Consider the following 71,531-nt stretch of genomic DNA (forward strand, 5'->3'; position numbering starts at 1 on the left):
CCAGTCCCTCATCCCTGCACGGTGACGGATGGGTGATGCCAAGGACTCTGTGCAGAACCACAAAACATTGCTCTGCCAGGGTACTGGCCTGCATTTGCAATACCTTAGGGCAGTTTCTTGCTCTGATGCAAGGTTTAAGACAAGGCTCTCCTCTCTTCTTCCTGCCTGTGACAAGAGATTTTCGTGCTGTCCCTTGCTGGATTGATGTGCCTCTCCTTTTTGCCCCCAGCCCAGGTGCTCCAGAGCAGCTTCACCCAGGAGGTTCCAGTGTCCTCCTCCCGCTCCACCGAGGTCCCTGCAGGACACTGAGCTGTCCTGGAGCTGCTGTCCCCTCTCCATGCACACATCTGGCTGCCACCCTGACCCACACCCGAGTCCCTTCTGTCCCAGGCTGTCCCCCAGGCCTCGGCAGGGATGGTGTGACCAGAGGCACTGAGCTGCTCTGAGTGGCACAGCAGTGGTGGCACTGCTCAGCCCCCATCCCGTGCCAATGCCCTGCTCAGACCCCACCCCACAGCAGAGTTTGGTGGGTGCAGGAAGCAGAGCTGGGGCTGCTGTGGCACTGGAAGCCAGGCTGCAGAGAATTCACCGTGCTCTGAGCTCTGGGCTTTGTTCTCCTTTTATTTTTTAAACCATCATTCCCATTCCAGCTCCATTTGCCTGCTCCCATCCTCCAGCATGTTGTAGCTTTAGGGCTCTTTTCATTAAAATAAAAAAAAAGTTATTGCAAAATAGATGGAGCTCTTTTTAATTTTTTTTTTTAATGTATGTAAATCTTGAAGTTAAATCAGAGCTTTGGCTGGGAAATACCACTGGGGACTAGCTCAGCCTGATGCTCAGCAGGGCAGTGATCTCTGGACTATTCATTCTTACAAAGACTTTGCCAAGCTCATGGTAAAATCTCTTCCTGCAAAAAATGTGCAATTCATTTGAAATGATAGTTTTTTAGATGCTACTTAAAAAAAAAAAAAAAAAAAGGATCCTATTTTTAAAAAAACAATCTAGAACATTTGGACAAAATTAGGATTAGTTAAAAAATTGAACCAATTCCACAAGTGATAGCTTTTATTTCTAAAATATTTAAGTTTTAAAAAAAGTCTGCATACGTGAATATTCGTTCATAGTTTAATTATATCTGGATACAGGTTTAATATTTCCGGGCTGCATCTTGCATAGCTTTGTTTGAAATTATGACGGGTGAGTACACTTGGTACTCTGGGATAAAATTAACAAATACCCCCCTCCAAATATTTAAAAACAAATCGGAATATGGTTCTTCGTTTGATTTACCCGGTTCCAGTGAAGCTTGGTGCGAGACTAAGCAGCACATTCGTTTACAACGTTTTAAAACATTCGTTAAAATATTTATTTAACAGTTTAAAACAAAGCCTTAGAGCCTACAAACGTGCCCAGGTCAGGGAAATACATGTGGATAATTGGGCTGAACGATTTAGAAGCAGAGAATCGCTTGCATTTCAAACCGTGCATATTTCCAATACCCCCTTAGTGGATCTATTTTAGGCAGATGCTTAAGATTAAAGGGCTGCACGTCAGCCCGTATCTTACCCACGCTTCCTTGTCATCGTTTCTTTGCGATTAAATTTTGTGTTTTCCTTTCAGCCTAGAAGTGTTTGGTACCAGTCTCTTGGCAAAAGAGCCTGAGGAATGGAAGGGTAAAGAAATATGACCCAGCTGCTATGCACAATGAGGTTTGTAAGTCCTTGTATGGTATAAATAAGCATATTACACAGTTATTAGAAATTTGGCACTGTCGCTGTTTAGAAACAAGACTCTGATGCTGTGTAATTCCTCCCGAGCCCGTGCATAACTCAGTATCAGCCTTCCATTCTTCCAGCCTTGTTACTGGCCAAATTCGGCAACTTTTTCTCAGTACTCATCCATTCAAACCCTTCTCAGCTGTGTAAACCGGTGAGTTTCCTCTCAAGTCAGTAAATCTACGCCAACCCACGCGGTCGAGGCTCGCTCCTGCCTTTCCCCCCGCCTCGCTCGGGGCTCTGAGCCGCCGCCGTCGGGGCCGCGCGGTTCCGTCGGGTGCGGGCTCGGGGTTCGCTTCTCCCCTCGTCTCCGTCGTGGTTGGCAGCTTTTCCTGGGGGGAAGAGAAGCAGGTTTCCTTCGGGGGAAGAAGAGCCACGGAAAGGGGCAGCGGCTGGAAGAGCGCTGGAGCATCCCGCGGGACGGATCCCACTCGGGTTTCCCCGGCCCGCGGACTTAGTGTAACTTCGGAGATAAGCGACAGTAAACTTTTATTAATCGCCGGTGTTTAGGGCCAAGGCATGAGCGAGCTCGGTGACAGTGATGAGTGGTTTGGAGCGCTGGTCCTTGCGAGCGGGGCTTATCCTCCCACTGCTCCCTTGGCTCGGCGTTGATGAGCCGTGAATAGGAGCCACCCTGCCGTCGGGGATCCGGCCATTTATCTGCCGGGTGATGACAGTCGGGCTGGTTTCGCCTCGCCGTCAATTGCAGCAGCCTTCGGGGAGCGCACGGAGCTGCCGCAGCCGGGGGCTCCGTCCGAAGAGGACGTTTCACCCCTCGGTGACACGTTTCACCGTGTCGGCCCCGTCCCCGTGCTCGGGGGATGAGGAAATCTGTGCAATCCCGGAGGAACCGGCCCCGGAGCCCGCTACGGGCAGGTGCTGCCCGGGCTCAGGGCACGGTGAGCCGAGCGCGGCCGGGCTCAACCGGGGCCGCACGGCGGGAATGGGCCCGACCCCACCGCTCCTGCATCCCCGTACGCACCGACGGGAAATGTGAGGCTGGAAGCAGGCCTGAGAGTCTCTGGATTTACTTTCATTAAATCCTCGCCACCTAGGATTGCCCCTCCGCCCTTTTTTTTGTTGTTGTTCAAGGGGGAAAACTGCATTTAAGGTCGGGAAGCTCAGGCAGCGGCCGGCTGAACCCTTGCCGCGATTGCGGGAGGAAGGGCTGAAGGGAAACCCCCTCCAGACAAAGCCGAGCCCCCGGTCCCGGCTGCAGAGTCACACCAGAATTCACCTTGCCGTGGAGCCCGACCCTCGGCAGCCTCCCCGGTCCCAAAGCCAGCGGGGAGAGCCCGGCCCGGGGGTGGGAACCGGCGGCGGGACCGAGCGGTCCAAGCGAGGGGCGGTGGCCGCGGGGCTGGGGCACGGGCCGGCCCCTTGCGGAACCGGCGGGGAACCCAGAGGGGCAGGTCAGCGGCGGGAGCGGCGCTCCCGGGAGCCCTGCCTGAGCCGGGCCTCTCGCTGCCCCTCGTCGGGACGGCTCCTCACCCTTCGCCCCTTGTCAGTCCCGGCCCGGTCCGTGCGGGATAGGACGGTCGCGGGTCGCCTCACGCCCCGGCCCTGTCGGGCCCGCCGCGGCCCGGTCTCACCTGCCCCATCCCGCTGGCTCCCGCGAGTTCCGCTCGCCTCGCATCTCCCGGCCCGTTCGGGTCCTTTTTCCCCCTTTCATTTATTTATTTTATTTCCCTCCTTTCCTTTTTTTATTTTCTTTTTTTTTTTCCTTTTTTTTTTTTTTTTTTTTTTTTTTTTTTTGTAGGAGTGGGGAAAAGGTTCATTACGAGGTTGACCCCACTTTACTTTTTATTCTGCTCCTGTTCCCAATTTCGGCACCACGTGACGGTGGGAGTGAGTTTGGGTTTAAATTCACTTTCAAGAAAACCCCGATAAGACCCTTGCCCCGCGCAGCCCCACCGGCCCATGGCGGGGTCCCTGTGAGCCCGGCGCTGCGGGAGCGAGCGGCGCCTCGGCGCCCGCCCGGGACCCCCGGCTCGGGTAAGGGCGCGGAGGGGATGAGCAGGGGCTCGGGGGGCACGGAGAAACGCAGAGCCTGGTGCTGTCGCGACATAGCGCGGGGCACAGAGGTGGAGCTGTCGCGACAGGCCTATGTACGCGCGGCGGCCTGGGCGCGGTTGGGATGTGAGGGGCGGCTCAGCGCAGGGAGGGGAGCGTGTGTGTGGCTTGGTAATCGCGACAGCCGAGCTGAAGTGGCCCTTTGAGTCGCGACAGCACTCGGGAACTCTCCCGCAAGGGCTCTCCTCCTGATTTGGGGGTTTAGCTTGGCGGTGGGAGCTCCGAGCAGGCGGTGCCCGTGCCGCAGGGTGAGGGAGCTCCAGCGCGTGGTGTCACGGGCCTCTTCCCTTGCCGCCCTCACCTCGGAGCGGCCCTGACGGCCTGGCCTGGCCATCACTTTGTTGTGGCCGCCCAGCTCCTGCCTGCCTTGTGGAAAGGCTCAGGGCTCTCTGTCGCGACAGAGAAGGGTGAGCCCTGTCCTCGTCCCCGGGCGCGCAGGGAGACTCGCAACTGAAGGCAGGCCGCAGCCTGGCGGACATGGATGCTTTGGTTGCAGTGCAGGGTCAGGGAACCCCACGGGGGTTGTGGGCCCCTCCTGAGGCGGGACCCCTGCCCAGGCGTGATCCCAGCTCTTCCCCATCACCTCTCCCGGGCTACCCCGGCGCCCGACGCGGAGTCCCGCCGAGCCGGGTGCCCTTCCAAGCGCGGCCTATGCCCTCCGCTGCAGCCCCGGCCTTGCTCGGCTCCATGGCGGGCAGCGGGGAGCCCCAGGACCGTCGGGGTTGTGAGGGGCCGGTGGTGCCGAGCATGTCCCCTCTCCCCGGGCTCCTCCCGGAGCAACGAGCGGCTCCGCTCGCCGCCAGGCCCGGCGCAGCGCCGAGGCAGGCCGGGGAAGGCCGCGGCCGGGTGTGGTGTGCGGGAGCCGGGCGGCCGCTGCCCCCGCCGGTGGGCGGAGCGGGCCAGAGTCGGTGTAAGGGGATGTGATTGACAGCGGCAACGTCAGCAACAGGAGGGGAAGGAAAAGGGAGGGGGGGGGAGACAAAGAGGGAGGGAGTCGAAAGGCCCCAAAGTGGATCTTTATGGAACATTTTCCGCCGAGATCAAGGGAAAGTGAATCCGCGCAGCGGGGGATGCTCCGCACGCCGCTGCCATCGGGGGCCGCGGAGCCGCTCCCGGCCTGAACACCCCGCGGATGCCCTTCATGCCGCAGCCGCCCCCAGGCCAAGCCCGGAGTCCCCCGCTGCGCCTCCTGCCCCTCGGACGGCCGTGTGAGTTCCCGGGGTGCGCGGGGAAGGACGGGAGGGAGCGGGGGGTCCCAGGGTGCGGGGCTCCCTGCAGTCCGCCGAGCCCCGGCCTGGGGCGGGACACCGCCGCCAGCCTTCCCGCTGCTCCCTGCTGCTCCCCGGCAGCCAACCTGCTCCGTACCGGGAGCACCGGTCCCGGTCCGGGGCTGGAGCCTTGCCCTCGGGCTTCGCCGCGGACACCTCCCTCCCACCTGTGCCCTCCTGGTCACCCGGCTCCGCTCTGCGGTGGGACGCCGGGACACATCCGCGCCTCGGCTGGGGCCGCCCCGTCCTGACACCCCGAGGCGGGCGGAGGGACCGGTGGAGTTCTCGGGGCATTGAGTCCCGTACCGTGCTCCTCGCTCGGTGCTCTCTGTCCCGAGGATTGCGGCTGGTCACTGGGGTATGTGTGTCCGCTGGCACACAAGCCGGGCTGGCTGTCCTGCTCCTCGGCGGGAGCTCTCCCTGGAATTCTGGTGCGAATGGAGCTGGGAGTCCCAGCCCCGCTCTCACCGGAGCTCTGCTGGAGCTGCAGTTCGGGGTGCCAGTCCCGCTCTCACCGGAGCTCTGCTGGAGCTGCAGTTCGGGGTGCGAGCCCCTCTCTCCCCCTGCACGGCCGCTGTCCCGAAGAGCGGCTGGGCCTTGGCGGCTCGGGGCAGAGACCGGGGCTGCGGGCCGGGCTCAGGAGCGCTCTCTCGGGGGCCGCAGGTCCGCGGCCAGCGCCGGTTTCGGTCCCCGGCACCGGCACCCCGCAGCCCCCTCGGAGCTGCTCCCCCTCCGCGCCTCCGCTGCCCGTCCGTCTGTCTGTCTGTCTGTCCGTCAAGCGGGGCGGGCGGCCGCGTCCCTCCGCGCTGTAAAAGTCGGCGTTGATGCGCGGCAGCCCCGGCGGAGCTGTCAGGCCTTATCTTTATTGGCTTTTCCCAGTCTCCGTCCAAGTTTAAGAGGGGCCCTTTTATCTCGGAGCCCAGCACTCCTCCTGTTTACACCGTCCGGCTCCGCCGCAGCGCTTCGTCGAGGAGCCCCCTCAGCCCCGACGGGACGGGGCAGAGAGACCGACCGGGCCGGGCTGCCCTTCCCGACGGGTACCGGAGAGGAGAAAGAATCGGGGCTGGGGGCCTGCGGCCACATCAGACGTGAGCTGCCCTGGCCTCAAGCGAGAGCGCAGCCACGCGTGGGCGGCTCCCCCGCGGGGGCTGGCGGGCCTGGCCCGGCTCTGCCGGGCACAGCCGCTTCCCCCGGGGCCCACGGTGTCACATCCCAGTGTCGCCGAGTGCCGCCGCCCGAGAAGCGACCACGGGCCGGGCCGGGAGGGCCTGAGCTCGCAGGTGGCTGTGCCCGGGGCTGGGCGAGGGGCAGGGGTTGGACGTGGCCCCCGGTGCCGCGAGCTAACATTGCGCCTCTCTCCCCCAAGGAAATGCTCCAGGAGAAAAGCCTGTCTGAAACCGAGGAAGGGTTTCCAACAGCCCCCGCGCCCGGCCATGCGGACACCTCCGCCGGCTCCCCCGTCCTCGGCGTAGCCGGGGGGAGCAGCACGCCGCTCAGCAGCCCGCAGCTCCCCGACCCCGAGCAGGTACGCTCCGTCCGGCCCCGCGTCCTGCCCTGCTGCGCCTCACCCCCGCCACCAGCCCGGCCCGCCACCGCGCATCTCCCCCGGCTACGACACGGGGAGGGATTGAGGGGAAAGCTCGTATTTCTTCACTTTTCTTCGGTTTTATTTTTTATTGTTATCATTTTATTTTCCCTGTCCACAGCCGTGCCCCGCCGTCGGTGTGTAAGTCGGTAAAGGGCGAATCCGAGCACTGAAAGCCGCGGCCGGCAGGGCCCGACCCGTGGCGGAGTCGCCGCCGCTCCTCCCGGGGCTTGCGGCCCGGCGGGGAATTCACTGGGGGTTTTCCATCCCTAAATAAAACGCGGCTTCTGTGCCTTCACTCCGCGCGGGATGCGATGTCCCCGGCATCCCGCGGAACGCACAAAGCGCAACCCTGGACGTGGATGCTCCTGGCCCCGGTTTTTGGGAGGCTTAGGGCGAGTCTACCCCAACAGACTTTTTGTTGCCCTAGGAAAAAGAAAAAAAAAAAAAAGAAAAAGAAAAAAAATTTCCATTTAGCCGCAGTGTCCTGCCTGGTTGTGAAAGTCTGCAATTAAAACCGGCCTCCGTTTGTTTCTTTTATTTTTGGCAAAGAACAGCGGAATTTTTGAGACTCCGTCCTCCTCCCGCACAGGCTGGTGGCTTCGCCCGGAGCCTCGGCTGCAGCGCGGGCCCTGAGCCCCAAAACCCCAGCCCTTCCCAGCCCTCCTCGCAGGTTTTCTCCATCGTTTCTTGCTGTTCTCATGATCTTAATTCTTTTACAGACAATAGAAAATATCAAAGTCTATCTCCATGAGAAGGAGCTATGGAAGAAATTTCATGAAGCTGGTACGGAAATGATAATAACCAAAGCAGGCAGGTTAGTGAAAATTCCCTGGAAACATGTATTGCTTCTGATCTCTGTGAAATGTCCTGTTTGCCAAGACTATGTTTTGCAGAGCTGGTACAGTCAGTAGCATTTAAAAAATATTATTGTGATTGCAGATTTAAGTAAGATCATTTTTTCAGTGTAAACTGTACATGTGTTTAAGTATGGCAGTTGGAATGTAAATGCAAAAAAATATTGTGGAGTCGTTTGGAACATTTAGTCCCGATTCTCTCTGGTAATTTTTTTTAAAATTATTTTTTAATTAGGAAATTAGCATAATTATGGTGTTTTGGATTTTTTCCCCACAAAGCAAACCCCCTTCTCTTTTCTGTGCCGTGCACTAAGACCTGTGCTGGGACCAAAGTTTTAGCAGTGCAAAGGTTCTTTTAATCTCAAAACTGAAAGAGAAATGGGTGCCGCTTCTGGGTAAAAAAAAAAAAAAATCTGTTTTCCCTTGCAAACAAATAATTATTTTTATGAAAACAAAGCCCCCTCAGTGTGCACACCCAGGAAGGGAGACCAGAGCCTCAGAGGTTTCGGTTGCCCAGAGAACTCAGCCCTGCCTCTGCTCAGGTCTCCCGTGCTGCTCTAGTGGGAGATGGCAGAATAAATGTCAGAAAATTAAGAGTCAGAATTAAACCTCAGACCATCACCGGCTCGGGAATTAGCTAATTCCCAAGAAAATTAGCCGGGTGTCACTGTGGGTACCAAAGTATCTGCCCTTGGCTTCTGCGGCAGCGGGCTCACCTCGCTGCTGCTGCTGGGAAGGAAAAATCGAGGCATGAACATTTAACTCCAGCGCGGCTGAGTGCTTCTGCCCTCCGATTGCTTGTTTTACACCATGCTAGCAAGCTGTGCCGCCAGACACTCAAATAACGGGGAGAAAACAGTGGGAAAAAAACCACAAATAATTTCTGTGCAGTATTTATTTCTCTGTGGTCTCTGATCCTTCGTGCAGAGCAGCCGTGGGTGCTCGTGGAGGGTGTGTGTGACTTTTCTCTCGTTTGCTGCTCACGCGGTGAGACCCAGAACCCAACCCTCGGCACTGGATTTTTGGGGTTGATGAGCTCTTTCCCTCTGCTTTCCTCCATCCCAGCAATGCTGCTCTGCGCAGCAGCTGCTCGCTGTAGGCAACTTGGACTCTTAATAAGCAAGAAATTCCCATTATTCCCCTTGGAGAGGGGATGTATGTCCCAGGAATCTTCAATTTATTTGCTATGTGGCTGTTTATGGAGTGATGGTGCAGGTAACTCTGTCCTTTTCACACCTTATTTTGGCATATAAAATCTCAGGGCTTGTTCTGCAGCGTCTGCTGATGGGAAGCGCCGGGTTCATTTGGACGAGTCTGCTCCCTAAGTCAGCTCAGATGAGGGGATCAAGACCTCAGATATTTCACCCTTAATTTATAGTATCTGAGTGTGCCTGTGGAGACGTGTAATATCTGTACCAAATTCTAGACCCTAAGCATCCCAAACGTGCATGTTATCTCTCTGTAAGCCTTAACGTGGCTTGTTTAAACAGCTCCATATGGACAGGGCTCAGTCCCACATTCCTTGTCCGGTGGAGCTGGCAGTGCACCTTTCAGGAGGTGGGATGAGGCGTAGACCACAAGATGTACAAAAACTTGGGTTTTTTACTTTATCTGAGCCAAATTTTCCATTGGCGAAATTCAGTGCAGCGCCATCGAGCTAAAAGAATTAATTTTATTTTTAAGAACAGTTTTGAATTTAAAAAGATAATGAAAGAAGTGGCTGAAATGCTGCTGAATAAAACAAAACAAAAGAACCTTTTTTTTTTTTTTTTTCATTTGGTTCAGCTGCAAATGGTGTCAAAATACAGGACGAGGGCTTTTATCGGTGTTTTTAGCAGCGAGGCACAGCCCCGCAGCCCCGGGACCGGCTCGGTTCCCCGGCCCGGGCTGAGCTCTACCTCAGCACCGACAGCAAAAATACACAAAATAATTAACATAAGAACGGCCGAAAAATCGAACAACTTAAATGCTGGTGCCTGGAGTCTCGGTTCACAGCGGTGCCACGCGTGGCCGTGCTGAGAGCAGGGCAGCCCACGAGCTGCAGTCTGCTGCTAATCCCCATGCAAAGGACGAAATGAAAATTATTACTTCATGCAGATTTTATTTTATCCAGGCTATTTAAATAGAGAGTCGCAATAATAAACCTCCTCTTGAGCCAATTAAAAAAACGATGGTTAATGGAGATTTGTGTGCGCTTGCATTTAGCATTGGGGGGGTGTGGAAAGACGGAAAGCGGCTAATTGCAGGCACTAATCAGGACTCTAATCCCCCTCCCAGCAGGCACAGAGATGCCCCTGAATGCCGTTAGTTGAAATCACTTAAATGTAGGTCTGTCTGACCTCAAGGGGCACAAACGAAAAGAAATGGAAGCCTGATTTTTAAATTTCAAACAACAACAAAAAAAACCCGAGTGACTTTAATGACAAGTTCACTCAATGGAGAGGAAATATAAAGCTCAGCGGAAGCGTTAATTCCATGGCAATGGTGTAAAATAGCTTTTTTTGGTATAAACAAGGCAAATATTGATAACTTGGTTGGGGGGGAAAGGGAGAGTCATTTGTTTCGTTCTTTGTAGAGCTCCACAGAACGAGCCAACTATAAATTATCGAGAATTTAGGGCTGAGAATTACTTTAGGGGATTATTACTCCCTCTTAGGACTGATCTGTAGGAGATATTAGGAGAACACAGCAAGCTCAGCATTGAAATAGAAATCATGTTGTTGCCAAGAAAGTTTGATTTATAAAGTGGAAACATCTTTAAAATGCACTCGCTATCTTTTTAATGTCCGACTGCTTCATTGTGGGAGGGGAAAAAAAAGATTATTTTATATTAAAAGGATCATCAAAAGATAAAAAGTTTATGTTAGCAAAGTTCCCTGAACTTTTTAGAAAAGCGCTCGGATCCCTCAGAGCGCCCGTGGCAGCGCCCGCGGGATGGGCGCCGGCTCCATCACTCAGAGCCTTCCTCCCCTTCCTCCTCTTTGAGGTTTGCTCTAATTACTGATTTCTCCTCCGGAGGATTTTCTGGTGATGGTTTTAAAGGGCTGAAAGATTTCCCCGTCCCCGGCGCTGCCCGGAGAGCTGGGTACCCACGGCTGCCCGAACCGGAGGGGAACGAGAGGAAAAGCGGCCACGGGTGATCCCTTTAGGCGCTGCCCATCTCCAGGGGCGTTTTGCAGGGCAGGATTTTCGGGAGGCAGAGGGAATCCCGTTGTTTGAGCAGCCGCTCTCCGCGGAGCCCCGGCGGGGCGGCCGCTCCCGGTCCCCGTCCCCGGTTCCCGGTCCCCGGTTCCCTCTGCAGCATCCCGGTTCCCGGTTCCCTCTGCAGCATCCCGGTTCCCTCTGCAGCATCCCTGTTCCCATCCCTGCTCACAGCGCGGTTGCAGCGCTTTGCAGGGATGGGGGGAATGAATCCAGCACCCACAGCGAGCTGTGAGTGCCTGGTTTTGGAAATAATTCTTCACAAACCTTCCCGTGTGTGTGTATTTATATATATATGTGTGTGTGTTAAAACAAACAAAAACTCCTCCAAAACCAAACCAACCAACCAATCAACTTTAGTAAACCAAAATAAAACTAGTTTTTAGGACATCAAGGTCTGAAGAAGTATAAATGCTTTGGCTAAGCTGGTTCAGCTTTCCTGTGTGAATAATCCTTTAAAAGTTAAATTTTCCATGGCTCTGTAGGGCATATGGATGCCCAGTTCTCATTACAATTAAAGGGAAATATTTGTCCAGAATCTTTTGAGGCAGTTACAAGAATTTCTGCTGATGGTTTTTGATCCAAAAGCAAACCTTAATATCCGAGATCAACGAAGGAATGTGAGCCATCAATTTAAAACATAGAAATAAAATAGATATTTGAGGAATGTTTGATCTGCTTGCTCCTAAATTTGGGGTCCTGGAATTATCCTGTTCAGGCAAACTTTTAGAGAAAAAAGCAGGAGTGAGCTCCAATGGCTCTTGGCTGTGCTGCTAAAGTTGTCGACAGCTTTGGCAAGGGGGACGGAGCTTGTGCACGCCGAGGAGGGCAGGGATGGGAGTCTGGTTCCTGATACACTTCTCTCTTCAAGCAGCCATCCCTGCTTTTTAAAGACATGGGATGCTCACAGTTAAGGCTGTTCCCAAAGCTTTCCCTGCTTGTCCTTGTGCTGGAGCTGTGGCACGGTGAGGGGAGGCTTTGGTCAAGCCCAGATCAGCTGGGGAAGGTCCCAACCATTGTTGGAGCTCTGCTGCTGCCCCAAAGGCTCCTGGACACCAGGGCTGTGGCTCCAGCACTGCCAAGGCTGCCTCAGGGAGCTGGGCTGGAGAGGGAGCAAACCTGCCCTGAAATGCTGTTGGTGACCATGCTCTTGCCCAGGTTCTCTCTGAGGCACCTTTGTGCTGTGCTGCTGGTGCTGCTGGCACCACCTCTCCCATCCTCCTGCACGATGGGACCTTCTCTGCTCAACTTGTGCTGCAGCAGAATGAAAGCCCAGAGATGCAAACCCATGGCCAGGAGCCTGCCCGTGCCTCGAGTCACCATGGGGCAAAGAAAGGAAATGTTTCTAGACCATGAAAGCAGCCATCCAGCTCACCAAGTTCTCAAGTATGTGAGAAACAATGTTTTATTTAAAAACTAGATGTGCTAGCCAGAAGGAAAAAATACAACCTCGCCATTCCAAAATATAAAAATCCCTTAACTGTCTGACCTTCTCATCACTAGGTCATGGTCCTGCCACCAGATAAATCTCTGCTATCTGCCCATAGACTGAGAGTTCAATGTTGCTTGTGTTAGTGACAGTGAATTTGGGGCTGAAAAATGAACTACTGATGAGAACTCCTGTTGAACCTGTATTGTTTGTTATTCTGAGGCAAGGATCTGGCATGGGCTAATCCAGCACTTCAAAGTTAACTGCTCTTACTTTGTATACAGAGCGTCATAACGGAGTGGCGTGGGTGATAAGAGAAATAAGGGACTGAGGGTTAGGATACACTGGGAAAATGGGACCCTGTTGAAAAACTCTTTGATCTCTTTAAAGTATTTTCTGAAAGCAAGAATCTATCAAAAAGGAAATGCCATTTAAAAGGCTAAAAGAAACAGCTGACATCCCCAAATTTGTTTTAATCTGCCCTGGAGAATATTCTTTTTAAAGATGCGTTAAGTCAGTGGAAGAAATACTTGTCGAAAGAAGGGAAATCAGAAAAAAATGAAGAAAGGTCATCAGAATGGAGACATAGTTCTTGAAGCCTCTGCACACCATTCTTTTCCCTTCTAACAATGAAGACAAGGAGAAGCATCCTCAAGCAGCCATGGCCAAATCTTAAGCAGAATTTGGGGCCACATTTGTTGTTATCAGGGATGCAGGTGTGTCACCTGCCTTGGTGTTCTGAAAGCATCGCTGGAGGCATCTCAGCATGCCCAGCAGGTTCTGAGGAGGAGGTTGCTCAGCCATGACATGGCTTGTTAGCCAAGATGTTGAGTGAGAAATTGTTTTCTGATCCTTTCACAACCTGATCTGCCACAGGCAGCACAGCACGAGAGCTTCCAAAACTCCAGTCACTGCTTTACTTGATCATCCCAAAAGCAAGGATTGTAACATCTCTCTTTGTCTTTGGAAATCTTTGTCTTATTGTCTTAAAAAATAGAATTTCAGCTGCTGAGCTGAAGTGCTTGGGGATGTTTTTACCCCCTTGGAAGGACAGAAGAAAGCACTCAGCAGTATCTGAAGGACCATTCAGATCTCAGGGACGTGCAGTGAGCACCAATCTGGGTAAATCCATGGACTTCAGAGAGCACTGGCAGCCTTTGGTGAGGGCATGGCTTGGGTTGCTCAGGTGTCCTGGTTCCATGCAGTTTTCTCTGTGGAAATACTGTTTGAACTCCCTGCTTGCCCTGTGCTAGTCAGAGACATCCCTTCCCAGCTAATGCATCCATAGGGCCATCAGGAATGGTGTTGGCATCTAAGGGGAGGTCAGGTTCCATCCTGGTGAGCAGGAGGGTGGTGAGGGTTTGTTGCTGATGTGCAATGTGGCACAGCACAGTCACTGTTCAGATGAGTGTTTGAGCTCTTCAATCAGCTCTGGTTCTCTCCACTTTTCTGGTTTGCCATCCCCAGCCCAAAAAATAAGATTTTGCTGGGCATGGGAGCTTTGCAGCCACCCATCTCTCCAGGATCAACCAGACCTGCTCATCTGGGCATTAAAACACACGTGAGATGCCCACAGAGAGGCCAAGCCTGCAGAGCCTGAAAGGCTGGGAACTGCTGCCCCAAAGAAAAGCAAAGCTTTTCTCTTATCGCTCCCTTCCAAATCCAACCAGCCAATTACACATCAATTAAACTTTGTTTGAACAATAATAGAAGCTTTGGCTCCATGTCAGCAACTGCTCCACGGTTAAGGGGATTGGATAGTAATAGTATAAATAAATAAACAAGAGATGCTTATTCTAACAGTTCATTTTAAAACAATTTGTGAATATCATGTAGAGATAAAATGTGCCTAGCATAAACTTAGCTAAGCAGTGACTGCTTCATTATCAGAACAAATAATTCACTAGCACATCATCTTTGAAGCTTGGGAGGCCTGTGGAATTGTGCTGCTTGTTTATTTTCCTGGCTTTTACTGTTTTTGCTACATTTATCTGCAGGGAGGGTTTAGCTGGGGCTGTGGCAGTGTGGTGCCAAGCTCTGGTGATGCCAACCCTGCTCCCACTGCCCAGGTCCCCAGCCCCTCTGCCCTCCCCAGGGCATCACCCAGTGATGGATGGGGATGGGATTTTAATGCCATGGGGTGTCCTGGTTGCTTTTTTTGAGGGTGCCTTTCTTCTGTGAACATAAAATCTGCTTTAAGTTTTGCCTTGTGAGGGGCAGTGAGAGCTGCTGCCATAGCACAGCAGCACTTTGTCCCTGCCAGTGCAGGGGTGGGACAGGAACGTGCCTGGCAGAGCCACTACACCCAGCAGAGAGCTTCGAGGGGCACATGAGACCCTCAGGATAGGGCTGAGGAGCCTGGATGGCCCCTTCTGCTCTGGCTGGAGCTGGAGGGAGGGAGAAATGGGATTGAATGTGCCTAAAACTGGAGTCCCATCAGTTTTTGGAGGCTGTTGGGGCTGGTGCTTGGCTGCTTGTGCTGAGTCCTTTGTGCATCACAGGGGTGCTCCCAGGGCTCGTGGCTGGTCCCTGGGTGGGCATGGCAGCTGTGGGGCTGCTGGTGGCTGGTGGGCCCTGCTCCCTGAGTGGCTCTGCTGCCTCCACCTAAGGTGTGCTACTGGGTTGGACACACACCTGGTGTGGCTTTCAAAAAAAGGAGTATAAATTGGAAGGAAATTGGTCCAGTGCTGGACGTCCCCGTTCCAGGGGTGGTGTTGTCATTGGCACATTCAGGGCATTTGCTGCAGCCCATGGACACTGTGTCCAAACAGGTTTTGGGTCTGAACAAATGTGATGAGGCCAGAAATTGCTGCAATTAATCTCCTGAGTACTGGTGGCTCAAACTTCACCAGACTTGAGTGTTGCTGTGCTGCACTTGTGGCCATCACTGAGCCCTCACCGAGCCGCCCTGTTTGCCCAGGCAGGGCTGCAGCTGCCCTTGGCACAGGAGGTGCCCTGAGGATCAGATGTCACCTGCTTGCACACACTCCTCCCAGGAGTGCAAATTCCCAGTTTCTGTCCCCAGTTTCTGCTCAGCGATGCTCTCCCCCGGTTTGGAGCCGTGTGGGAAGGAGGGTGGATAAAACAGGGATCTGCCCGGGTCTTGCTTCAGACCTCCCACCAAAGCCAGGCTGAGCTTTCCCAGAGCTTGGCAAGACTTTGGCAAGTTTTATTGCAGCACTGGGTGATTCTTGTGCCTCTGCCGGTCCCCGAGCAATGGATGATGAAGCAACCTATTGTGCAGGAGCTGGCCGGAGCCGAGCATCCTCCGCGGAGCCGCCCATCCGCCCGAGCTCCTGCCTGCACCGCCTGCCAGAGGGGCTGCTTGTGCAAAGCTGCTGCTCAGCTGCAGCTCCTCGTGGCTGTGAGTAGTTCCATTGACCTGTAGTAAATTTGGGGAAGCAGGCAGGTTTTTGGCCCCTTCCCAGGCCTGACAGGGAGCTCTATAGAGCCACTGTAGGCACGGCCTCGCTCCCGGGCAGGGCTGGTGCGGCTCCACCGTGGGTTTCTGCTCCCTTCTTTCAAGTGGGACATTTAATAAAGGCTAGGACATGATATTAGGTGCTGTCTCTTGCTTTTTTTTTTTCCTTTTTAATTCAATCTCTATGACTGCATTTCCTTGGCCCCAGCTCTCGGGTTTGTCATGCCTTCCCATCAGAGATGCACAACCCATGTTTGTATCATACTGCGGAGATATTTACTAAATGAGCCTCTGCCAAGGGGTTGAGAAATATGTTTTCATTAAGAAAATTAAACTGACAAGTCCCTGGACAGCACATTAGTCGCATATTTTTTCTTTAAGGCCAAAATGCAGCAGCTAATAATAATGATGAAATGTCCATGCACAGCCAAATTACTAAAATCTACCCATGTTTTCCTGGAAAAGAATGTGGAGAGTTGGCAAACTTGGTTGTAGCTGGGTCTGTGGACTGCTGAGTACAATGCTACCACTGCGAGATAGTGAGTGGTTTGCAAGTTAAGCAACACCTTCAATCAGATGTGAGTCCCCATTTGTTATCCTTAAAGAATTTCAGCTGTATATATTATAGTAGTACTTTGGCTCTTTGTATTTATTTTAGAGGGCTATACTAAAGAACATTATAAACTCAGGCATGTCCATGCTATATGAACTCCATATGCTGAAGCTTAATTTTAAATGCCATTAAAAAAGCACTTAACATTTACAATATATCAGTTCAGCTACTTTAGCAGCTTGGATGTTCTACAGTAAATGAAATGATTGAGGGAAAAAGAAATTCAGAAGCTCAATGTTATAAAAATCCCCAGTGCAGGTATGACACTGTCAAATTGTGTTCATTTCATTTATGGTTTTTAATAATTTTATCCTCTTTTTTTTCTTTTTTTTTTTTTTTTTTTTTTTTTTTTTTTTTTTTTTAAAATTCCTTTTTAAGGCCCAATTTAAAAAAAAAATCTTGGCATTCAGATTGGATTCCTTATACAATTTTTTTCAATGTGTGAATTGGGCTGTGTATTCACAAATTGAAATGTCCTACTGTATTTACCCAGGTGCTTACCTGTAGGAGGACAAGGTTAAGAGGAGTGCAGAGTTTATGAATGAAAATCAAAGAGGGACATTGCTAAACCACCCCTTTTTAGTCCAGGCTAATTACATGGTAAACATCTGGAATTTATGCAGGGCGGTTAAAAGAGTCAATTGAAACGATTTTGAACAGGGCCCATTTTGTTGCCTTCTCCCCAAGCAGCAACAAAATGGTGCTGCAGACTTGGACCAGCTCAGGAAAAGAGGGATAAAGTGGGGGACAAAGTGGCCTTGATGTCTGATGGAGAAATGACATCAGGATTTGGGCCCATCTTAATTCACGTAATTAGAACGAGTCCAGGATGTGGCAATTCTCATCCTCCATCCCCCTGTGCCGACGGGAAGGAGAACTTTGTGTCCTGGCTGGAGGGCTGTGGTGAGCCAGTTTGCTCTATTGACTCGGGTGTTTTTACTGGATGGGGAGGAGGTGGGGAGGATGGAGCCAAGAAAATAGTTATTCTGAGGATGTGAAGTGCCTAATCCTGCAAATCCTGGCTGCTGACACGGCCTCCAGGGATTGGGAAGCCCATGGCAGTGTCACTATCCATTAGGGCCCTCTCCTTTGGATTGCAAGGCTGGGCTGGGATGGAATCTGCTGTTTTCACAGCCACATAGCTTTATAAAAAGGTATTATTTAATATCACAAAGAGTCTTTAGGCCTGTAAGGCATGTAAATGTTCTCTGTGATGCACTGGTTTATGGGATGCTCTAGTTTGGTGTTGGTTGTTGGAGCCAGTGGGACAGGCACATTTTGGTGGGAAACTGCCATGCTCCAGGCTCCAGCAAGGTTTAATGGGTGTGCTGTGAATTTGGGAAATCCAGGAAGGCCAGAGGAGCCTGTCTGCACCACCACAGGGTTTAACCCTTCTTCTCCCCCAGGCTTTACTATTCCTGAGTTCTCAGTTTGTTGGAGGGAACACAGGGGTAGGTAGAGATGGGACCTGGTGGATATTGGGATCGTATGGATGACAAAGCCTGCGCTTGGTTTCCTCTGAAATGTAGTCAGGTCTCCTGACTTTTCACACCCTTGAACAGCAGCAAGAAATCTGCAATTTTGGTGCTGCCATAAGCCAGGTAGAGCCTCCTGTAGAAGTAAGGGCTCCTTGTCCAAGCCTCCCACAAACAGGGATGAGTTGACCCCTCTGTACCTCTCTCTGCACCCTCCTTTTCCTGGATCTGGCCCATAGCCCCCCTCCCTATACCCTTATCAAAATTTCTGTCCACTTTTGCACTGGCACACACTCTGGAACGAGAATTTAATTCAGGTATGAACAAGAACCAGCAATGTCCTCACATGAATCCCTCTGATGGTGGATCTGCTTTTTGGGCTGCTGCTGCAAGTTTCCATCAGTTCCAGTGCTTTTCATCCCTCCCTAACGTGGTAACCCTCTGCTTTCCCAAAGGAGGATGTTTCCCAGTTACAAGGTCAAAGTGACTGGAATGAACCCCAAGACCAAGTACATTTTGTTGATCGACATCGTCCCGGCTGACGACCACCGCTACAAATTCTGTGACAACAAATGGTAAGACAACACTTCTGTTTGCATGCTTTTCCATAGGAAATTTGCAATTGGATCAACCATTTGTTGTACAAACTTAGAAACCGACAGAAACACCTTCCCACAGGAGGGACGCCAACATCCCAGAGCTCTCTTTGCTGGAGCAATGATGGACACAAGAGCCAGGGCTGGACGTTTAAACCAGACAAATATAAAATGAAATATTATTAACAGGCTGGGTGGTTAACTGCTGGAAAAAAGTGCTGCTGGGGATGGTGACTTGTCCATCCCAAAGAGTTCTAGGCTGGGGAGTTTTCTTGGAGAAGGTGCTTTAGGCCAAGCATGGGTTATCTGGCCATGTGCAGTGTAGGAGGGTAAAGCCACAGCCTGCTTTGTACCAGAGGCTGGACAGGATGATCTAATGGTCCATTTTGGCCCTCAAAATTAGGTCTCTATGTGACTCAAGAAAAGTTCTAAATTCCTTTCTTCCACAGTAATATTTTGCTTTTAGGAGAGCAGCTATAAAGCGAAATATGGGGTGGTTTACTCAGAGCCCTGATTCTCTTCTATTATTCTTCCCTTCCCTGTGCCTTTCCAAGCAAAGTTACTTACCCGAGAGGCAGCTGGGGTTTTTGCTCTCTGACAAAGGAAACGTGTTGTTTTCTCTTTTGATTTCCCCCCACAAAATGCCCGGCAGCCTCCCTCAGTGCCACTATTCGCTGTGGTTTCCCCAAACCCTTCCCCTGGCTGCTGCCTGGAGAAAAGCAATGGAAAATTTCAGAGGGAACGAGCTCAGTGACATCCCAGAAAGCAGAAATTATTTACTTGCACATTAGGGCTGCTCCAGTTAAAAAAAAAAAATCCCTTTTCCGTGTGCTTTTGTCCCGGAATGCCGCTGGGTAAGAGGAGTGGACTGAGGGGCTCTGCACCACGGTGGCCACTTTGTGTGTTTCAGACATTAAACACGAGATGATGGATAGTCCTGAACTCTGTTTAATTTAGCTTTTGCCAGCCCTAGAGCTGTTTCCCCTTTTCCTTTTATTGCTGCTGGAAAGTTTCTGTTGTTTTTGGTAATATTGCTTTTATTGGGGTTTTATAAGAGGAGAACAATGTGGAGTAATGAGGGCGTTGCCATTAAATGATGTCTCATGGCTGGGCCTTGTGTCCATGAGAGCTGGTGGTGGTGTGGGGCAAGGGGAGCTGCAGAAGAGTGCTGGGCCAGAGTGGGAAGCAGCCCCTTCCCACTGGGACAGGCTGTGGGAGCCCTGCCTGGCTGTGAAGGGTGCAGCCACACCAGTTCTGCTCCTGCCCACAGGTACTTTCTGCTGTGCAGGGCCATCTCCCTTTGCAGAAGGCTCTTTGAAGGCTTCCAAAAACCCAGACAAATTTTCCTCCTTGAAAAGTGTCTCCACAATACCCGTGTGAGGACACTGCCCCAAGGAAATCCCATGTGGGAGCAGGGATGGGGTTACTCTGCCAGCCTGTGATGCTGAAACAAGAATCCCAAAACCCCCCGTGAGCAGCAGGAGCCTCCCTGACTCCCCTTATCCCAGTGCATCCCCCCAGGGCTGGCAGGAGGGTTGCTGGGATGAGTCCAAGGACAAAAAGCTCTTCCATGTGCCAGGGTGATGCCATGTGTCCCCTCTGTCCTCAGGATGGTGGCTGGGAAGGCCGAGCCGGCCATGCCGGGCAGGCTGTACGTGCACCCCGACTCCCCGGCCACAGGAGCCCACTGGATGAGGCAGCTGGTGTCCTTCCAGAAGCTCAAACTCACCAACAACCACCTGGATCCCTTTGGACACGTAAGAGAGACATTCTGCAAGGGCTTTGGGTGGAGGTGGGCCCACAATGCTGGGTTTGTGTCTGGGATGTCACAGTTAATAATCGTTAATTTAATAATAAGGGACAACATTATTTTGTGCTTGGGGAGAGTGTTTAAAGCAAAGGGAAGGGGTCTGTGTGCTTCCCCTGCTCTTGGAAACACAGCCATGACTGGCTCAGTTGTGTCCTGCTAGATGCCACTGAGGTTTTCTTTTCAGCCCAGGAACTTTCTGGGCAGTGCTGTGGGATTTTTAGCCTGGCACGTGGTGCATGCAGCTCACAGAAGCTGGTTGCATAAACTCCTGATTTTCCAAGCTGGCTTTGGCAGCCCTAAAAAAGATGAAGTATTTTATTTGGAAATTTTTGATTCATGTGTATTGGGAATGCAGAGGTGGGGAGCACACAGTTATCTGCCCCAGTGCATTTAACAACTCAGACCAAGGGCCCTGGCAGCCTGTCAGGAGAGTGAGTGCTCAGATACTGCATATAAAAACACAGACCTGTCTGGTCTGCACAATTTGAGCTGAAAGTCATGTAAAAATAAACCATCCTTGGTGAGAGGAAGGGAAGAGAGAGTTTAAAATCCTTCTAGGTTTAGTGCCATCAGCTCCTCCTTGTACCAAAGGTAAGAGAATCTAATTTGTTTCATCAAATGTGGGGTTTAACCTGATGGTGTTTTAAGCAGCAGCAGTTTGGAGGGCAAGGGAGGCTGTGAGAAGGGTGCAGAGTGGGAAGGGATGTATCTGTCTTGCTTAAAATGATTGTGCATCGAGCCTCTGAAGAGCAGCTTTTCACTTGGAGTCAGTGTCCTGATGCCTCCCAAAGCTGTCCAGAAAGTGTGATAAGAGTGATTCTGGCACAGCTAAATCAGCTGGACCTTTAGGAGGTTGACTTCAGAGGCAGGAGAACTCCACCAGCTTAAAACACTGCTAAAAATCCAGAATTTTTGCCAGTGTTTGTAATTTTTTGCGGATTTTGAGCCTCCAAAAGCCGGGCCCTGACAGGGACTCGGTGATAACCCAGCCCCGTGCTGGGCCCTGACCCCCTCCCCACCCTACTGACCCCACTGAGACATGTGTGAGCTTCAAAGGCTCCCCGGCACCCTTTAATGCTGCTGTTATTAATCACAGCCCATCTCTGCTCCCCTGAAGGGGGGAAGCACCACAGAAATGAAATGAAACAACTGTGTCAGGGCTCTCTCTGTAACAGTGACACGAAGCCACCCCTGCCACCGTTTGGCTGCCACAGCCATCCCGAGCTGCTGGCTTTGCACGTGGCATTTTTTCACTCTGTGTTTTTCTCTTGGTTAACTCTGCAGCTTAATATACGACTGTTTATGCTGTAAAATGTAAACCATAAAACATGCAGGATGTGCGATGTGGCTGTAAAACAAACAGGATGTGCCGTGTTGGTTTTGCAACTTTAAACGTTTGCTTTTCCTGACTTTGTCATTTTTTAACTGAGATTTTAGCACTGCATTTTAACAGGGAAGATTTTAACCCCCTCCTCCTTTCCAATGAACAGCCTGCTTGTCTTTTCCCTAGTGAGACAGTGGTTTGGGTTTTGGGGTGATATCCACCAAGCTGTGGCTCCAGATGAGCCCTGCTCAGTGCCCTTGGGCCATGTGCCACAGTCCAGCACCTTCCTTCTCACATTAATGGGAAAATGCCTGAAATAATCTATTTTAAAATGCCTGGTTTGCTGCTCTCCTCAGGCACTGACAACATGCCTGGCTAAATGGGACTGAACCCATCCTCAGCTAGCTCCTCATTAGGCTTCTAAATTAATAATCTGATTTAGAGAAGTGGTGCTGCACTTTTTGTGGTGTGCATGGAGGAGAGCTGGGCTCTGCAGCAGGAGAGGGGAAAGGCTCCCACCAGCTCAGGCTGAGAACAGTTCTGCTGTGGCAGGGCCTGTCCCACGAAGGCATTACGTTAGGAATAATAACAGCTTCTCATTTCTAGGAATTTGTTCCCAGTGACTGCAAACACTTTCTTAAAGCTCCCTAAAAAAACAAGTCAGAAAAGCCACAGGGTTTGTTTGCCTTCCCGTGCGCCAGCGGAGCCTGCCTGCGTTTCCTTTTGTCTTTGATTTCCTCCAAACCTCAAAACCACGTGGAGTGAGGATTTCTGCAGCCTTGGCTGGGGCATTTTTGGGTGTGTGGGCAGCTGCCCAGGCAGAGCTGAGCCGGGTCACCCACCCTGGCAGCCTCAGCCACTGCAGTGTCTCCATCCCTGCATGGGGTGCAGCTCCTCTGAGCCAGGGATCTCACCTGAAGGACAGGCAGCAGGAATTTCACATGATTCCATCAACAAATGAACCCATTTATCCAGCCATGCCCTGATTGTGCACTGAAATAGCTGCTTAATATCAGGGATGAGCAGCCCCATGGAGATTATAAGAAGTGGAGGCACATTTGAGGCTTAATGTAAGTAAGATAAACATCTTAATTAATAAACTGTGGAGTTGAAGCCTTTGCTGCAATCCGTGGAATTAGACTGGAGATTATTTACCATGCTGGGGATGTGGGAAATCCTCACTCTCTGATGCCCAGCCCTTTCTCTGCAGCCTCACAAACCTCACTCCTGCTTGCCCTGGCCTGTTATCTGTTGTGGTAAATTATTAGTTACAGTCAGAGGCATGGGAGGCATTTGTCAATGCAGACATGTAAAAGTGAGCAGGTTTTATATCAGAACAAATTCAGAGCTCTGTAATCTGCCTCAAACCCCTGTGGCTGAGCAGGTTTTGTGGCAGGTAAGCCAGTGCCCAGCTCACACAGCACAGCCTGAAAACTGTGGGCTGTATATTTTGCTCCAGGGGGATTTTTCATCCATGAAAGGCTTCTTTCACACCAGGCTTAACAACTGAGGAACGTTCATGTTGGAAATGGATTAAGAAATCAGCAGCCACTGTAATGTTTAGCTACAGTGAGGTCTATCTGATCCCAAAGAAAGCACTGTAAGCCACCTATGCTTAGAGTGAAGTCTGAATTTATGTATTTTCAAAGAATTACATGTAGAGATAATCAACCTGATAGAGCCTCTGATTTACGTGGGGCTGCTGAGTGATTCTGAGCACCAGGGATTTTGGCAGGGCTGGTGCTTTGCTCTCTGATGCCATGGGATAACAGGGCATTTGCAGAGGTGAAAATAATCTTGTAAGTGCCAGCAAAGATGGCACATCCCTTACCCATTCCCAGAGTATGCTGCCTGGGAAATACCTGGCAGTGTTTTCCAGGTGGAAAATGGGAATGACTCCATCACTCCAGGTTATTTTGTGCTAATCTTAGCTGCAGAGGATGCACAAAAATCCCCTCTCTGCTGGAAAGGGGAACATAGCACCTGTATTTCTTCAGAAAGCTCATTCAGGGCAGTATGTGTGTCTGCACAGTGATAAATCCTCAGGAAGAGAATTCCACTCTCTCCAGAGGTTTAAAGTGCATAAAGAGTGGGGAGGAAGGTGCCCATGGGATTGTCCTGGTCTGGGTCAGCTCCTGGCCCTGGCAGGTGAGGGGTGCTCAGGGGGGTGTGAGGCTGCTGAGGGACCAGGAGGGGAAGGCTCAGAGCTGCAGGGAGCTGCAGGGAGGGCGTGGGGAGCCCTTTGGGGAGTGGGGCTGGATGTGGGGAGCCCTTTGGGGACTGGGGCTGGATGTGGGGAGCCCTTTTGGGGACTGGGGCTGGATGTGGGGAGCCCTTTGGCACTGGGGCTGGATGTGGGGAGCCTTTTGGGGACTGGCCAGAGGACTGACCACAGTGGTGGCTGCAGACACGTGCTGGCAGCTCAGGAGCCCAGGACCCTTCTCCTGAGGACTGAGGAGTGGGGTCTGCAGTACCCAGGGGAGTTAAGGATGAGCTGGATGGCAGCTGGGAGAAAACATTCCAGCCTTACCCCAGGCCTCTCTTCCCTGGTTTTGAGCACTCAGAGTCACATCAGGGCAGTGCTGGAAAACGGGAGGAGTGAGAAAATCCCAGGGAGGGTTTGTGCTGTTGTTGTGCTCTGTTGTTGTCAGTGACTCAAGAGGAGTGAGAGCATCCCAGGAGGGGTTTGTGCTGTTGTTGTGCTCTGTTGTCAGTGACTCCACTGAAATGAAACCTCTCTGCCAGAGCACTCAGCTCCTGCAGCCAGGCCAGTTTGGAAAGGCCAGAGCATCACATCAGTATTCTTGAGAGGTTCTGACTGGGACCAGATCGATTGGAAATGAAAAAATGGGAATATAAAGTATATATAAATAGATTCTAGAATATATAAAGGTATTCCTGCAGAGAAACAAACAAATAAGCAAAGGAGGCAAGTAATAAATGGAGATTAGAAGTGGAGGTTGTGACAAATAAAAGCAGATATTTAATTCAATCCCCCCCAGCTCAGCATTGCTGAGCTTGGTTGTATTACAAACTCTGTACCTACCTCACTCCTGGGCTGCTGGTGGTGCCTTTTAATTGCCATAATTACTTTATCTGCTTTTAAAATAAAGCTTTTATTTTAGTTTCTGGGATGTAACCAAGCGAGGTTTAAACTACAGGATATTATAGATGGCCTGTCACTCATGACAGCATTTGAAGTGATATTCCTGTTTTTCTTGACCCAAATCTGCTGTTTACTGGCTTCACTCATTAATGCTGATGAGTTTATTTCTCTTCAGATTTAATATTTGCACACTTGGTTTTATTTGATTATCACTGAAAGCCTTACTTTTTCCCCTAGTCCTGGGGTTTCCTTTTCATTTTTCTATTAATTAAATCAGCTTTTTTCTGCCTGTGCCCGTCAGACGCACTCAGGCACTTTTAATTAGCTCCACGTCCTACTAATCTTGCAAAACCCTAATTTTGATTCATAATTTTTTTTTATTTGTTTGCTTTATGACTTGTGGCCAAGCAGTTTCCTCTCGGGTGCTGGTGGGAGGTTTTATGTGCTGCCTTGGAAGCAGCTTCCCCACCCCGGGCACCGGGATCACCAGAGGGAGGTGGGGAGGGAGGGAGGGAAGGATGGGGCCACTGCAGCTCCTGGGGGCCAGGACAGACACAGCCTCACCCCTCTTGTCCTGCTCACAGCCATCTTCAGCTAAAAATTTCCTGTATTTTTATGTATAACATTTGGGTTTTTTATATATATATATACACATTCTATTTCTTATATATATAATGAATATATTTATAATTATAATTATATTTAATATATTTTTATATATTCTTTATTATTATATTTTATATAATATATTTACATTTATAAGAATATATATATACATATATATATATATATAAATATAAAAAAAATATATATATGTAATCTCCCCCACTACCAAACCACCTTTTTTACCAGTCCATTTAAACCCTTTTGTCCACCCCTAAATTTGCAGGCAATTTTTTCAGAGCATCACTAAGCTTTCTGCTGAAAGAATATCCATGAAAAGATTATTTTCCTTTTCTTTTTTTTTTTTTTTTTTTTTGGTACCCATTAATTTTAGGAAATCAGAGCAATAATGGCACCCAAATAAATTACAAAGTGAAGTTTTACATTGTTTGCTGAAAAAAAAAAAGGAGCAGAGCTGTGTGCCCCTGGGAATGGTGTGTGTTCCACAGGGAGGGATGGATCCAGGGTTTCCATTTCAGTCCTGGGGAAGAAGTGGCCATTGGGTTGGTGGTTGAAAAGAAGATTTACTTCTCTCTGTTAAATCTTTTTGTTGTCACATCGCTGGTTTGTGTGAGTCAAATGCAGCAGATTTTTGGTAAAGTTGAACTGGAATCAGATCCTGAGATGGTCAGGATTGCAGTGGGAGCCAGCCTGGAGAAGGGCAGGGCAGGAGGTGACGGGGCAGGTGACAGCAGGGGGTCACAGCCCAAAACCTCCCGTGGCAGAGTGAGGTGGAATCACCCCAGAGCTGTGTCCCGATGAATTCCAGCTGATGGGAGATGAGAAAGAACCGAGGGAGAGCAAACCCAGAATCCCCAGCTTTGGCCATCCTGTAAGGAACTTTTCTCTGAGCTCATGTTGAACCTTTTCCCAGGATTTTCCAGCTTTTCTTTTATTCCCCTCTGTGCTGATTGCCAGGGCAAACGTGTGGATTTGGGAGGCTCCCCTGCAGCCCTGCAGGAGCCCCTGGCTGCACTCAGGGCTGGGAAGAGCCTGGTCTGTGCCTGCCTTGGGCAGAGAGAGGGGAATCCTCCCCTGGAAGGGAAAATCCATAGGCTGGGATTCAGGGAATACCAGAGCTGGTGCTTTATCTGCTGCAGAACCTGTGGGAATTGAATGTTTTATTTGGTTGGACTGGGTGATCTCAGGGGTCTTTCCCACTGTAAATGTTGGTGTGATTTTCATGCTGGCTTTGGGGTGAGGTGTCCCAGGGTGGGTGCAGGGAAAAAAGGGATCTGTGATCCCAAATCCCCTGGACACATCCCGGGCAGCACAGCTGCGTCAGCTCCAGTGCTGATGGAGCATCTCCAAACCATTCTCTCCTAAAAAACCCTTCAGTCTGGGCTGTTTATACCATCAAATGCTCGAAATATTAATTGAGATGATTCTGCAGAGCCTCCTTGATTAAAGCACGTTTTTTTTCCATGCAGAAAACTGGATTGTCAGGTTTTTGTGCTGGGCCATCACACTCCAGCTCCGAGTCCCAGTGTGGGACCAGGGCCAGGCTCAGCTCAAAGGCTTTTTCACTTTGAAAGAATAGAGGGAAGGAAGAAAGAAGCAGAAAATATATTAAAATGCAAGATTTTATATTAGTTATGTGATCCCCCGGGAGCAACCATAAAATTATGTGGCTTTTTCGTGGCCATTTACTATTCAATATAAAAAGGGGAGTTGCCATAGCAACCACTGCATCATCTGACATCTGATACCTTGGCCAAACAGGGAGCTCTTAAATCAACTCCCCAAATTTCATATGAAAGTAAATACATTTTACTGGTGATTTCAAGGCGAGTTTGCCTTGTGACAAGGAATGTGGCACCATTTCCCCAGCTCAGCTCGTGGCCTCTGGGTCCCATCCTGCAAACTCAGGCCCTGGAGCCGACATTACTCAGCAGTGTGAGAGATTAGAACTTAGAGGAGTTTGTTTTCCTAAGTAAAATTAAATGAAAGGAGCAAATGACACCATTTCTTTTAACGTTTCTTGCTGACTGGGGAATGCCAAAAAAATGAAGTTGAGTTCAGTAACAGCTGAAGTTTCAGCTGCAAGTGTGTGAGCAGCACAAAGGAGGGAGACAGGGGGGTGAAAATAAAAATAAAAATTGGAAGGATGTTTGTGTAAGCTCACAATGGACTTTGGGGTTGTCTCACAGGCACGTGTGACATTGAGGGGTGGCAGTGACATCACCCCGGGGGTGCTCTGGCTTCTCTGCCAGCACCAAGGCAGTTCCAGGGGCAGGGGCAGCAGCCAAGAGATGCAAAACATTTCCCAAAATATCCAGGAGCTCTTTGGGTCTCACCTGGTGCAGCCCAGGAGGGTCCCTGCCAGCCTATCCCAAACTACCTACTTCTTGTGCAAAAACAATTTCAAAATAAGTGTGACATTGTCTGACTCTGAATTCATCTCCCCAGGAACAAGGGAAGTGCAGGAAAATACAAAGTTATTGTTTTAACATCACCTTTGAGGCCAAGGGCTCCTACATCCCTGCTCAGTGCTCTGTCCCATCTATTAAAATACTTCTCATTTTTGACACAATTCTTGAAGCTAATCTTTCCACTGATGTTCGTCACTGGAGTGGAATTTACATTTGTTTTGTGTATTTTTAGCTTTCCAAAGCAGCCTTGAAAACTGTTTAGCCTGAATTGCTGGCATTTCACTTTGCACAGACTCAGTGTTTTGTGGCTAAAGGTTGTTTTTGGGGTGGTTTCTAAGGATTTTGAATGCACAGAGATTACACCAAGCACAGGTGAGGAGGATTTGTGTGCAGACACAGCCTCTGTGCAGGAGCTCTTGTTCTTAAGTAAAATGCTGGTTTTATACAGAGAGTGTTGCTGACTCCCAAAAAATGTGGGAAATCCCCTCTGCATCTGGTAGGGAGCCACACACTCAAATTCCAACAGGAATTACACTGAGACAGGTGAGCAAATATTCACTTTTTGTGCAAGGGACAGAAACGCCCAAACTTGTAAATGCAGTGGCAAAATTTGGCCATTTAGGGTTGTTTTAATTATAAAACTCCAGGCACATCTGCAGCCACAACTGAAACACTGAGCATCTGTCAGAAATCCTTTCCTGAGTTCTTCTGTCAGGCTCCAAGAAGTTCATTTGTTCATTTTGGAAATTCTTTGAGCTCATTACTTTAAAGATGTTATTCAAAATGCATTTATCTTTTTAAAGGGTCGTTATAGCCCAGTGGATCCTGCTTTGGAGGCAGAACACAGGCTATTCATGCAGGGTGTATCAAAACTTGGGCTCCTAATTTTTCCTTTGGAAAGCTCAGTTTAAAGTTGTTTTCTCCATCCTGAAGCTGAGTTGCTCTGGCTCTGGGGAAAAGCCACCCGTGCTGGGCAGTGTGGGACAGACAGTGAGGAGAGCTCAGCAATCCCCAGCTTTTGCTCCAGACAGCCATTATTTATCAGCATGCCTCAGCTCTTAATTACTGAAAATTGAAATGTCCCTTCTTTTATGAAAGTCCTGTCCCTTGGGTATTACTTTGTTTTATGAGTGGCTGATAAATGAAAGAGGAGAAAAGGCTGCAGCCCAAAACCTGAGCCGACCCTCTCAGATCTACACCAACAGCCACAAAGTGGTTCAGAGGCTTGATGCAAAGCTGATAAAATGCCAAAAATTCCTCATTCTCTCTCTTGGGGAGCAGGGAGGGTTGTCTGGAAAGCGTCAACAGTAAAAAATTGCATTTAAGTGGTGCATAGTGCAGCAGCTACTGTGGGCAGGGGGACCTGCAGCAGATGAGGGGGTTTGGAGAGCACGAGCTCCATGCACTGCCTCCCATCCTGGCTGGAGCACCTGGAGCTGCTGCTCTGAGCTCTCCTGGCCATGGCAGTCATGGAGAAGGAAGGGTTTCTGAACACACAGAGCAATCACTGAGCAAAACCCTTCTGCTTCTTGGTAATTCTCATTTAAAACTGGCTAAAACCATAATTAGTGTGAGCTGATGCTGGGGTGCTGCAGTGTGCACATCCATCCATCCATCCATCCATCCATCATCCATCCATGATGTATGATGTAGTTTTTTGTAGTTTTTTACAGAAATAATTTTGTAGTTTTTTACAGAAATCATCATCCATGATGATTTCTGTAGTTTTTTTTCTTTTTCCATCCATCCATCATCCATCCATCCATCCATGGATCCATGGATCCATCCATCCATCCATCCATCCATCCATCCATCCATCCATCCATCCACCATCCACCCACCCACCCATTTATTTACCACCAGTGGAAGACCCCACCCCTCCCAGTGTCCCCTCCTTGGCCCCGTCCCTGTCCCTGCCCTGGGCTTTGGGCACCCCAGGGGTGACAGCCTGGCTGGAGTCCCTCTCCCCCAGGAGCAGCCAGGCTCAATGAGCCGGGAAGGAGGAGATTGGAAAAGGATTATGCTGAGAAAACAAGGCAGCAGTGTTTCTTCTTTGCCCAGTAAAAGGAATAAAGGCTTTTCTTGCAACCATCCCACTTATTAAAAGAAATTCCATTTCTTGAAGCCATTTTCTTCTGCAGTGTCTGGGCACATCCCTGCTTTGTGGAATCTCAGTGCTGCAATGAGATGAGCCTGGGCAGCCTCTCTCAACCCAAAAAGCTCCACCAAAAAAACCCTTTATGGAGCCAGGCTGTGATCCCTGCTGGACCTCAGCCCTTCCCCAGCCCCCCTGGCATCCTCTATAAAAAAATCCCAAAATCCCTTGGCTGGGGCTGGTCCTGCCTTTCACTGGCCAAGACTCGAGGAGGGGAGAGGTGCCTGGACCAGCCACCCACACTCAGCCACTCCACAAACAGCAGGAAAAACCAATCTGCTGCTTTGTAGTTTTTTGGGGGTTTTTTTTGGGTTTTTTTGGTTGTTTTTTTTTTTTTTTTGGTTGGGTTTTGTTTTTACCAGCAGATAAAAGAAAACTAGCTTTCTAGCTTTTTTTTTTTTTTCCCCTGTGGTTTCTGTGTTGGTTTTTTTTCCTCTGCTAAACTGTGTATTTTTCAGCTCAGTAAAGCATTTATTAGAATCTTTACAGGCCAGGCTGCTGGTGAATTATATATTGTACAGCTTCGGCGTGAGCTGGGGGAAAAAAAAAATTATGACATTTTTCCACCCAGACTGATTCTATCCAATAGCAATGGAAAATGAGGGTTTACCAGGAAAGCTTTAAGTTCAGCTCTGCTTGCCAGAGCTGCAGATACCTTCTGTGCCTTGGTCCATGTGCATTTCCAGAATGTAAATTTTCCTTTCTCTCAACTCACAAGCGAAGCTAAAGCTGAGCTCTGCCCGGCTTTGGGTCCTGCTTCAAAGTGTCCAACAGCCGTGGCTTGACTCTTTTCTTTTTGGAATGGATTTCTCACTTTGGCATCAATTGTTTTGCAGATCATCCTTAATTCAATGCACAAGTACCAGCCCCGGCTGCACATTGTGAAGGCGGACGAGAACAACGCCTTCGGCTCCAAGAACACGGCTTTCTGCACCCACGTCTTCCCAGAGACCTCCTTCATCTCTGTCACCTCCTACCAGAACCACAAGGTAGGCAGCTTTTGGGGCTACAAATGCTTTATTTCTGGCCAGGAACTTCATGAGAGAATCTTCCTGTTCTGCTGGTTTAAAAGACAAGTTTCCATCCTGGCTTTAAGCAGGAGGGATGAGGCAGGATGCAGCTCTGGAGGAGCAGGGATGCTGCTGGTAACAATATTTTGGCAAAGCCTGGGCTCCCCTGACTCGCTGTGCTGTCATTCAAACAGCAAAGCACATGGAGTAATGACCAGTAAAGCTTGCTCATAAATCTGCAGTGAGCAGTAATTACAGAATGTGTGTTTAGTGAGACAGATGAGGAATGTAACCATAAAAACGGAACTCGGAGCTGCCTCTGCGGTTTCACGTGGGGACAGGAGGGGGCTGGGGCTCTGGGGAGGGGACTTTGGGGGTACAAAGGGTCAGTTCTGTGCTCTGGCTGGGTGTCAGGGGCACCTGTGTGCTGTGGGTGGTGTTACCTGCGCAGTGGGCACAGTTCTCTCTGAGGGCTGGATCCCAGCAGGACTGACAGCAGTGGGACAGGAAATTGTCACCTCCCTGTGTCACCTCAGCAGGGAAGGGACAGGGGAGGATGACAGCAGGGGATGGAAAGGCTTCAGATTTTTTCCTGCTACTGCTCTGCCTTTGCACAAGCTCCTGCTCCCGGGCATTTTCCTAATGGCAAAGTCCAATTGCTGTATGAGCAATAATTAATAATTTAATCGGAATTTTTAAAGGGCATCAAAATTCATAACTAAAGGTGCAGAGTGAGGTAGCACTGCCAGAGCCCTCCTGTCACCCTGAGTGTGAAATCTGCCATGTGTAACTGTACCAGTTCCTTTCCTACACATTCACAGGAAAATCCTGCAGGAACAGGAACAAGTGTGAAATTCTTCCTCCCCAATAACCTGACCAGAGCTTTTCCTCCCAGGCAGGATGCCTGTGTGCCCTTTGATGCTGGAAGCATAGAGTGCTTGCAAAAATGCTGCAATTAGTGAGCCAATAAAGAGACTCAGAGCAGAAGCATGGATGTGGTATGGTCAGGCAGGGTGGGGGAAAAGTGCCCATTAGGACACTGAAGGTAGAAAAGTTGTAGCTCTTGATGTAAAATGACCAACTGCCCAAACATGGTTAACCAAAAAGACTCAAAAGAGCTTATATTTAATACATATTTAAAATGTCTGCTGTCAATGGTGCCTTTCATCCCTAAAGTTCCCAGAGTGCTCCATAAACTCCACACTTGCACTGTCACTGCTGTCCAGCTGTGCTGGGGGGGTTGTGGCTGGGGGGCAGCACAGGGAGCACCTGACAGATTTAGGAAAATGTCCCAGATGAGCCCAAATTCTTTAGTGAAGATCCTGTGAGGAACCTCTGGGGTCTGCAGGCTGGGGGGGATGGACACTGCCCTGAGCAGGGGACACAGGGACCTGCAGAAGGTGACAGCAGGCAGAAGGTCTCACCAGGACCTCAGTGTGGTCTGGAGAAAATCTCAACCTCAGAGGAATACCTGAATGGTTTTATTTATTCTCTTCAGCATCAACAATTAAAAACCTGGTCTGGGTTTCTTTTAGAAGAAACAAATTGCTGAACTGTATTTAGCTCAGAAATCTGCTGCTAGCAAGAAGTGTGGCTATAAATAATTGTATTCCTAAAGAAAAAAAAGGAGGAAGTTGAGGATAGAGGTTACCCCTGGGCACAGGTCAGTGAGGAAGGTGTGTGATCCCCCAAATCCCCTCCTGGGCTGGATGAGGCCAGGGCAAGGTGACAAGCAGGGACTGAAGCCCTGATCCTGCTCACGTCAGAGGAAAACCACGATCACTAAATAACAAAATGAAATTAAGATGTACAAACCTGCTGTCAGGCTGTGGGTTTGGAAGGGTCCTACTCTTCTTTGTGGTTCATCAGCTGCTTGAGCTTCCCTGGAAGAGTTTGAGCCCTGGAGGCTGCTTAAATTCACATGTCACCACCTTCCCCTCCAGCACTGATAGCGGCCAGCTGTGCTCTCAGGAGTTTTTTTGGTAAGGGATATTTTTCAACATTGCTAAAAAGTGCATTTGTTAGTAACAGCAACGCTCTGGAAAACCATCCCAAAGCAGAACTGGCTGCTCTCCTCAGCATTAAAATGGGATGCAGGGGGCTCAGAGCAGGGAGAGGAGCTGTGCAGGGATAAAAGAGTGTTCGAGTTGTGATTTTCACAGAGTTAAAATGCCTGAATGGTGGCTATACAGGTGTGTAAAATTGTTGTGGAAATTAGGGAAAGGCACACCATGACAAGCAGGGCTCTCTAACATGGAAACACAGGAAACCTTTTAAATCAGACAAATAAATTCTCTCTATCAGGAGTCCAGAAAAAGAACACAGAAAAAGAAATAAGGTCCAAACCCTGCATTTCACAGGGGTCACCAGGACTGGGCCCCTCGAGACCCACCAGCTCAGCCCTGCTGCTGCTGCACTTTTGCTCTGATTTGCTTTCAGACACTTTATTCTTGGTTTTGTTCTTTTCAAGATAACCCAGCTGAAAATTGAGAACAATCCCTTTGCCAAGGGCTTCCGGGGCAGCGACGACAGCGACCTGCGCGTGGCACGGCTCCAGAGGTACCTCCCTCCTCTTCCTCCTCTTCCTCCTTTTCCTCCTCTTCCTCTTCACGGGCTGAAGCTCTTGGGAGAAGCAGCTGAAGGTGCCAGAGTGTTAGCTGGTGCCTGAATGGCGCTGCTATCCCTCCAAAGCCCTTGCTGACACACTCCGTGTCGCTGCTGTCAGCCGTGCCCACGCCCAGCGCAGTGCGATGAGTTCATCCTCTGAAGCAAAGGGTGGTGAAGTCACTGGCTGGAGATGCTCTGGGGGAGCCAAACCAATATTTCCTCACTCTGCTGATGAAATTCTGATGATGCTGATCACTGCCTAACAAGCCTTAATTTTTCTCACCTCTTTTAGCAAAGAATATCCAGTAATTTCCAAAAGCATCATGAGGCAGAGGTTGGTGTCCAGTCACGGCCAGCTGTCAGCAAAGCCAGATGTTAACCCTCTCCATGGGAACCACCAGAGCCTGCAGCATTATCAGTATGAGAATGGTGCTCACATGCAGTTTGCAGCTTCGGATACTCAAGATCTGCCACTCAACACCTTCACAGCACAGAGAGATTCAGGGCTCTTCTACCATTGTCTAAAAAGAAGAGGTAACTCGAGTTCACAGCTAGAAAAATATCATAGAACATAAACCTGAGACCATGAGTTTGGTTTGGATTGGTCTCTTGGGTCTTGATCTTCAAAAATACTGCTGTGATTGGAGTGTTTTGGAGGTCAGGAGGCAAGAGCTGCTGTTTGGAGCAAGTTTTACTGGGTTTGTCCCATAGAAGGTAAATTCAGACTCTGAGACAGAGCTGAAACAATTAATTAGAATGTGCAATTCAAATGGCACGGAGCTTCAGTGGAAAATGATCCATTGTTAGGATCAGCTGAATTCAGAATTGTTTGCAGGAGGCCATTAGCATTACCAAAATTCTACACTTTCCAAGGCAAAGCCATGAGCAATTCCCTCAATGTCTGCAGACCAGTGGGACTGTGGGAGCTTGGTATGAGCAGCCCTTTCCTCTCATCCACTAATTCTCAAATTTAAGTGAGCTGTGACTGCATTCTCTTCCTTTTAGTCCAGCATCAGATGAGATCATGGCATGTTTTAAGTTAAATGGAAAAATTTTGCACAGAAGAAAAAAATCCTTCTATTTGCATGTCTCACTGCCTGCTAATTTATTTAAGCTGGGAGAATCCTCTGATCATGGCTAAATGAAGAATCTAACAGCACCAATAATGAGGGCTGCAAGGCAAATGTGTAATTTTAGCAGATGTGTAATGTACAGATGAATTCACTAATTCATTCAGAGAATATTCCTAATAAATAACAGAAAGCTGCTGGGGAACAGGGCCGTGGTCCTCACAGGAGGAGAGGGGCTGTGCAAGGCTGAGGAGGGGCTGCTCACTGGGAAAGGGCTCCTTTATCTGGAAATATTTCTGCAGCTTTTGACGTGAATATCTGGGAAATGTAGAGTCATTTTTGCAATGACAGGAAGGCAGGCTGTGATAAGAGCCTTTAAGAGACTTCTTGAGTTTGTCAGGAGGAACCGTGCAGGAGTGTCAGGGCCCTCCTTATCTGGATGAACGTGGAGTAATCCCCGATGTGAGAAGAGTCCCTCACTTAAGCTGACAAATGTCACCAGAGCGCTTTGAGGCCGGGGAGGATTAGCCCGACATTTGCAGCACAATGTCTTTTTGATGTTGTACATTGTTTTCCCAAAGTAAGATGCTTTAACTGGATTAAGCTGAGAAGGGGCACCACTTCAGCGCGGTAACCGCGGCCTCCGGGGGCACTCCCGGCTCCAGCAGAGCCGCTCCCGAATGTGAATTTCTCTTGCAGAAAGCGCTCGGCACCTGGACCTGCCCTGCAAACGCTCCTACCTGGACGCCTCGTCCTCGGTGGGGGACGATCACTATTTCCGCTCGCCGCCGCCCTACGAGCAGCAGATGCTGAGCCCGTCCTACTGCGGCGAGGTGGCCCCCAGGGAGGCCTGCATGTACTCTGGCTCCGGCGCCGACATCGCCGCCGTCTCGGCCGTCGACGATTTACCGCCTCCTCCTCCTCCGCTGAGCTGCAACATGTGGACTTCAGTCGCACCTTACACCAGCTACAGCGTGCAGACCATGGAGACTGTCCCCTACCAGCCCTTCCCGCCGCACTTCACCGCCACCCCCGTGATGCCGCGGCTCCCGGCCATGGCGGGCCAGGGCTCGCAGCCGCCGGGGAACGGCCCCTTCAGCGTCTACAACCAGCTGGGCCCGGCCGCGGGCCGGGAGCGCGGCCCCGCCTCGTCCTTCCCCAGGGAAAGGGTGCACCCGGCCGTGTGCGAGAGGAAACCCCCCTCCCCGCACCTGAACGCGGCCAACGAGTTCCTGTACTCGCAGGGCTTCTCGCTCTCCAGGGAGGCGTCGCTGCAGTACCATTCAGGGATGGGGACCGTGGAGAACTGGACCGACGGGTGACCCCCGCGCCCGGCGGGGCCACGGCGACGTTACTGCTCCGGGACAGGTCGGGCAGTGCTGATACCTGTGGGTAACTTGCACTTCGGTGAGACACATGTGCGTTTCCAGAGGGATTTGTGTGGGTGAAGAGCTTGTATCTTCAGGCACACGGAGAGTTCCATCTCCTGTCTCGGTGGGCTGGATTCATCAGGCTCTTAGTGACTCCCAAATAAATTCATTCCCGTGTCTTCATCCGGTAGAAAACCATCTTCTCGACTAACGAGTGACCTAGCTAGTCATGTTCTTTTGCTTGTAATGTTAAAACATCCGTGAGCAAATTTTGGCTATTTGGGAAAAATAACGAGCTTCACTTTTACGGTCCTTGGCTCACGAAGCCACAACCTCCCGAACCTCCAAGGAAAAAGCCTTTCGGTCGGTCGCACAGCTCCAGGACTGCCGTGGCAGCGCTTCTTCAGCCCTTTCGGTCCGCAGGGATTCCTCGTTGCCCTGGAGCGGGGCCGCGGGCACGGGGACGAGGCACCGGTGCACGAATGTCCCCCCTTGTCCCCACACCGGCGTCGGTCGTGGCTGTGGGAAGCGAAGAAGTGAAGAGTTAAGTCCGAGGCCAAACAGCAAGTTAATTGCAGCGTTAGGAACAGACCCAGTGTCTTCAGACTCCCCCATCCCTTGATTGAATCACATTTGCTTATTGCAATATATTTATGAAGTTTAAGCTTAAAAGTCGCTAATATTTTCCAGAACCAATTTCTGTATTTGCTGGTCCTTGATTTCTTTCGTATTCAGCTGAAACGTGCCTTTTGTGCTATGTTCTTTCCTTTTGCATCTAGCTCAGACAGAATTGTCTTCAGCCTAAAAGGAGGCCTAGAGGAACATTCTCCTAAGGATGGGGTGAGGAGGGAAGAGCTCCCATGACCCGTCAGGCTTCACAGTGTACAAATATTTGTAGAACAGGTAAAATGTGTAACCAGTGCATTCGTGGCTCCCTTTGCTCACGGTGGAAGGTCCAGGGCTGACTCCTGGCTGTGCCCTCTGATGTCCCTGTGAGCTCCCGGGGTGGCTTTGATCATCTTGGAGATCCTTTCCAGCCTCGGTGCTTCTGGCAGGAGGGAAAGCAGAGAATTCCCTGTGGGACACAACTCCCATGCCCTCACCACAAAGCTCCTGTCCTGGCAGTGTCTGTCCTGCTGAGCTCCCAGCTCTGCCACCAAGGCACGGGGACACAGAGGTGACGCTGGAGCTTGGTTCCACTGAAGAGCACAATGTTCAAGCTTTAGGCATTGCACAGTGGGGTTTTTATTTCATTGTTTCCCAAACGGGCAAAGGCAGAAAGCTGAAATGCAGGTTTGGAAGTGGGGAGCACAAACACTCCTGTGCTTTGGTGAGTCCATCCCCAGGAGGAGCCTGATTTGGGGGGGCTGTGGCACAGCCCTGAGGTCACATTTCCACCAGGACAGACCCCTGCACCCACTCAGCAGAATTCCTGTGTGACTGGTGGGAATTTTGTAACCAGATTTTGGAAATCACTACAATTTTTGCATGCTGAATAGCTATTTATATACATATATATTTTATATATATATATATATATAAAATTATATATATCACAAATGCAGGCCACGTGTCCAATTCAGCTTTGCTTTTAACAAATTAAATACTTAATAAAAATGAATGTTGCAAAGGGTTTTTTTTTTTTTTTTTGGAAAGACATCTATTTAAATTTTTTTTATTACACACCTTTGATGTAAAAACTAAGAATTGGTTAGACAAAAAAACATATATACTACAGATAAATCTTTATTAGAAACCACATTAGATACAGGTGGTATGGAATTTTTAAATGTTTGTTACATAGCATGGACATTTTATTTTACATATCAGAACATAAAGTCATTTTACTACTACAAGCTGTCTCTGGGTGCATTTCAATAATTAGTATAAAAATGTTCCATGGTGAATTCAGATGCTTTGTCTCTCTTCTGTCTCCTGCTCGTGACCCCACCAACCTCCCACTTCCCAAGGGCACACCCGACCCTCTTCCACCATCTCAAAGCTCCACCGTCAGGTTTTAGGTGCCTGTGGGTTTATTTGGGATTTCCCAGGTGTTTCTTTGTTTTAGGGGTCACATGAGTTGGTTTGAGCACTGAGTTAAAAGCAGCCTCTGGTCCCCAGAGCACCAAACCACTGAGCTGCAGTGCCAGGGACAGAGGTGAAGAACCAGAGGTGGGAGGGAAGGAGGGAGTGGGGAGAGCTCTGGGGGTGTCACTGCCCAGAATTTGCAATGCTCAGTTCATTTCTCACCTTGACACTGCATCAACACTGAACTGACAAATGGAACCCGAAAATGAGTGGGGTCAGCAGCCCAGGCTGCAAAGGAAAATCTGCCTGGATCTTCTGCTGTTTTACAAAGGTGACCAACACAATAACAATGTCATTTTTAATGAATAACCACTCTGCTATTTTAATAATTTTTCGTGTACCTTCTGCTCATCCATGCAATATTTATTGATTTAAGGCAGTTTAAATTAAAGTAATTCCTGTAAGAATCATCCCAGAACCTTTCAGTCAATGCAGGGGGTGGAGAGAAATCTTGACCATGGAATTCCTGCAAGTTTTACCTGGCAGCCTTTGCAAAGGGCAGGGCCCAGGCTCTGTCCCACAGCAGCCACTGGAGCTGAGTGAGTGCCCTGGGAATCCCTGTGCCAAATAATGAGCTTTTCCTTGTAAAAATAGCACAGGGTATTTATGAGTACAGGACCTGATTGGGAAAGGCTGAGTTAGCATAAAAATGTGCAAAATTTGGATATATGCTAATCTGGTCATCTGGGTTCCTTTTATAGTCACTGGAGAGAGATCAGACATTGAGATTAAATGGGATGAATCATTCTCCAGTGACAATCTTTTTCCACTCAGAGGAATCCAGTTCAGCCACTTAGAGCAGATTTCCCATTTCCAAATGGCTCAAAAAGTCATATTAGTGGGATCCCCCTCCTGTGTGACTTTGACAAAAACATTGAGACATCACTGAGTTATTTACATTACAGATCCCACTCAAGATGAGCACAGGCAAAAAAAAAAAAAAAAAAAAAAAAAAAAAAAAAAAAAAAAAACCAAAAAAACCCCAAACAAACAAAGCCTGGTGGTATTAATTTATGGGATGGAAACAGGTTGTTGTTTTTAGTTCACTTTATGTTTTCATTGAAGGTTTCTAACCTGGCTATGTGTCCAGTCCCAGGTGAGGCACCCAAGTTCCATTTGATTTCTCCTGCTTTTCCCACCTGGAAAAGCTTGGCTGGTCCTGATCCTGGTAGAGCAGGATCCTTCCTGGGGATGAAGCAGAGCACAGCAACCCTGAGTGTCCTGGAGGATTTGCTCTGTTTGTTTTTCAAATCAGAAACACTAAACTGGGAACATCACTAACAAAAAATCCCAACAACCTGCACAGCTTTAAAAGAGATCAAGCGTGCTTACTGCGTCCCACTTTGATTTACTGCACTTTAAACAGCTTTTAATTCTCAAGAATGTGGAGGTTCATGTGTGTGGAGGCTTTTCCAGCCCCGGAGTTGCAGCCTGGAATGGCAATCCAAGCTCAGGGAAACCAGAAATCAGATTAAAGCAAAAATTAGCAAGTGAGAAAAACCTGAATACACACGAGGACCGTTTTCCATTGATGTGCTCTAATCTGTACTAAAAGGCCCAGGGAATTTTTTAAATTCTGTTTTTCTTGAAGGTAGATGTCCAAATTTCATCTTGGCCCAGGCAGGCTGAGCTCCACCATCCCAGCAGCACTCGGTGCCAGACTGAGCTTGGACTTCCCTCGAAATAGAACAAATATTTCTATCAGCTTGCTGAGAATGTGAGTCACAGGAATATTTGCCAAAATTTAAACAAGCTAAACTTCAGTCCTGCCAAAAGCCCCACCATTCAATTTGGCATCACTGGCAGCTCACAGGCTCAAGAGGGGCCTAAGTCTGGAAGAGCTGGGGTGTTTTTGGCAAACATAAATTTATTTTTCTCTCTCTTTACATTTTGGAAAATTTGTGCCTCTCTGTATTAATTTATGATGTCATTAAATAATTCTTTTTGCAGCTTGTATAGAAAGAATGTTTCTTTTGAAGATGAGAACTCCCCTGAGGATGATTATAGTGAAAAATTCCAGCCAGAGGGGAAAAAAAAAACACCCTCCTCTCTCCTTGGCCACTCATGTTTCTGCAGTAGTGCTTAAAAAGCAAAAATATCTGCAATATTTTAATTTAAGGACCTGCTCCAAGGAGGTGCCATGCACTTGACTGTGGCAGGAGGCAGCCTAAATTCAGTGTGACTGGAGGGGATTTATTCCTGTGATAGCAGGCTGGAAGAGAATCATGAGCCTGTGACTTGCTGGTAGAAAACATCACGTTTTGGACTGATTTGCTCTCTGCAAAGAACAGGATCAAGATTAAAAATTAAAGAAGAGGAAATCTTGGGAGTGGTACAAGCAAAGCACAAAGCCTTGTCCAACATGAACCTTATTTAATGTGCAAAGCCATGAGACAAATTCCTGGAAAACTGGGGGTGGGGGTGGTTTCACCACAGGGTTCACAGCCCAGCCTGCTCCTACTGAAACCAGAATTAAATTTAAGCCTGGCATGGGCTGCTCAGCCTCAGTGGGACATGGCAGGGGAAGGTTTGTGCACCTTGCTGGGTGTTTGTGGCCTCCAAGCCCCCAGTCCTGCCAGGAAGATCCTTTCCATGGCCATGGGCAGCAAATGCTCCTGGCTGAGCACTTTGGGAATGGCAGTTCAGGTGTCCCAGAGGATTTACAGCAGCAAGGATGGAAAATTGGCCTCCTGAGCCCCAGCCCACCTTTGGAACCAGGTCCTGAGAGAAGGAAATAAAAAGGAGATTAATTAGTGCAAAGAGCTAATAACAATTCAATTGAAATCAGGATAATTGCAGGTTTTGTTAATTAGGAACTCATTTAATAAAAGAAAAGCAAACCCCACTGGAATGAAAAGAGGAGGAATAGCTGCAACAGGTCACAAGGCTCTTGTTCCACTGAAAAATACTGATGGGGAAGAGGGCTGAAGGATTATTTGGCAGATGCCAACATTTTTCATCTGGGTTTTTTTTGTTGTTGTCATTCTCAGCAAACACAAATTTTTGGCTTTGAACCATACATTGCTGCAGTTTGGAGGAACATTTTCAGTGGGGCTGTATTTACAAACTGGTGGAAATTTGACTTTTTAATAAGAAAAATTAGGTGGAGTGTCAGCGCCGTCTCCTTGGGCAGCTTTGGTTTTAACAGTCCTGAAAGACAAAATTTGACAAATGGATTTTCTAGCTGGGAGGTTCCCACTGATAAGAGGACACTGGGCCAGATTTGTGTGCTCAGGACATCCCTGAGCATCCACAGAGAACAAGATGTCCAGAGAACAATTCCTGACGTCAGGCAGGCAGCAGTGCCTGCTGCAGCTCAGCAGACATGAAAATCCCTGGGTTTTGTGTTTTCATGCCAAAATCCTAAGGCTCAATCCTATTTCTGTTGAAGTCAATAGGAAAACTTTTATAGACTGCAGTGTAGCAGGACCAGCCCTTTAGTGTTCCCCTCACTGCAGCCTTGGCTGTGCAGTGCAGCTTAGGAATGAGGCATGGAGTATTTGAGTTTGATGGATGACACAGCCACACTGAAAATTGCAGTTTGCTCCTGCCCAGGGTGTCTGAGAGAATAATTTGAATCTGATATTCAAATTATTAATTTGAGTATTTAATACTTAGTATTTAGTATTCAATATGATAAATAAAAGATATACATATAACTAAATATTTAAGGTGTATATATTTATAAATATAGGAATTTATATTTAAGCATTTTATATTTATAAATATAAATATAATACTATTTCTATAGATATTATAAATATAATATTTAGTATTTAATATCAACTATGAATCTAACACATGGAAGGACAGCTGAAAATGAAACAGAATAACACCCAAACCATTGATTATCCCCTCTAAAGCCAAGAGCTCATTTTAGTCTGAAACTTTGGAGCAGATTGCCCTGGCCATGAGGAATCAATCACAGGACATCCTGGAAAGGTGATGAACTTGCCTGGTGCACCAGAGTAATGGGAACCAGTTGGAGTGCAGGGCTGGAGGAACAGGGGACAGGGCAGGGATGGCAGTGGGGACAGGGAATCCTTTCCACTTGCAGTAAAAAAATCAAAGTACATTAATTATATTTATTAGCCACAGTGCCTCCCCTGGTCAGACACCTTTGGGTGAGCACTTGCTCTAAGCCTTACTCATGAGAACACCAGAGGTGAGGAAGAGTGAAAGGATTTAATCCAAATAAAAATTCTGCTTGAAATGAGTCTGTTCTTCCTTCTCCCCTTCCTGATGACACAGGCAGTTCAAAGCTGGAGGGATCCCCCCAGTGCCCCTCACCCTTCCCTTCCCCATCCATCACTCAGGGCAGGGAGGCAGCTCAGGGCAGGAAAAGCTTCCCCTGGGGTTCTGTGCAGGATCAGAGTGCAGCACTGGATTTACACCCAGCACCAGGACTGAGCACTGCCTGGAGTCCCTGGCCCCTTCCCCAGCAGGACCAGGGAAGGAGGAAGGGGTTTTAATTCTGGGGAAGCCTTGCCCAGGCTCCCCAGGCTGGCAGGGCTCAGGAGGGGCTGGAGGGGTTTGCCTGGGAGGCAAACATTGTCCTTTCAGACCTCCAGGACATGCAGCACGAGGCAGGAGGAACTCTGATACCCCTGGGATGCACTGCCCATCCTCCCTGGGGGGACACAGAAACCTGGGAGCAGCACAGACATCCAACCCAAAATGTGGAGACTGAAATGGCCCAGAGCTGTGGGAATTCAGGGAGTAATTCAGGGAGAGCAGAGCAGGAGCTCCCTGAGCTCAGTGCCTGTTGGAACCCTGGCTGCTGAGAATTTCTGTGCTGCCAGGCACTGACCCCCAGGAGAACTCTGCACTGACCTGAGGCCATGGAGAAGTTCCAAAATGGAATTATGGGACTGGGATTGTGGGTGTGGAGTTTGAATAGAAGTGTGTGATATCACAGGGTGAGAAACTCAGAGTTTAAGGTTTGATAACACAGTAATAGATATAAACAAGATGGAGGTTTTAGGGCCATGGCTGATCCTTCTCCTTCACCTTCTCCATGGGTTTGGGTGGTTTTGTGTCATTGGATAAAAAAGTCCATGCTGTGGGCCATGGGTGGTTGGTTATTGGATTATACCCTGGGATCCACTGCCCATCCTCCCAGGGGGGACACAGAAACCTGGGAGCAGCACAGACATCCAACCCAAAATGTGGAGACTGAAATGGCCCAGAGCTGTGGGAATTCAGGGAGAGCAGAGCAGGAGCTCCCTGAGCTCAGTGCCTGCTGCCACACCCTGGGTTCAGAAGGCACAAAAGGCTCTAAGATCTCATTCAGACCAACTACAACTGAAAATCAGCAGAAGTGAAGCTGAACCCCCACACTTACCTGAATTCCTCCTAGCTGGGAGCAAAGAGCTCCCACTGCAGGCCATGGACTCCATGGAATTCAGGATTTACAGATGCTCCTAACCCAGCAGTGAGCCAGCCCTTAGTGAATGAGTTGTTTCTCTCATGCAAAACACAGAAATAACATCCCCTCACCTCTGGGAAGTAGCTAATTAGATTGTCCCCAAATCAGTTTTCATCCTATTAACAGCAAAAGAGGGGGAAGCAGGAGGTCAGTGACCAGGAATTAAATACAGAGAAAACATGAGCTGGAAAACTTAAAGGAGAGAAAGGAGAGGAAAATAAAAGCAAAATAGTTAAATACAAATGCTGCTTTCTTGCCAAGGAGCAAAAGCAACAGGCAAAGGAGTTGCAGTGTTGGATGAGTTATAATCAGGAATATGGAGAGGCTGAGCTTGTTCTGATCACTTCTTGTTGCTGCTTCTCTTCTCATCATGCAGAAGGAGCTGTGGATAACACAGCCATGCTTCTCACAGCTCCAAAAACACATCTCTGAAGATGTGCAAAAAAGGAGAGAAATTACTTTTGTCCTAAGACAGATTAAATATCCTCCTCCTCCTGGAATCTCTAAGTACTCCTTTGGTTAAGTTTCAATTTTTCAGGTACAAGGACCAGTCCTGATCATCACATTGATGTTAATAAAAAAAACCCTATTAATTTCCAAAGGACAGGACATTCTCCTTCCACAGGTACTGCATGAGCCTGCTGACAGTCTCATATGGCAATAATTCCTTCCTTGGCTCTGCCACCACACTCAAAGGTTTGCTTGGAAATATTTTGTTCCTTTCTGTTGTTTCTTCCTGTGGTTGAGACCCTTTGTGGGGCAGTGGTTCCTTGGGTTGGTTTTCCACAGCTGAGCTCCTCTTGTGTTCTTCCCAGTTTTCCTTTCCACAGACACTGCACTGCACCATTCCAATGAATCATGCTTTCTTCTAATAAAATATTACTTGAGTCTGATGCCAAAGGCCAGATTTCCATAAAAGAGATTCAGAATGAGTAATAAGTACAACAAAAAAGATTTTTATTCTTCTGTGTTTCCCTCCCCACTCTCATTTTTGAGGGTCAGAGACTCCTTAGAAGACCAGTGGCATTGGAACTGATATTTTATATCTCCAGCCTTTTCTTTCAACATTGAGGTGTTTCCACCTTCCTCACGCTCTGAGCAGGGCCATCAAGAGCCAGTTTAGTTCTTGGTTCAACAAAATATCTCTTATTCCTCTGCCCTTTCTCACCCCAGTTCCTACAGCCAGGAGCCAGGGGCTGCCAAGGGCCAGCACAGAGAACCCCCAGGGGAAAAGACTTTTCCCCAAGGGAAATCTCCTGCTTATCCCTCTCAGCCTCCCAGCTCCCCTCTTGGCAAGGTGAAGAGCCAGCAGGAAAGCGTTGGGGCCAAAATTTGGGACATTTGCAAGGCAGAGCAGAGCTGAGCCAGGCTCCCTGCAGCAGGGCTGGAGCCTGGAATGAGGGATGTGGTTCCTGGCTGTGGAAAAGCTCTGCCCAAACTGCAGCAGGAGCATGCAAGGCAGCAGAGAGCACAGCAAACTCCAGCTTGGAAATGCACCCAGAATTAACAGCAGGGACACCCAGAGGAGCTGCTGGGCAGGAGCCACTCAGCCACAGCTCCTCTGCTTCAGGAGTTGTTGCTAACCTGGAAACATCTTCAGCTCTCCAAGGCATCAACAGTGCCTTCCATGTGCTGGTACCGTGCCCTGAGCAGGGAACAAGTGGGAATTGCCAGTGTAAAGTGATAGTAAAAGCTGTCCTCACTTGTGTTTAATAGGGTACATTCCTTTTTGGAATATTGCTGAAAGTCCCTCAAATCTAAGTGAAATAAAAACTGTTCTTTTACTTACTGCTAATAACAGCCAGTCGTGCTGTCCTTGAGAGCCACATATAAAAACAGTCAAGAAATATTTTCAAATGGTAAAATACTGCACTATAAATGAGACTTCTGGAGATGTTACCTAAATTAGCCTCGTTCAAATGCCTTTGTGATATTTAATCATAATCATAAAAGTCAGAGTGCTTTTGCCTTTCCATCAGAAACCAGCCTTAGATGTTTTGCTAGTCCCAGCTCCACACTGGCTGGGTGTCGTGGTGTATAATTTCATAGACACAAAGACACTTCACTACCATAGCTCTCATTATTAAACAATATATTTTAATTGTCACCACCTTTCTCATATAGACATGGGCCAAATCTGCCCTTATTGGCTTCAACTGAGCTCCACAAGGGATGAATTTGGCTCAATATATATAAAAATACAGCGAGTTGAGTAATAAAAAGAAATGTTTGGGTTTCTTTTTTTATAGCAGCTGGGGTTTTTTTGCCATCTGAACACACATGCCTGGCCAGTAAAATCCCCTGATAAAGGACTGAAGTGTTTAAGACTTCATATGCAGAATAGCCCATGGTGTTTAATTACAATAGCAAAGATGCCATGCTGTAAAAAACTTTCTTACCTGGAGAAGGGATCCATGCTCTCCAGTGAAGCTTAATTACCCAGGACATGCTGAGTTTTCCCCTCTGGCAATAACCTCTCACACCAATAACTCCACTGGTTCTTTTGACATCTGAATAGTTGAATATTGTTATTTTTTGCTCTAATTTCCTTATTTGGGTTACAGCTTTCCAGTGGTTTGCTTCTGATGAAAGTATTGAGCTTTAGAAGAGCTGAATTCCTGGGACATTCCTCTTCCTTTCTTCCACTTTTCCTTTGGAATTTTGCTCTCTCAGCCTGCTCTGGCACTCCTGCTCCCCCATCTCCTTCCCAGCATACTTGGCTCCAGATGGGGATTTATGCATTTCCCCTCCTGTGATCCTTTCCTGCTCCAGCAGCAAAGCTTTCAGCTTCATCCCAGGCCCAGAAGATGCAAATTTCTGCAGAATGAATTGACTTTAGACTTTAAAGGCAAAGCTTTACCTGGCTGCCAACACTCCCCAGTCATTGCTTTCACAGCTCTCACACACAAACACAGGGCACAGCACAGTAAAAATCCCCATCCAACTGATATTATTGTGGGGAGACCGAGTCTCTGTTATTTATTGAGTTATATCAGATTTACAGCTCACATTTCTGCCCAACTTTTATTGATTCATAAAGAGAAGATTCCATTTTTACCTGGAAAACTCTGCTTTTTGTGGGGAGGGAGGAAAGCTCTCCCTTGGAAAGTGCTGGGATCTCAGGCCATGATTTAGAACCATCACCTGCATGATCCTCCTCATCCTCACTCCTGCATCCCCAGCTTTTGATGGAGCCAATTTCCTGAGTGCATGTGAAAGCCTGTGGCTGCAGCCTGGAACAATCCTACCTCAGTGCTTCCCTTCTGTTGTTGATCCTTTAATTTCCTCCAGCCGGCTCCTGCAGGGGACTCGCAGTTTTATGCTGCTCCTTTGGACTAATCATTTACAACTGCCTTGAAAAAAAACAACCAAATCCCTTCTCTGTGCTACTGCTCCATGGAAGGGTCACTAATTGGGATGTACTTCCAGCCAAAAGGCAGCACAGGCTTAACAGCAATTCCCAGCAACCTGAAAATTCTGCCCAAAGCTTTCTAAGCAGAGCGGTTCTGTAGAATTTTACTCTAAAAATTAGGGTTGCAATCCATAAAATTCCTCTGCAGCGCAGATTTTCACACTTTGAAAAGGCAGGCCAGCAGGAAGTCAGATAAAACTGATTAATGGATGAAATGCCAGTGCCAAGGTCTGTTCTGATGGTTGGGAATGTTACACACAGAGCTCTTACCATGGGCACAGGTCTGGGTGTGGAAAATACAAACGTGAAAAGCATCTGCAATTGCAGATCTGGAAGAAAGGCACAAGCTGGATTGGAAGTTTAAAACCATGTGCCTTAAGGGGAACTGTTACCTAATGACAAAACAGGAAACAAGATGAAATACAGAAGGGACATACATTAATTCCTCTGAATTACTGATGTTTGTGGTCTGTAAAATGGAGATCAAAACAGTAATTTTATTATGTAAGAAAACCAATATTCATTTCAGGCTATTTTAGTAAAAAAAAGTATTACATTCCAACTTAAAGCTGAGAATCTAATGCCCAACTCTTAGGCAACAGCCTTATTAATTTATCATGTTAATTATGTGATCACAGATCCTTCCAAATACATTTTTAATGGTGTGGCTTTTTGAGCTGTGCTAATAACAACCATCACAACAGTTGTGACTCAAACACACAGACATGAATGATCAGTTATTATAATTTTTTTTTGGTATTTCCATACATTGCAGGTGATAAAATTGTTCTTGAAGAATTATTTTATTGCATTAAAGGATAAATGTATACAACAGTTTGGTGCATTTTACACACCAGCAACCACTACAAACTATTGCTAAACCTTTTGATGAATACAAGCACATCACTTGCAGTGAAAACAAACCCACAGCAGATTTTCAAGACCAGAAATGGGGTTTGCAGCTATTTCTGGCTGTCTCAGCCAGTCAGACTCACCCTGAAAAACAGCAAATCCAACCTTTCACATGCTCATGATAAAAACCCGAGATTCAATTAAAAAAATATGCTGGCATCCTAAACAAAGTGTATGCCAAGCTACTTTAGGGATAGAAAGGAGAGTTTAGGGACAGAAAGGAGAATTTAGGGGACGAAAGATTTTAGGGACAGAAAGAAGACTTTAGGGGACAGAAGATTTTAGGGGACAGAAGGAAAACTTTAGGGGAAAAAAGGGGATTTTAGGGGACAGAAATGAGATTTTAGAGGACAGAAAGGAGACTTTAGGGGACAGAAGGGAGACTACAGGACAGAAAGGAGACTTTATAGGACAGAAAAGAGACTTTATGGGACAGAAAGGAAATTTTAGGGATAGAAAGGAGACTTTAGAGGACAGAAAGGAGATTTTAGGGGACAAAAAGGAGACTTTAGGGGACAGAAGGGATATTTTAGAGGACAGAAAAGGGACTTTAGGGGAAAGAAAATAAACTTTAGGGATAGAAAGGAGAATTTAGGGGACAGAAAGGAGATTTTAGAGGACAGAAAGGAGACTTTAGGAGACAGAAGGGATATTTTAGAGGACAGAAAAGGGAAAATCACAAATCAGAGACATCCAATAACCATATCACAGATCCTTTGGGGGACAGAAAGAAGATTTTAGGGGACAGAAAGAAAATTTTAGGTGACAGAAAGGAGACTTTAGGAGACAGAAGGGAAAATTTAGGGATAGAAAGGAGACTTTAGGGGACAGAAAAGAGACTTCAGGAGACAGACAGGAAACTTTAGGGACAGAAAGGAGATTTTAGGGGACAGACAGGAGATTTTAGGGGACAGACAGGAGGAGCTGGAAGGGCTGGAGGATGCTTTAGGCAGGAGCAGCACGAGCGCGGCCGATTCCCGCGCTGCTAATTCCTCCCTCAGCCTGAGCCTCAGCCTGCTCTGACTGCAGCAGGAAAACCTCTGCATGGAGATCAGCACTGCTCTCTGGCATGAGATCCTAATTATTTGAAAGGCATTTGTTTTCATAGGTTTTTTGGTTGCTTTTATGTGTGCAGGGCATTTTAATGCCTCCTTACAAGGCTGTTTCCAGCAGCCCGGCCGGCGGTGCCCGTGGCTGTGCTTTGTGCTCCAGGGTTTCACCTCCACGCTGGCCACAGAAATATTTTCCAAATTCCCTGTAAAATTTCCTAAGACAAATAGTGGGAGGTTTTTTGACCTGCTCTAATTTGCTGTTGATAGGGGAGATAGGAGGTGGGGGTGTGTGTATGTCCCTCTGTTTGTGGCCTGCTTGCAAAAAGGGTTTGTGCTCATGAAAGGATATTCTTGCTAGCTCGGTTTTATAGGACTTTTTTAGCTACATAAACAAATGGAAATGTTTTTATTTCTGGGTTTCTTTAATTCAGTTGAAATCACAGCGAGACAAAATATGCCAGTGCTCCCCTACCAGATTTTCAGCCCAGACATTGCCATGTGGGGTCTCTAAATGCACAAGAAATTAAAAAATGAGGCAATTCAAACTTGGAATAAAATGGAATTGATGAGAAGTTTTTTATATTAAATTACTTTGGGGGGTATGTAAGATAAACAAACATTGAAAAGTGAAAAGGAAGATAAAAACACATTTACCAGCATTCAGAAAACCCCAGTGAAATATTTCTTTTAAACATAAGGTGAAGCCTTTGCTTTGTGCAGGCAAATGGCAGAACCCCCACTGAATTCAGTGGGGTCAGCATTTGTACCCAGGTAGCTCCTTCCCATCCCTCACACACAAATATTGTGCTTGGTTGGGGTTGGCATTAAATAATTAGAAGCCCTTTACTTATCTGTCTTATTAGTCCTGATGAATACATGACATTGATCAGCAAAACTCTTCTAAGATAAAATAGAATTTAAATTTCCTGGTTTCAGTTCTGGAGGGTTCTGTAGCAGCAAGCAATAATGAACAGAGGAGGGAAGCAGCCAGACCTACAAAAGAAATGGTATTTTAAAAGGACTGGACTTAAGGGGGAAAAAAAGGGTTTGCCTTTGTACATAAAGAGCTCTATTCATTAAAAGAAGTTTTTACAAATGTGGTTATTTCAAATAGTCAAAAAGTGTGAAATACACTTAAAATGAGTAAAATTTGTGGGTTTTCCTATGGGTTAAATATGTGCCATACTAATAAAGCTCTCCTCACACCTCTTCCTAGCTCAGAGTCTTTGGCCTCATTCTGCAAGATGTTTGGAATGGAGGGAGCTCAGCCCTTGCCTGGATGGAGCTTGAGCCCTGCCAGGCCCAGCTCTGCAGGGATTCAAAGGGATGCTGCAGAGATGCTGCAGAGATGCTGAGAGCTGCACCCAGAGCAGCGCCCAGCACACAGCAGGGAGCTCCTGGTGCCAGCACAGCTCCAGGAGAAATCCCAACACGAGCAAGTCACACAGATCAGAGACACCCAGCAACCTCAGATCACAGATCAGAGACACCCAGCAACCTCAGATCACAGATCAGAGACACCCAGCAACCTCAAATCACAGATCAGAGACACCCAGCAACCTCAAAAAAATCACAAATCAGAGACACCCAGCAACCTCAGATCACAGATCAGAGACACCCAGCAACCTCAAAAAAATCACAAATCAGAGACACCCAGCAACCTCAGATCACAGATCAGAGACATGCAGCAACCTCAAAAAAATCACAAATCAGAGACACCCAGCAACCTCAAACAAATCACGAATCAGAAATATCCAATAACCTCAAAGAAATCACAAATCAGAGACATCCAATAACCTCAAATAAATCATAAATCAGAGACACCCAGCAACCTCAGATCACAGATCAGAGACATGCAGCAACCTCAAAAAAATCACAAATCAGAGACATCCATTATCCTCAAACCAATCACAAATCAGAAATATCCAGCAACCTCAAACAAATCACAAATCAGAGACATCCAATAACCCCAAACAAATCACAAATCAGAAATATCCAGCAACCTCAAACCTTCTGCCAGGCAGCCCCCAGCAGGTCCAATTTTAAACCAAAAATTGCCTGAATTCTGTGGAGGTGCTCAGACCTTGTGTCACTGCAGAGTCCAAGCACCTCTCAAGTACATATAAATATATATGGGTATATATAAAAATATATTAAAAATTATATAATTAATATATTATATAACATGTTTATTAATATCAATATGCTAATTATGTGTTATTATATAATTCTTATATAAGCATCTTCTGCCAGGCAGCCCCCAGCAGGTCCAATTTTAAACCAAAAATTGCCTGAATTCTGTGGAGGTGCTCAGACCTTGTGTCACTGCAGAGTCCAAGCACCTCTCAAGTACATATAAATATATATGTGTATATATAAAAATATATTAAAAATTATATAATTAATATATTATATAACATGTTTATTAATATCAATATGCTAATTATGTGTTATTATATAATTCTTATATAAGCATATAATTATTATCTATTAATTAATACATAGTATTATATTTTCAATAGAATTCTATAGATAATATATTTCTATAGATATATTATTTTTATATTCACCTAGATATGGCACATATATTACTCTATAATAATAGATAATATAATAATATATAATATAATAATATATAACATATTAGCATGTAATTATATATTTATATTAATTTTATTATTATTATATATTAATATAAATATATATAAAGACAAATATATGTGGGCTCAGTGAGTCAGAGACCCCAACATTAGGCACACCTCACTCCTGGCTGCTCTTTAATGACAGTGAGCTGCTTTCTGCAGGAGTGCTCTCCTTCCCATTCCTGTTTTTAAACATACCTGGCACTTCCACTGTATAAAAACCACATCAGCAGCTTGTACATGAAAACACATCCCTGCTTCAGGGTTCATGAATGATGCAGGGCAGCATTCCTGGCTAACCCACAGGAACCCAGAGGAGTTACATGGCAGCTCCTTCAAGGCTTTAGAAACTGATGGAAACCTTACAGCACTGATTTTCCAGTGTTTCACCCTGCCTTAGTGCTGGAAGAAAGCTTCCAACAGCTTTGAAATGAAACAAAGGTGTTAAAATCTGATTATTCATAAGTACCCAATTTCCAAGCTTTTGTCCTTGTAGTTTTCAGCCACCAGTGATGTGCACAAGTTGAGATATCACTGTTAAAATAAATATCTTTAAACCCATTTGCAGCTGTGTAACTCTGCTGTCTGTTGCTGCACATGTCAGTGACACACCTGAAATGTAACATGACATCTCCAGGGTGGTTTAGGTACAGAAAAATCAGACATTTTGGAGAGCATGGTTTAGATACAAAAAATTAAAAGCTGAATCTCTGCTGTAGCAAAATCCTCTCAAATTTTCATAGCACTTGGTTTAATGTAGCAAGAAAATTATCAGTCCATTATTTAGTTCACATGCACTGACCCAAGGAATTATAATGATATTCTATAAAAGATTAGGGATAAAACCACATATGTTCCAGCCACATGGTATTGTAGCACCCTTCACTAAGGTACAGATTCCCTTTGCTTCATCCAACAGTAGAGAAGGAGAAGTTAACAGCAGAATAATCTTCCTGAACACCAAAAATTAATAAGTTTTTATTTATTGCTGTATATTTATGTCAGGAGAGATTAATGGAGGATAGAGCCATGTGTTTCCTGTTCACAGTTGTGCTGTTTAACAAACAAAGCCCACAGCAGGAGTCTCAGAGCAGGAGTTGTGTCTGCAGCCACTGCTCCAACTCCCTGTCCCAAAGGATTTGGGGACACAGAATTCCAGGAGAGCCACTTGGACAGCAGGACATCAAACCTGGGTTTCCCAGGTGACCCTTTCCTGATGTTCTGGGATGGGACAATGTTGGGGTGACCCTCCAAAGCTGCTCTCTGCATGAAGCTGAGCCTGTCTCACCCCATGAAACCCCAATTCCTGCCTTCCATGTCCTTCAGCCCTGCCAGGGCTTGGCCAACCCTCCCCAAAGGAGCCAGGGTGGGACCTTCTCTGGATTTGGGCACTGTCAGAGGTTCTTTGAGCAGAAGATCAATTTCTCTCCTCAGAACATTTTGTTGTGATAAGTCCCCATCCAGCCTGGAAGGTGTTTGGAACATGGGGAGGTGAAAATTGGAGCAGTTACAAGAGGTTTTGTTCAAAAACATTTTTGAAAACGTTAAATAATCACACTGTGCCAGCCACTGAAATGGTTTCCTTTTCACCAAGCTCACGCAGTGATTTTACAATATTAACAAAGCCACAAAAAATCTGCCTGAAATAGTAGCAGTAGTCCTTAAAAAAAATCCTTAAAGAAGCCTTCACCTGAGGGGCACTGCCTGGGGAGCTGCCCAGGATGGTCCTGCCTCTCCTCTGTCCTGTCTGTGGAGCCATTCCCCGGCTGCCTGTGTACTCACAATTAATCACTTCTGCTCCCAATGATTCCCTTGCCTTTGGAACTGAGGTTTTCAGTGTTACAGCCCATTTGTAAATACATCAGCTCACACCTCAGTGTTGTACTTGGTACCAAGATACCATCTAGAGCTAATCTGATCCAGGCAGGCTGGAGCACAGCTCCTTCCCATCCTCAAAAGGCAGCAGGTGCTGGGCCAAAAGTCATCTTTTAAAGCTGCAGTGGGCCTTGTTCTGCTCTGGAAGCTGTTCCCTCCCCTTTTTCCTGAGACTTGGCTCTGCAGGACCCACTCCAGCCACCATTTGACTTTAATCAGAGCTGTGAGTGAGGTCCAAAACTCGTTGAAAGCTCATTTATCCATCCCAGTTCACTCCCTGCATGCCCAGTAGCACTTTCTGACAGAGAGGTGCTGGGAATGGCTTGGTTTCCCTCAGAATCCATCTGTGGTACACCACTGTGTGCAGCATGTGTGTTTATTGGATTCAGAGAACTGATTTTTAACTGGAAAAAAACTTCTGGGAATCTAAACAGTGCCCTGGAACTGGGATTGTGGCACAGCTGTGGTGACTGCAGCTCTGCTCACACAAGTACCAGCAGTGATGGCACCTCTCAATTCAGCAGAGCCTCGGAGGCTCTGTGCATCCTGGAGGTATTTCCTGGACCTTTAGGACTTGTATTGATCTCCAAGCTGTTGTATTTTCAAAGTTTCAATTGGTTGTGAAAGCTGGAGTAAAGTCAGAGTAAGTACACCCACTACAGCATCACATGCTGAAGAAAAATCACCTGAAATCTTGCTGCAGCTCTGCATTTAAAGAAATTCAGAATTTAAATTGCTTAGTGCAAGAAAAAAAAAAATCACCCCTCAAATCTATCAGCAAAAGTTTCTGCAAATGCTTGGCCTTTAAAATATTATTTCCAGCACTTGAACCTTTACTTTGATACTGCCCCAAGCAGCTGCTGTAGTGGTTGCCTGCTGCACTGGGAAAATCTCCTCACTCCAAATCAGTTATCTGCAAATTCTATGCTTCATCTGAGCCACATAATTAAAGAAAATTTCCAGGGATTTCATTTGTAAGACAATACTTCCAGCTTGTATTACTCTATTGCCAGCCATAATGATCTCCAAATCCTTCCATAGCCTATCCATCATTTTAGTTACATTTCTTGCTCAGAGAGGATGACTTTTCTGAATCAATTTCCCACCTTTGGAAAGCCCTATGTCTGCCAGCAGTCACTCTCCCTGCCTGAGCCCAATTTATTCTTTTCCAGCCCACCTTGTCCAATAATTGCAGCTTGAGAAAGGGGACTTTATTCCATTTCTTTCCCAGATTCCAATATACATTCAGAAAGTAAACTGACCAAATCTAGAGAAAAGCTTGAAGCTTTATCCTCATTCCTCTGGAGCTCAGCACTTTCAGCTTCATGTCCTCACATTCCCTGAACTGATTGAAGAACATTCCCCAGACATTTCTGAGGCTCTGTCCTGGCCAGCCTCAGAACAGATTTTATGGCCAACTTTTTCATAAGTCTAATATTAAACTGAACTACTTCCTTTCTTTTTTTCCCAGCTGCCAATTTTCCTTGTTTCACAAACGAAGATTATCACTTTTCCTAATTGTAGAGTAAGGCCAGGGATCAGATTAGGATTGCCCCTTTTCATCATTCATTTTCCAAGCAGGACTTGAGTTTCAGGATTTGGCTGCCAGGAGCTCCAGTTTCTGCCCACCTTTCCAGGGGTTTGAAGGACATGCTCCTCCTGAAGCCCAGAGCTCAGATGGAGAGGGTTTGTTAGCTTGGAAGTTGGTCTAAAATATCCCACCAGAATTATTCTTAAATTTCAAAATACAAATTTGGTTTTGGTCCTAATTTGTCATCTCACAGAGATCACTGGCTGACAATCCTTTGTTGCACTGTGGGCTTCAAATGTGACCTAGGATTCTTTGATTTGGCTCCAAAATTAGCTTATATCTTCATCTGCCCCAGACTTTCCTTCTTTCTGCCATTTTCTGGGAAGCTCTGTGGGTGATGGCAGCCAGACCTTGTCAGTTCAGCCTTGGGGGTGTGTATCCAGCCTTCCCACCTGGCCTGGGAATTCTCTAGATGTCCCCAGAACTTTCTTTCTTATCACAGGTCTCAGTCCTCCCAAAAAGGGCTTCCAGATGTTGCAGATTCTTGTTGCAATTACATCTGGCCACCTTTGATTTCTGAGTGAGTCCTGCAGAAAACAAGGGACTTCAGGAAAAAAAAAATAAAAAAAAGAGAAAAAAGAAGCAACAACTTCTCAGACACTGCTGTTTAAAAACACTGTCTGGATGTTCTGAATTAATATTGTGTTAGAAGAAGCCAAATGGCTGCGTGCCAGGGCTCAACCCAAGGTGTATTTTTATGGCAAAGCTATAAACCCACAAAATAAGTGGTTTATAATGGAAATTCTGACACACTTTTAATACGAAGAGCAGAAATGTACTGCTTGTGGCAAGTGAGTATTTGACAGCTGCAGTGCTCACCTGCCAGCTGCAGTGCCTGAACAATCCCTCCTGAAGGGAGGATTGATTCCTCCTTATCTCATCCTGCTCCAGCCACTGGGCAGATGGCTCCAGCCCTGCTCAGCCACTCATCCTGGAGCCTTTCAAAGCCCTCTTCTGCCTGGTTGCAGGGAGAAGCAGCTCTGGGGTTCCCAGAGCTCAGCCCTGGCTCCAGCAGAGCTCTCAGCAGCTGCAGGATGGGAGGGTTTCTGTACCACTGCTCCTTCTGAGTGCCACTGAGCTGTCAGTGAAACCCAAAAATCAGCCCTGGAAACTTGATTCCAGAGTTATGGATCAGTCCTGGAGAAAGGAGGAACCCTGAGCAGTATTTAGGATGCTCTATCAGTTTATACAGGCAGAAAGATTATTGACAGGCTGTGATAATAATAGAAAATATTGGCAGCAATGAGAAAGGACTAAAAGGAATTTCATAAGGTTGAAATATCAAAATGAACACTATACCTAAAGCAGTTTAATTTGGGAAAAGACAAGGGACAGTTTTATTCCCATGGGAATGTTACAAGTGGTCACCTACATTAGTCTCCCATCAATAAATCATTTCTATTATATATAAATATATAAAGGGAAAGCTGGAGGGAGAATTGGATCTGTTCAGCTGACAATATCAATATACTGGTGTGTGCTGGCTCTGGATCTGATCTGTCTCTCTGCCATGTATTAATGCTGAGATTTCCAAATATAATTCAGGGGTTCTGGATGCTTTTGCCATCCCAAACATTTTGATTTGCAGTCACATTCTTCAGGAAACCCCAGAAAGGAAGGAGTCAACGTTTGGCTGCCAGAATGGAAGCAGAGACCTGTGTACACACACTTGTACACACAGCTTGAACTTATTTCATGCTGCACACAGCACTTGCAGAGAAAGGACTGTGGGGCAAAGTGAAGGAAACCTAAACAGCTGACAAATAAACACAGGGTGATGGATTCAACTCCCCAAGCAGCATGAATGCTTTCTGTGCCATAAATTAACTTCTAATGCACAGATTAACTACAGCAGCAAAGAACAATGCAGAAGCCTTTTAAAATAAAACGAAAAGAAAATGAAAACCAAATCACACATTACTTAAAAATAATCTGTCTGGAGATAAATTAAAACATTTGTGACTCTGAAGCAGAATTCACACCTTTATTTCCAGCATCTTCAATTAACACCTCTAGGAAATTTAACAGAGTTAAATGAATGTTCTGGAGGGTGTGCTGGATCCAGGGAAGCAGAGCTTGGGGCACACCAACTGCCTCCAGTCTTTAGGAGAGTCTAAGGGCTCAAGACATCAGCAATTTTTACTTGCATCTTGAGGATATTACTCACAAATGTACACTGGCTTAGCTTGGTAGATTCTAAGGGCATTTACAGCATGCTCAGAAATGAAATGGAAGATAAAAAAAGCCATTTGTTGTGTGTCAAATCACAAAGAGCCTGCTGGGCTCAGATGAGAAATGCCCTGTGGTTCTCCAAGGAGCTTCCTGGGAAACCAAACACTGCTGTGGTGGAAGGCAGGACTGAAACACCAGCCCAGCACTGAAACATCAGCCCAGGACCAAAAACACCAGCCCAAGACCAAAAACACCCTCCAGGACCAAAAACACCACTCCAGGACCAAAAACACCAGCCCAGGGCCAAAACCAAACACCATCCCAGGATTGAAACACCACCCCAGGACCAAAAACACCAGTCCAGGACTGAAACAAACTGAGGACCACAGGGCAAGAAAGGGATGAGGATGGAGATAGAGGTGATGGAGATGGAGAGGCAGCACACAAAGGAATCTTAACAAGGATACACCAAGACACCTCAACAATTTGGCAATTAGAGACTTTAAAAGCCTCTTATTTTTAACCTATAAAATCAGCTCTGATGCTCTGGTGAGCTGAGAACAGCATCAATGTATCTGGGACAAGAGCTGGAGAGTTCACTTTGATTTTTCTGAAGCTCAGGCTTTGCTTTATGATTAGTTTCATACATTTCACGGTGATTCCTTAGGCTAATTTTAAAATATAAATGAATATTAGTTAGTTTTATCTCCATTTGGGTGCTATTGGAAAGGAGCCCCAGAGGGGGTGCAAGCCCAGCTGTGCCTTGCAGAGGAGGAAAAGGAAGGGGATTGACTCCAGCCCAGCCCTGCAGATCTCCAGCAGCCACAGTGCTTTCCTTGGAGCAGCTCTTCTCCTTTTATTAGCTCCTAGCTGCTTTCCTGGGGAAGAAAATCAATGGAAACTGGATTTCTCCAAATATTTGTTTTGGTGTAAAACAAAGATAGCCCAAGAAAAGTACTTCAGGCAGAAATCTCATGACTGAAAAATCAGACTGGTAAGATTTTAAGACCAAGTTAAAAGTTATGGGTTTTCTTGGGTTTACTTTCTTTGGAAGCAACAGAATCCTACAAACTCTTTTCTGGTACAACAATGCTCAGGACCCTTGAGGGTCTCAGCATCACCTTCTGGCATTATTTAAATCAGGAGAATTTTCATAAATAATTTTAATTATTAGACTTCAATAATTTAAATTTCAAGACACAAACACAGCATCCACCTCTGAGCTGTGAAAGGTTTAACAACTCAGACCCCTAGAGTCCAAGCAGCAGAAGAGCTCCAATATTCCCTCTATGGCATGGGAGCAGGATGTGGAAAGTTGGAAGGTCAATGGAAAAACTCTGTGCCATAGGAACTCCATTTTGTTCCATGGTGAAATCACCAGGGGGAAATAAAGGGATGGAAGCCACGAGCACAAAGACAACTCTGAGCAGGGGGTGCAGCACTCAGGGAGGTTGGGAATTTGGGAGTTTGGGAGTTTGGGAATTTGAGAGTTTGGGAATTTGGTATTTTGGGAATTTGGGAGTTTGGGAATTTGGGAGCCTTCTAAAAAAGAGTTTGCCAGTTTGGGATTTTGGGAACTCTGCTTTGCTCACTTGCAGCACTGTGCAAACCCCATTTACTTGGGCATTGCACAGGGAGCAGATCCAGCACCTGGGAATGTGTCCCACAGAGCCTGGGAGGAGCTGGGAGCCCCTAAAACCCCTGGGACAAAGCTGAAGGTGTCCCTTAGCCCTGCCCAGACCCGGGGAAGGTTGGGAATGTGTCCCACAGAGCCTGGGAGGAGCTGGGAGCCCCTAAAACCCCTGGGACAAAGCTGAAGGTGTCCCTTAGCCCTGCCCAGACCCGGGGAAGGTGCAGCCAGGGCTGGAGCTGCCGTGGCCCTGCAGGAGCAGCCTTGGCCCAAAACCTCAGCCCAGGGGGACAAGGTCACCCTGCCAGAGGCAGAAAATGAGTTTTTGTTGAGCCCCTTTTTCCCTGTCTGCAGCTGAGGGAAGAAACCCCAACACAGCCACAGCAAGAACTTGGCTTGCCCAGAACATGGGAGGTCCTTTCCTCGGAGCAGAGGACAAGCCCAGGAATAATTGTGAAAATAAATACTTCAAAACTTGGCTCTCTTTCTTCACCTCCACAAAAAGGAGCAGTTAAATCCATAACCTGAGCTTCAGACTAACTTTTATAAATTATTTCTCCTCTGCAGCATTTCTTTGATGTTTGTGTATGAAATACTTCAACTTTCAGGGGAATCATAGTCAATGTCCACTCTCATTTTAAAGTATAATTTGTGGCTTCAGTATTTATAATGTTATTTTGATGAAACAGAAAAAATATAACTCATTCAATATTGTTTATGTCTGGTTTGAAGTCCCAGATGTTACAAATTGAAGTTCAGATATTCAGATTTTTCACATCTTTTGGAATTTTAAACTGTGCCTATATGGAACAAAATTTTTGCCTTCCCAGGGCTCCTTCCCTGACTGATCTCCTGTTGATTTCAGTATGATTTGGCTTCTACCTGACAGCAGAATACAGAAATTGGCTAAAAGTAAATTCTGTACCATAGTAAGGATTATTCTGCTTTCTCAGTAACATTATCCTGTAAGTCTATACAGTATAAACCACACAGCAAAGGAATATTTATATATGAATTATTTCCATACAAAAAGGAACTGATTTTTCCTATCAGTGTAATATTTTTGTAACACATACATGGGGCTGTCTGAAAAGATGAAATCTGAGGTACAAGGTGGGAGAAACCACTTGGAGCATGGATGAATGGAAAATAAAGAGCTGGAGGATGTTCATGGGCTCTAAAACAAAGCACAGCCACAATTTAAACAAGGATTAATACAAATAAAAGTTTATATTGACAGAAATATTCCCTAATATAACACACGCCATTTTATATATAGTAATAATTAGGGAGAAAAAAAGGATTGGGAAAGAATGGGAGCACATTTTCATGTTTTCCTGTCTTATTTATGATTGTTTTTAAAAGATTGGATAAATTGCACTACCTTTACTTCCCCTAGGAAGAATATCTCAGTTTGAAAGAACAAGCTCTGCAACACCCCTCATGCAAACAAGGACTGGCCAAGGAGAGAGCAGGGTCCTTTTTGGGAATGACTTCACTGCATCCCCTCCAAAATAAAACTGGCCTGAGAAAACAGAGAATTCCTTCAGGTACAAACCAGTGTTTTATTTGTAACAGCATTCATCTCATCTGTTTTGGACAGCCAGAAATGCAGAAGGACATCTCCAGAGCCCAGAAAGGAGAACAGCTCTGAGGCCACGTGAGCCTTTGTCACCGGAGAATGAATCCTCCCAAGAGGCACCAACAAAATTAGAAATAGGTGGCAAAGATAAAGCCAATTAGATGCTTATAAAGTATAGCCCCTTCCACTATCTCTGCTCCTTCCCAACAGACAGCCCCATCTGGAATTTATTCTCAGGATGCTCCTCGCAGGTCCGGCAGTGCCCGTTTCACACCATGAGGGACCGCGAGCTCCGAGCCCGGGATTTCCCAGGGATGCACTAATGTGTCAGACTTGTAAAATTGCTCTTAGAGCTGCAGCTCCACTTAGAGAAGGAGGAAACTCACTTTAAATACTTAAGGCTTTAATATCTAGTCCATTACTCTGCAGAAAGGTCTTGTAAAGAGTCAATTATGGGATACTTCTGATTCGATCCACATGCAAGGGAAATCCGCTCCTTTGCCTTTAAAGCCCGGGACTAAGTGTCCTGTTTAAATAATTAGTGACACTTTTTCTTTGATCAAATTGATTCACATTGTTATTCTTTTATGTTAATTTAAAGCTTAATCCATGTAAAATCCAAGACAGATCTTAATCCATCATTCAGAGGGCTTTTACAAAAAGGCACCGTGGTGAGATTGTCCAGAAAACACGACAGGTTAAAGACAGTAGTGAACCAAATTGAAGTAAAATGCTAAAATGCCCTTTTTTCTTCTTTTTTTTTGCCTTCTAAAAACCTGTGAATGACCAAGCCAGTTAATAGCGGTAGCAGGGTAACAATTTGGAAATAATTGTGAGTGGAGACACAAAGCTGGCAGCTGCTCCAGCACAAACCCCATTCCCCAGCATGTTTAATAATGAAGCCAAAATCTGGGCGTCTCCTACTATTAAAAATGTGTTAATAATGGAAAATATTTTAAAATAAACTGCAGTTACTTTTACTTATATTCTTGTTTTCTCCTCAAAGCTTAGTTGCCCAGGTTACAGGGAAGTTACCAGCAACAAAGTTGGAATGGTTTTCAGACAGAGCTTGTTAAGGTGCTCAGCCAGTAGAGCATGTAGGAGAAAAACCACTTTCAATATTTATAATTTCCATACTTTGGTAATATTACTATAAATCTACAAATGAGAGGTTGATAATACAGTTAGCTCTATAAGTGCATAAATATTTAAGTTTTGCCCAAGCCCATAAATTCAAGAGGCTTTGCCAACTCTTTACTTGCTGTACACATTCAAATAATCCAAATTAGTCTCTCAAAGCTGAGGTAAAAATCTGTTACAGTCTTACTGGAAAGTGACCTGATAATTTCTGGATATCAGTTATACTCTAACCATAACATTTCAGATGTTTTTGTGTTTTCTGATAACAATTAAAGAGTTGTGTTTCTGGACAGGAGGCACAGATGAGGCACAAGAAATACTTTGCTAAAATACTGCTGGATGCATCTTAAAAAGAGTCCATCAAGGATTTAAACCCTCCAAGTGTTTCTAAAAGACTGCAAATTTCTAAAATTACTGCAACACTGCAGAGGAAATAACAGCAAATATTCCACAATAACAATAATTTTAAAAATCAAGGCAAACAAGATGACTGTTTTGTTTATCTCCATGACAAAATCCTTGAGCAAAATTATTTTCTAGAGTGACAAATCGAAGGTAATTGCTGCAAAATTCCCACTTGGGGATGAACAGCTGGGTCTGGAGGACCTCTGCTGTCCAGGGACTGTACAGGCACACACTGCCAGCCCCAGCCCTGCTCTGCAGCCACGGGAGCAGCCTTGCCTTGTCTCCAGCAATTCCTCTGCCTGCACCATCACTGTGAAACTGCCAAAATGAGTTCATTTAGCTTAATAAACTCAGGACTTCTGTGAAAGAGTGGCTCAGCTATCTATGATTTATAAAGTTAGAGACTCTGTGAGAATTGCCTTGGGAATATTTTGATTTGCCTGCTTAAATTTGTACACAGGTGATGAAACTTGGGGGTTTGTGGATATTTTCCTTTCCCAATTTCAAATAGAGTGGAGTGTAAAGAAATTTCCAGGTGACACTGGGGACACCAAAGCACTGAAGATGCAGCAGATGCAGCTTGGTCCCCACCAGACACAGCAGCTCCAGCCTGGTGAGCTGCACCCTGGTGAATCCAGCTGGGCAGAAAACCTTCACAGATTCCTTCTGCACAGAACAACCTCCATCTTCTGGGAGAAATCAAAACACACAGGAGCTGGAGACAATGGGATGAGCCCCAGGACAACTGCAGTGCACAAAACCCCTGGGATCCATCCCCCACTGACTGAAGGGCACAGACACAAGTCCCTCTTTTGTACAAAAGAAATATAAAAGTTATGCCTACAAATGTCAGTAAGAAAAAGAATGCCTTGCTGTTAAAGCAACGAGGCACTTAGGGAGCATGAGAAAGGTAAGGATTTTATTCTGCTCTTTAAGCTTGGGAGAGATTCCCCTGTCTGTACTTTGCTGAGCCCTGGGCATGCAGAGCTCATACACAATCGACAGACCTATAAAAGCAGCTGGGCTATAGTCTAATCTTGGTTAAGCTACTAATTTTCCTTTATTAAGGAATAGATTTTATTTTTCAGGAGAAGCTGGCCAGCAGAATGCTGCCCCAGCACTGCTGAGTTGTAGCTGCATTTCTCTTCACAGAAAAAAGCAAAGCACAACTTCCTACAAATATTTCTAAAATTCACATTATCTGAACCTCAGAGAAAGAAAAAAACAATTCTTATCTCATTTACTGCTCCTGTGTTGTTCACAAGTAAAACACGTTGTAGAAGATTGTTTACCTGAAGAGAATTTAATTGGATTCTAGTGTTTTAATTCACTGACCAATTGAATCCATGTGTGTGTACCAAAACTGTCAGCTGACAGTCACCAAATTCTAGTCAGTTGAGTGCTTAACAAATTCAGTGTAAATGTAATGTAATATAGTGTAATATAAAATAATATCGTATAATAAAGCCATTAATTAACCTTTAATATCAATAAAGTCAAATGCATCATTTCTCTCCCCCTCATTTCTCTCCCCTGCCTTTACCATAGTGAGTGCCACGTGAAGGGAGGCTGCCCAAGGCACTGCTCTGTCCCCTCCCTCCCTGTCCTGCCCTTGACAAGTATTCTCCTTTTAGAGGTATTAAATCTTGGCAACATCCACTGCACTTCCCACTTAAGCTGAAGTAAGTACATGTACAGAAGGGCTCTGTCAACATATCTGGAAAGATGTTTGGATTAACGAACAAAACCTATTTCAAATCTCAGATAATAAAATGCCCTCCTAAATCCTAATTGCAACTTTCCTCTCGTGTCTTAGGCCAGCAGGGCAGCAGCTGATGTGCCGATGCAGATCAAGGTTTAGTTTGATAAATGCGGCTTACGGGCTCGGGTATTGCTGACTGCCAGAGTGGCTGAATAGGATCCAGCCTTCTAAAGGTGATTATCTGCCTAAAGAAGGAAGAAGATGAGCACAGGACAACCTTGTTTGTCATTTTGTGCACTTAATCAGACAAAGCTCATAATGCTAAGAGCTTCTCTATACTATCAAAAATAAAACACAAGCAGCTTTCAAATAAATTACACCAGCGTTTTCCAGAGGGGAGGCCCGTAAGTGTGCATTGCAGAATTATCTTGTAGTTGCTGTTTTCCAGCAGAAGAACTTGGAACTGGAACATTAAATCATATTCTCAGAGACTTTTCCTGACACTGCTGAGGTTGCAGCCAAACCTCACTGTACAGGACACAAAAAGCAGCTTTTTTTGTTTCAAAGAAGATGTCCAGCTAGAGTGACTAGTTAGATAACAAGATCTGTCCTTTGGGTTAAATTGCTATCTAAAAAAAAATAGAAATATAATGTCCTTTCCAGGAAAATACCCCTTTTCTGTACTGACATAACACCAGGGGTATGTGGGCATTGCTTTGGCTTTGAGTCTGCACAAATAATAATAATAATAATAATGCAAGAATAAAGGAATTCTGGTGTAATCTGGCAGAGTGATGCATTTCTCACTTATGGATTTAATTTACACAGCATTATGTTTAAAGCAGGTGTCCTGTTACACCCTTCCTTTCAGTTTGTTTTCTATGACAAAGAAAAGAACAATTCATTTTCAGGAAGGTCTCTTGACTTTCAAAAGGGAAAATCCGAGAAGGGAAAAAAATAAAATTTATTCCTGGTTCTGCTTTAAGGTTAATACAAAATCCACAGCTCTGTCACCAATTTCTGTATGGTAAAACATCTGTGATATTTACTTCACAGTACTTGAACAAAGAAATTAAACTTAAATTAAATTTAGTTAAGTACTACTATAAATACAAATGTGGTATTAAAAGCAGACTTGTTCAAACTGCATACAAGTAAACAGCATTTGCAGTGGGGAGCTCTCCACCATTTCAATGACAAAATGCTTTCTGAAGAAGAAATAAAGGTACCTAAGGAACACAACTTCAATACTAGTGTTTGAAAAAATTATAGGAATCAAAATCTCAATTGAACTGGGTTCAATCCTGGAAAAATTAAACATTTAGAATTGCCAATAACTTGTTCCTGGCAGCTGATGGTAACTAATGTTATTCTCAATTTTATCTCTATGTAACAGCAATTCAATTCTTATTTTCATATTGAAATACAAAGTCTGCACTTGTGTATAGCAAATAACTAGAATTATAAATATACTTCATAGTGCAAATATTTAAGCAGCCTAAATTCTGAAGTGAAGGGCATTTTCTATAGAGGATGTGAGCAGGCTCAGTGACAGGAGCACTCACTCAGTGCCAGGGCCAGTGCTGACATTAAGAATTGCACTTTTTGGTCATTGATAACATTTCAGTTCCCAATCACAACATTTCCCAACTAATTATTTCCAGTATCCCTTATTCCTAATCATTTCCTAGCTGAAAGGTCTGGATTCTCCCAAACAATTTCCAAGTGTGCTGTGATCACACCTAATTCTCCATCTGAGTCATTAGCAGGATAAAGTTGTTACACTTGTAATGGTATTTGTCCTACCCTGAACATTCCCAAACTGTTTTCTCTAATCCTTTAGGAAACACCATAATGAGGCTCATCTAATGCCTTCAACTAGTTAGGAAGGCAAACTCCAAGATTTAGCTCCTCAGTCTGTCTCTAAATCTTCTAAGTGAAAGATGATTTACAGTTAAGCTATGAAAAATGTGACCACTCTCAAGTCTGGAAAGTCTCAATGTGATTGCAGGGAACTTCAATCCCGAGCAGAGATTGAGTCTCCCTCACTGGAGACTGCCTGATTTAGGCAATCAGCAGCTGGTGTGAAACATTCATTAACTTATAAAAGCTTTATAGACTTGTCTGAGCTTCTCTTAGGGACAAAATGGTCAGGTTTTGCACTGAAAACACTGATCTGGGAGGTGAAGTTTATAGCTTCTGTGTTGGAGATCGAAATGAAATGTTTCTCTGTCCCACTTTCAAAAATGTTATCAAATCAAATAAACCAGAAATCGTTATTGTGAGAAAAAACAGAGTCATCTCAATACATTAGGACAAACATTAACAGAAATTCAAAGGGAAAGTGGGGTGGTTCTTGTTAGGATGAAGCCAAATCCCCATTCTTTGGGAACTGAGCCCAAAGGGTCTGGAGAACAAAAGGATAGGACTGACCTTACAGAAGCCAGAAAACATTATAAAGACAAGCCTACATTTTGTTTAGGATTTAAAGCAACGATTTAATAACTAATTTTACAGTGAGCTAATCAGGAGGTGAGAGGGAGAGTGGGATCTCTGCAATTTAATTAAAATATAAATTTATTTGTAGCAAGCTTTTGAAGGTTGATGTTTGTCTTCTGCCTTGTCAGAGACCCTCCTGATATCACACCCACTCCAAACTCCATCTCCTGTTAACTCAGGCTCTCCTCAGCATTCCCAACCAGGCTGGAATTTACAGTACAGCTCTGCCCAGTTAAAACAGCACCAGCTGATCCAAATTAATAAAACTCAAGTCTCCAATAAACCAGTAGAAGCTATTTTGTCAAACTGAAATTTTCATTTCATAATTAACCCCTGTGCAGGGCAAAAAGGACAAAAGTGAACCTGCAGCAAAGTCAAAGGAGCAGAACTGAAGAGCTAAATTTAATATATCAAGGCAAATATTGAACAAAATATGTATTTAAAGAAATGGATTTAAAAAATCTGATAAATATATAAAAGCTTTGAAGAAAAACAGCCTAGGGAGTATGCAAATGACATCTCTGAAAGCAAATTTGGGCTTGATCCTAAAAACCACTCCTAATTAAGTCAAAGAGGACTATTTCCTTGCAAAAATATTCTTCTGTCTTAAAGTTCTGTACACTGAGCAGGAGTTTTATTACCAGTTTGATGGCCCAACAATAATCACCTCAGTGTATGAGAACTCTGCTCAGGCTGACCCCAGAATTTAAACCTCTGCTCCCCTCCTCATCCAGAATAATGAAATGGCTGGAAAGAAAAGCAGAGTCCCAGAAAGGAAACTTTAAAATGGTTTGGAATGGAATGCACATCCAATGTATTTATTTGTAAAACTATTTGGAATAGCCACAAGTTCCTCATATGGAAATGAAAATTAAAGAAAGATGAAAGAAAATTAGTTTAGTGCTCATTTTGCCTTCCTCTAAGAACATATTCCACCAGAAATCTGGGACAGGAGCTGCTTCAGTGTTCACAGGGCCCAGCTTTGGGCAGTGCAGGCTGGGTTCAGCTGGAGCAGCAGGACCAGCATGATCATTATTCTGAATTCTGAACCATTATTCTCCAGTTCATGTTCATTTTTCTCCAGTTCTGGGTGGGTTTTAGCTGGAGCAGCAGCACCAGCACACTTGCTAAACCATTATTCTCCAGTCTATGTTCATTATTCTCCAGTTCTGGGTGATTTTCAGCTGGAGCAGCAGCATTATTCTCATTTTTCTCCAGCTCTGGGTGGGTTTTAGCTGGAGCAGCAGCACCAGCACACTTGCTAAACCATTATTCTCCAGTTCATGTTCATTTTTCTCCAGTTCTGGGCGGGTTTTAGCTGGAGCAGCAGCACCAGCACACTTGCTAAACCATTATTCTCCAGTTCATGTTCATTTTTCTCCAGTTCTGGGCGGGTTTTAGCTGGAGCAGCAGCACCAGCACAGCTGCTGAACCATTATTCTCCAGTCCATGTTAATTTTTCTCCAGTTCTGGGTGGTTTTCAGCTGGAGCAGCAGCATTATTCTCATTTTTCTCCAGCTCTGGGTGGGTTTTAGCTGGAGCAGCAGCACCAGCACAGCTGCTGAACCATTATTCTCCAGTCCATGTTAATTTTTCTCCAGTTCTGGGTGGTTTTCAGCTGGAGCAGCAGCATTATTCTCATTTTTCTCCAGCTCTGGGTGGGTTTTAGCTGGAGCAGCAGCACCAGCACAGCTGCTGAACCATTATTCTCCAGTCCATGTTTACCTGGGGAAGGAGAGTTTGGGATTGCAGTTCTTTCTGTGCCAACACTGCAGAGGTGATCTGAAAAAGTTATTTATTTCAGCAGCTCCTTTTCAATGACCACCATTTGACTGTGGGGCTGCTCTGGGCTTTTGTCTTTGCTGATCCAAAGGAGTTATTTGCAAGCTGCTGTTCAGAGAAGCTGTGAGAGGCTGAATTAACTCGAGATGAAATGAAAGCATCTCCTGTGGCTCTGGGTGTGCCCCAGGACTGGCAGCTGGGCACTGGTGTGTGTCACTGCTTTAGCACAGATCACTTCTGGAGGAAACCAGCACAGAAAAGCCCCTGCAGTGCCCAGGGGGTTCTGCAGTCCTGCTTTGATTGCTCTGAATGCAGCACTGACAGCCCCAGCCCAGGCTGATGTGTGACTCAGGCAGGGCAAAATGAACACCTCAAACAGCCAGGGAAGCTGTCAATTGCTTATTTGTTCTGCAGAATATATTCAAAGTGTGCTTTGAACTCCCCTGGGCTGTGAATGGTGACCAGGAAGAACGTGAGAAAGGGGAGAGAGAGCAAACAAATCCCATTTTCTGATTCCAGCTCCATTGTCCTCAGTGGTGCTTTCCCCACCTTTGCACTGGGAATAACTCCAGATTTGAGGAGAAGTTCCTTTATGCCATGAAAAGGTTTCATCCATGGTGTGATCTCACCCCAGCTTTGTCTGTCTACCCACAGCCCACATCAATAAGTAATGTGCATTTACTTTATAACTAGTTCTGTAATATTTCAGATTTTTAGGGAGGAAAAGAATTTTGATAAAGGTAGACACAGTATTATTGTTCTCAGTAGCAACTCCAGTGAAAAATAAGGTAAAACTGCTGTCAAATAATAAATACAGAAACTGCCTATGTTTGTCAGACTCATCTTTTTCATCTCCTGTCTCTGATAATACAAATTATTCCCACAATCCTCAGAGAGAAGAAGGCAAACAATATAAAATATTAACTTACAAGCAGCTTATATTTTGTATTATAGTGCCACTTAGAAATATTTGACTATTGTGCAAAATTGTACAGGATTCTGTCCAAACATATCTGGCAAATCATCTGCTTATATTTAAAGCTAAGTGCTAATCTTATTAATGTTTAATATTCCCTGTTCTGGCTTTATACACAGAATATCAGTGATTTAGAGTTAAGTAAATAATTGTATTTCTGCAGGGATCAGAGTGAAACTCTCAGAACCCTGGCAGACCAGAATGCTCTGTAATACCAAAGAGAAAAATCAGTCCTATTTGAAAAAGAAATTTTAAAATATATATTTCCAGGTTGCAAATGGAAAAAAGAATTTTTTTTTTCAACAGCATGATCAGCTTTTATGTTATTAATTGGCTAGAAGCTGATTTAGATACTGGGGCTGGTGGAAATAACACCAGTGTTCTGCTGCCACCTGCAGCTGAACCAAGAGGCCTCATTTCTTCAGCAGCAACCCAAGTGTGGCTGAAGTTACACATTATTTTCAACAATTAATATTATATATGCAGGGTTATTATCCCCAAATCTGGCAAATGTTATTATCTTGCATGAGTGAAGAGAAAACTGGTGAGAAATTCAAAAGGCTGATGCACCCACTTGAGCAATTGAGGAGAATAAACATATTAAAAGCATTGAAGAGTGTGAATAAATGTCAATTAATGGAATATTCAATGCTTGCAGAAAGAATTTCAAACTGGTCTTTACTTAATATTTAAAGTATTTTCACATGCTGTGAAATGCTTCCTTTTGGTCTTCCCATGTGGAAACCAGGACCAAATAAAAGAAAATATAAGAATGCATTGCTCTTCTGTGTGGGCCTGACAAAAAAGGTAACACAAAAATCAAATTCTGTTTCATCAGAACAAGCTATTAACAAAAAAGGGTAAAGAAGTAAAGCCCAAGTAAACATGCTGTTTTAAACCTGTAAATGTTCAAAAATCAATGTATTCACTACTTGTTATTATCATTTCTACAAGCTTTGGATCTGTTTAACCTGCCATTAATAAAACTCTCCAAATACATCTGGAGCCATCACAAACACACTTGTCACAGCTCCTTGTGCTTTCCTTGTCACCACAATCTATATAAATAGTTTCCTGAGATTACAGGTCATCCCTCCAGGAATGAGGCAGCAGCAAAGATCTATTACAGCCTCCAACCACATCCTGATCCCTTTCTCTGGGTGTGTTATTTCCAAATATTTATTAACATCCAGAAGTCACCCAGCCCTGGATCTGAAGTGACAAGTAGGACTTCACACAGCCACAGCAATTAAATGAACAACCTCCCACTCATCTTTCAGCATTGTGTAAAACACTCCTAACTTCTCAGTGATTTTAAAAATAAACAAAGCCATTGCCAAGAAAGACTCTTAAAGCTGGAGATTAAACCAGAAACTTTCTGTAACAGATTTGAATGGTCAGTTCTGAATGGCTTAAATTCTTAGGGAATTTTTACAGAATGGAAGTCACTTATATACACATATCCATGTGTATCTAAGATATTCATGTGTATCTAAGATGTAAAGATTTTCCCTAAAGCAATGATTGTCTGCATATCTGTGTGTGTGTTTGTGTGCACACATATTAATCCATTTTTAAAATACAAGATACAAAGGTATTGCCTAAAGCAATGGAAATCCAAGGTATGAACAGCCAAAAAAAAATGAAACAGATCATACCCTGATAACTTATCACAGATTGTTTCTGCAAGATCTAGAATCAAATAAACAGATATCAGTATTAAATCAGAGGGGTAGGTAAGAAAATGCAAACAAAACATTATCTTTTGAAAAAAATATTTTATCCCAATAGCATGAGTTTGATCATCAGCACAGAAATGTGCCATCTCCATTTCCTCAGAGCCAGGGAAGGGTGGCTGCTGTGCTGGCAGTGACTGCCAGGGCCTGGATCTCTGCTGTCATTCCCTCTGCTGTCACTCCCTCCTGGATCCCTGCTGTCACTCCCTCCTGGATCCCTGATGCCATTCCCTCTGCTGTCACTCCCTCCTGGATCCCTGCTGTCATTCCATCCTGGATCCCTGCTGTCCTGCTGTCACTCCCTCCTGGATCCCTGATGCCATTCCCTCTGCTGTCACTCCCTCCTGGATCTCTGCTGTCATTCCATCCTGGATCTCTGCTGTCACTCCCTCCTGGGTCCCTGCTGTCATGCCATGGCAGTCATGGCAAGCCCCTGGCACAGGTTCCCAGTGACCAAAGTCAGCTGTGTCAGCATCAGCCCAGCTCGGGCACCAGTGAAACCAGATGCTTGTTCTGCATTCCCAAATGCAGGAATGACAGTGGATCATGGGATTGACAACACAATGCTCTAACAACAAAACCATCAGGCAACATTTGCTTATTAAATTCCAGGAGGATGCCATGGCTGGTCCTGGCACTCTCTCCCATAGCTGCTCCCATTGATTTTGCAGCTTTCCATCCTATGAAATAATACATCTCCTCTCAATGTGTGTGTGTGTGAAACTCATCACTTCTGGTAATGTCATCAGCCATGAATTATTGCTGAGCTACATGGAGACTTCTTTCAGAGTTTCTTTTGGCACTTCATGTGCTCACTTCCACTTTCTGTCTGAAGCATTGCAAGATCATTAGCTAAATCTGGAATGCAATTGGAGAACATGCAGGCTGACAGAAGGATCTGAACCTTAGATTCCAGAGAGAAAAATAACTTCTCAGGCAGATATCCTCATTGCTTGAAATATCTGGCACAGTGTTCCCTGGGAAACCACTCTGGCTGAAGGCCACAGCAACTCACATGAACTCACGCTGGGTTTACTGCAAATTCTTGATAGCAAAACAATGCACACGTCTGCTAACAATCAGAGCAGGGCATTATGCCATCCTGTAATGCAATCCTGTGCCCCCAA

At 46.2% G+C, this 71,531-nt stretch overlaps 1 protein-coding gene across 1 annotated transcript; it reads left to right on the forward strand.

The window, feature by feature from the left end:
* Positions 1-6,485: 6,485 nt before the first annotated feature.
* Positions 6,486-35,732, forward strand: TBX4 (T-box transcription factor 4). The gene is made up of 8 exons (XM_041425369.1): positions 6,486-6,641; positions 7,424-7,518; positions 18,153-18,272; positions 19,903-20,050; positions 30,560-30,712; positions 33,204-33,292; positions 33,633-33,874; positions 35,110-35,732. Exons 1-8 carry the CDS (start codon positions 6,486-6,488, stop codon positions 35,730-35,732), a joined length of 1,626 nt encoding a protein of 541 aa, XP_041281303.1.
* Positions 35,733-71,531: the final 35,799 nt, after the last annotated feature.

The sequence above is a fragment of the Onychostruthus taczanowskii genome, unplaced genomic scaffold, assembly GCF_017590055.1.
Source record: "Onychostruthus taczanowskii isolate IOZ18803 unplaced genomic scaffold, ASM1759005v1 scaffold89, whole genome shotgun sequence".
NCBI lineage: Eukaryota > Metazoa > Chordata > Aves > Passeriformes > Passeridae > Onychostruthus > Onychostruthus taczanowskii.

Coding starts and splice junctions, on each gene's coding strand:
- TBX4 (XM_041425369.1), top strand. CDS start 6,486: ATGCTCCAGGAGAAAAGCCTGTCTGAAACCGAGGAAGGGTTTCCAACA. Junction 6,642..7,423: donor AGCTCCCCGACCCCGAGCAG/GTACGCTCCGTC, acceptor ATTCTTTTACAG/ACAATAGAAAATATCAAAGT. Junction 33,293..33,632: donor CGCGTGGCACGGCTCCAGAG/GTACCTCCCTCC, acceptor CACCTCTTTTAG/CAAAGAATATCCAGTAATTT.